The following is a 63,194-nucleotide window of genomic DNA, read 5'->3' on the forward strand; positions in this document are numbered from 1 at the left end:
GTTCCTAAGATCAACAAACCACAAGAGCTTGATGACTACCTACCAATCTCATTAACCTCTCTGGTGTCTAAATGCTTTGAAAGGCTTGATAAATGTATGTAATGCTTCTCAGCACTTATTCAATCCTTTTCAATTCACTTATTAGTCCAATAAGATAGTAGATGATGCAATTCTAACATTGTCGCATCTTGTTTACTCACATCTTGAGGTTTCCAAAAATCATTTGAAAATGTAAAAGAAAATAAGAGTCTCTAAAACATCTCACTGTTACTGATTTATCATGCAGCTCAAAGTATTATGGGTAAAATCTCTCTACAGTCTATTCTGAAACATCAACACAGTTTTACTGATCCAGACCAAACATGAAACCCAGGATAGAGCGGCTGAGTGAATGTGGTCTGGATTGTGTGGATGAGGCTCATTGTGTCAGAGACGCTGTAGAAGGACAGAGTTCCTGCACTGTGATCCACATACACTCCTATTCTTCTGCTGATGGACTTTACAGGGAGATCAGTCTGTATGTTATTGTGCCAGAATGAGGAACTGGAGGAACAGCAGTCCAAACTCCAGGACTGATCATTATATCCAAACACACACTCAATACCCGGCCCCTTCCTGCTGATGCTCTTATATGACACTGATGTATACACAGTCCCACTGCACTCAATCTCCCAGTAACAGCGTCCACACACACTTTCTCTACACAACACCTGATGCCACCGATCAAATCTGTCTGGATGATCAGGATACGACTGAAGCTCTGAGAAAGTGTTAGTAATCTCTCTGTTCCTCTCAGACAGACGGAGGTATTCATTCACTGTGTTCAGATCCAGAGTCAGCTGATGAGAATCTGATGAAGAGAAAACACATCAGAATCAGGAATTATGAATCTGTCTGATCTTTTAATGTCTCTGAACTCGTCATGAATCAATGTTCAATGTATCATCAGTGTTTCATTACAGCTGATCAGATATCCTGTGCAAATCATCATTTACATGATCAATTATAAAACTCTTCTATCATGTTTATTTCTCCTTCTACAGGAAGAACATGAACACATTCAGTGAGTTTTTCTGCTTTTTTCTTAGTGACTTACATTGTAGGAAGTCGTTCCTGATTTTCGGATTCATGTTGGTGAATGTGACTGTGGAAATAAACAGACATAAACAGTGTGAAGAGAAATGACAGATAAAATGCATCCAATTTTAATCTGATGTTATGATATTAGATGATGGAGGACTCATTTCTGAGAACAGATTAATCTCCAGATGCTTCATGTATCGGATTCGATCCTAAATTCCAATGGATTTCATCCTACGTCAAATAAGTATATATTACTTCTAAACCATCAAGGGATGTCTTTGGCTGTTCTGTAGAGTTGATGCACTTGCTCACGTTGCACTTGAATTAAAGATGAACTGTGATTTATAAAGTGGGATGCATTTAGGAAACTTATTTGTGCGTATGGATGTTTCATAAATCATAGGAACATTTCAGAAACTGTTGTATGTTCACATTTCGGATCATTCTCCACACGTCTGTATAAACGAGGCGCAGGACTTTACCTCTATCAGAGATCTTCTTGAGCTCCTCTTTGCAGAAATCCTCCAGTTTGTCTCTCAGCTGACGGACAGATTCTCTCACGCCATCAAAAGAGGAGAAAGAACTGAAGGGAACGTTGAGTTCATCTGTAGATTCAGGAGGTGCTGAGAGAGACTGGAAACTCTACAGAAAACAGAAATCAAAACTCATCATCTCCACACTTCAGCCAATAACCTGCACTATATCAGATCTGAGCGGCTCTTGTTGACTTCATTTCTCTTCAGTGACTCGCTTCAATACAGCACTTTCACACAATCAGCACATTCTTCTAATATTTATCTCTTAATGCTACAAACTCTAGTATTTGACACTTACACTCCTTGTGAAAAAGAAAGAACACTTTTAAAGAGAACCGTAATTATAACAGAAATAATGTATTTTAAAACATATGAGTGAGTGCAGATTGGATGTAATGTTTTCAGAAACTTAATTCTATTTTATTTGCATGAAAAAGAAAGTACACTTTAAAAAGAGTACCGTACTTGTAACAGAAATAATATACTTTAAATATATAAGTGTAAATGTTTGCAGAAAATTAATTGCTTGTAATTTGCAATTAAATGAATGTGGTATAGGTTAATTTTTGTATAAAATGCAAATATCTGAACTTCAGAGTTTTTTTTTTTTTTTTTTTTGCCCTGCTTAAGTTAGTCTCATTCTGCTCTCATTAAATGTTTCTCTTTGAGTCTCTTGCTCAAGTCCACTATGACCCAGTTCTTCTAGATCTACCTGCAGGAACTGGATGTGATGGTGTGTGTGTGAAAGCTGCTCCAGCTCAGCGTCTCTCCTCCTCAGATCATTGATCTCCTGCTCCAGTCGCTCCAGTCGTTCTTCAGCTCGACTCACTGCAGTCTTTTCCTGATCTCTGATCCGCTGTGTCGCCTCAGAGCGGCTTCTCTCAATGAAGCGGATGATCTCAGTGAAGATCTTCTCACTGTCCTCCACTGCTGTGTGTGCAGAGCGCTATTACACACACATCACAATCACACAGTGAGTTCAGTGAGTCCAAACTGACACGTCTCACACTTCTCTTCTTCTCCAGACTCACCTTATGAGACTTCACAGCCTCTCTCAGCTGATGAAGATCTTTCTGTCTCTGCTGGATTCTCTGACGGATCTTCATCTGCGTCTCCTTCAGCTGTTTCTGGAGGACAAACCAATAACAGCAAATGTCACGTAAAACTACAATCACAACAGAAAATTAAAGTACATAAATCCAGAATTGGAGTGGTTAAAGATCCAGCATGGTAAGGATATAACAGGTTCAAACCACAGATTAATTTCCTGAAATGAGATTATGAATGAATATGAAGCCAGTGTCAACATTATTTCAAATATGAATACTTTACCCTAAAGTTTTAATTCTGTCATAATTTACTCGCCCTCATGTCGTTCCAAACCTGTATGACTTTTTGTCTATTGCGGGACACAACAGAAGATATTTTGAAGACTGTCTCAGCCATAAATATGGTGATGTATCAATAACATAAAACCTCACTGGTTCTTGCATACCCAAGTCACATGACTAAACTTCAGGATGATGACACAAGCACCAGTGAAGTTTGATGTTTTTGATGTCACCATATTTAATTGTTATGCTCCGTATCAATGAGTTGATCAATGATTTGATTTGTGAATCAAAATTAGGCTCCTAGTTTAGAAAAAACATATACTTGACTTTAGCATATGGAAATAATATAGTTTTAAAAGAACAACTTAAGTGTGAACTAAATTAACAATTAAATGAAAATGTATTACAGATTAAATGTATATTAATAGGTTAACTTTAAAGTGTTTTTTGAGCCTCTTCAGTAGGACTTTGACTTATGGTTAAAGATTACTGTTTACTTTAAAGTTTGCTGACAAACATTTATGTATTTAAATATATTTGTATTTCCACAATTGTAATGAAGTTGCACTTTAGTAAATTTATTAACTTTAAATATGATATCAAACAACATTCTACAGTAAAAATTATAATCAAGTACTTACATGAGCTTTAGTATGTCAGTCCACACATCAAAATAAGTGCACTTCTTTAAAGCACGACAAAAGCTCATTAAACTGAAATATTAAAAATGATTAAAATGTCCTTAAAAAAAATATATATATATATTATATAGTATAATTTGATATTATAACTTTTTATAAGTGTACTTAAGTTTGTTAAGAAACAATCATGTGCTCTCTTTAAGTGCATTTACGTAGCCTTTTATTTCATGAATATTATATTATCTGCAAGTACAGGTTTAAAAATGTAGTTTTAAGATATGAAGTACACTACAGGCGCACATTCAATACAATTAAGTGCACTACTTTTTTAAAGCACTGGAGTTGTTTAAATTTAAACTTTTTCTCCTTTTTGGAGCTTGAAACTTTTGTACTTTCAATGTTTAGGCTAAAATAGATGAGACATTCTTCATAATATCTTCTTCAAACCGGTTTGGCATGACGGTGAGTAAATGAAGAAAGCACTTTAATTTCTGCGTGATCAAGCCCTCTCAGCTCATACCTGTTTCTCTGTCCTCTGTGCTGCAGTTGATACAGTGTTGTGGTTTTTATGTTCATACTCCTTACATCGCACACAAATGCACACTTGATCAGTGATACAGAACATTTCTAGCTCTTTATCATGTTTACGGCAGATCATGTCCTGCAGTCGTCCAGTGGCATCAATCACTTTGTGTGGTTTACGAGAGTGATATTCCTCATGACGGTCTAAATGAGTTTGACAGTAAGATTCCTGACACACCAGACAGGACTTGACGGCTTTGTATTTTCTTCCAGTACAGACGTCACACTCCACGTCTCCAGATCCAGCGTAACAGTCAGCAGGACGTTTAGTCTTCTTCAGTTTCTCCACCACTTCAGCCAGAATGGTGTTTTTACCTAAAGCAGGTCTTGGACTGAAGGTCTGTCTGCACTGAGGGCAGCTGTAGACTCTCTTCTCATCCTCCTGATCCCAGCAGTCTGTAATACAGATCTTACAGTAACTGTGTCCACAGGGAATGGCCACTGGTTCCTTTAGGAGATCTAGACACACTGGACACGTGAACTCATTCTGATCCACTGAAATTCTGGCTTCTGCCATTTTACTGCATGAATACAGAGAGACACAAACACACAACAGCTCAACAGCACTTAAGTTTCTGTTTCTCTGAACTGAGGAGTTGAAATAGTTTCCTGGTTTCCTGGTTCTGTGTTTGAGTGACGTGTGTGAAACAGGCGTGTCTGTAAAGCAGTTTAATTCCTCATTCCTGCTCAAAGGAGAGTCACTTTCCTGCTGTTTATGTGCCCTTCAAGTGAAGTCGAAAATATTTAAATTACGATAGTTCTGAGTTCTGAGCACATGAAAGACGGGGCAAAGTTGTATTAACGAATGAGAAACTGAATTCTAGATGATACACGAGTTGCAGAGTTGTGACAGTGGTAGGGGCGAAAATACTGATCTATAAGTGTCATGTCAGCGTTATCCTCATCGGTCAAGAGGATTATGTTCTCTCGAGGACCTGGTGTGCCTTTCACACTACACCAACGAGCTTCGCTGAATATGTGGAGGGCATCAGCCCTGCACCCGCCACAGAACCAGAGCCTGAGCCCTCATCCGCCACGCACCCCTTGCTAGCTCCTGCTATGGAGCCAGCCACCATGTCTGTCCTAATGCCAGAGCCTACCCCCAGGTTCTTCCAGGAGTCAGGGCCTGCTGCACAATCCATCCTTGAGCCAGGATCGGATCACTGGCTCATTGATTCGTGGTCCAAAGAGCCAGTTCCCATCCACGTTCCCACTCCCGAACCTTCTCCTCCTCCGCCTGTCCCGTTCTATCTGGAGTCCTTCTTACTCAGATGTTCCCACCCAGCCTCCTAGTTCTTTCATGTCAGATGGTCCCATCCTGCTCCCTGATCTGCTGGTACCGTTCAGTTCCCTGGTACCACCATCTCCCCCTGTGCCGTTCAGCTCCTCGGCTTCACCCTCTCTGCTGTTTCCATCTAGCTCTACAGCTCAGCCTTGGGCATCCCGATTCCTAGCTTGACCCTGTGTTGCAGACTCCCCGGCTGCACCTCAGGCCTCCAGGTCCATGACTCTGCCTTGCGATCTCCATTCCAGTTCAACCCAAAGGTGTTTGATGGGGTTGAGGTCAGGGCTCTGCTCAGGCGAGTCAAGTTCTTCCACACCAAACTCATCCAACTATGTCTTTATGGACATTGCTTTGTGTACTGGGGCACAGCCATGCTGGAATATAAAAGGGCTTTCTCCAAACTGTTTCCACAAAGTGGGGAACTCAGAATTGTCCAAAATGTCTTGGTATGCTGAAGCATTAAAATTTCACTCATCTAGAAGTGTGGGGGCCTAGCCCAACCCCTGAAAAACATTCCCCATAACATTATCCCTCCTTCACCAAACTTTACAGTTGGCACAATGCAGTCAGGCAGGTAACGTTCTCCTGGCATCCAGCAAATCCAGACTTGCCCATTAGACTGCCAAACAGAGAAGCGATTCGTCACTCCACAGAATGTCTCCACTGCCCCAGAGTCCAGTGGAGGCATGCCTTACACCACTCTATCTGACGCTTAGCATTGTACTTGATAATGTGAAGCTTGCATGCAGATGGTCGGCAATGGAAACCCACTCCAAGAAGCTCCCGCCACACAATTATTTCTGACATTAAAGCCAGTGGAAGTTTGGAACTCTTATGGAATCAACAGAGCATTGGTGACTTTTACACACCATGCGCCTCAGCAATGGAGGAATTTACGCTGTCTTCCACTTCATGGCCGAGTTGCTGTTGTTCCTAAACACTCCCACTTTTCTAATAATTAGGGATACGTAGTTCGACACCCAGTGTCGACACATGTCTCTTGTTTTTGACACACCAGTGCTTCGAAACAGTGTTCCAGAGCACTGCTTCAAAATGAGGCTGTCACGTGACCTGTGGAAATGAAGCTTCGTTACCTCACTGACACGTCACACTGGGCTCAAATACAGGGCGCATCGATTGTGCTGTCCCATACCTGCTATCCATTTAGTGTAATATTATAATTATATCGGTCATGCCTATATGTATGTAGCTTTTTTTATGTGGTGTATTGTTGTTAATTAAAGTACTACTATTAAAAACAATGACGTGTGAATGTCTGTTGTCTGAATGTAAATTAAAACACCTTGCGAGCTCAACCACTGTTCTGCACATTTTGCTAATAACATATATGCTTTTAAATATATCGCAATGAACAAAACTGAATGACACAGATGGTGTAGGAATTTGTGGCCGACAGCAGAGAAGGTGAGGGGGGAAGGGAAGAGGGCTGGCTTTCACAGTCCCTTCGCTGTCATTGAGGGTAAAAGACTGACCGCTAAAGATATAGCCAACAGGCCTACTTAGTAGTAACGTTTATTCATATGCAACCATTTCTTTCAGTGATTAGCATGCGATCTGCTTAGGATCCGTGTTACATTTCATTTATTTTATTTTGTAAAAAATTTTTTAAGGGGAATGGATGCTTAAAAGTCAAATCTATTGGGGTTTCTTTTTTGCCCTAGAAATACATTTATTAATATCTTCATGGTATCAAGCATAAGATACTTCATATCAAAAGCTATAGCCTCCCCTTTATAAATATAGATATAAATGTTATTTTATTGAAAGGCTTTTGATTAAATATTGGTTTAATTCGTTATTTATCTTTTTTACTTTGGGCTTTGAAATGGTTACTACTTGAAAACAGAAACTTAAATTTAATCTTTGTTATTTTCTGAACTTAAATATGAACACTTTAGTACCGGGTGGGCATTTTTTTGTAATGAGATCATTATTGTAATGTAATGGGGTAATGGTATTTGGAGTTCACATGGCACTGAACACTCTGGTGGAGTAAGCATTTTGAGAAATACATTTGATGGGGATATATTAGGTTCAGATTCAGATAGTTTGGGCCACTTTCATATATCAGTGATTTCACTTAACCAACAAACAATAATTCTGGGAAATATAAATGGGTACAATACTTCTCCCGATAATACAATTTTCTGTAACTTTAGTTGTCTGACTTTGGAGGAGAAATCTGAACATGCAGCTTTGCAAACTAAATTAGATGATTTATACTTATCAAAGGCTAGGGGTGCTTATATAAGATCCAGGAAAAGATGGCTTGAAGAAGGAGAACTCAATTCTGCATATTTCTTTAAGCTTGAAAAGCGAAATTTGACCCTTTCAACAATTGAGAAATTATGTGTTTGATGGCAAAATTGTAAAAGTTCCAAAGGATATATATTCCAGTGCCAATTTTTATAAAAAATCTTTACAGTTCAAATTGTACAGAGCAGATATCGACTTTGTTTCTGGATTCAGTTAGTAATGTTAAATCTATCTCTGAAAGTGATAGAATGTGTTGTGATAGAGTTGTTACTCATGAGGAAGAACAAAGCACAATTAAGAGCTTGAAAAACAATAAATCCCCAGGAGGTGATGGACTTACAGCTGAGCTGTACAAATTATTTGCTGATGAACTTTCTCCTTTTTTAACAAATGTTTTTAAAGAGAGTATTGATAAAGGAGCTTTACCTCCTACGTTAACGCAGGGTATCATTACACTAACTGTGTGTTCACACACACTAATAAACCAAAGAAAGATCTTACCAATTTGAACAATTGGCGACCCATTACACTCCTTAACAACGATTATAAGATTTGCTAAAAGACTTAAAGAATGTTTGGATAGCGTTATAGATGAGACTCAGTCTGGATTTATGAGAGACCGACACATTATGAATAACATTAGATTAGTTTGGGATTTATTTGATTATAGCAATTTGCTGGAACATAATAGTTTTATTCTTTTCCTGGATTTTTATAAAGCTTTTGATTCAGTAGAACATCATTTTATTTTTAAATCAGTGCAAAAGTTTGGTTTTGGTGAATATTTTTGTAAGGCGGTAAGAACTCTTTATTACAAGTGTAATAGTACAATCAAATTAAAATATGGTGCTTCTCCTAGGTTTTACTTGTCACGTGGTATTAGACAAGGATGTCCAATATCCCCTTATTTGTTTTTTACTAGTTTCCCAGATATTTGCATCTTATGTTTCTAAAGGTGGTCTTCTATATCTCTATTGCTGATATTACTCATCATTCAGTTGGCTGATGATACCAAGTTCTGTTAGCACTAGAGTATATCCAGCAATTCTCCAAAGCTTCAGGCTTAGTCTTGAACCTTTCGAAATATCAATTGATGTCCATCAAAGAGTCTAATTTGTCACAAATTTGTAATACTCAAATTAGAGATCAGGTATCATTATGTAGGTATTATTATAACAAAAAATGAACTAGAAAGATGCCCTGTAAATTTGAATCCACTAATTGAGAGCACAGAAAAAAACAGCGAGATCTGTCATTAAAGGGAATAATTGTACAGCCAAAGCTGAAGGCTTGTCAAGGTTAACATACGCTGCTCTTTCTTTGAGTTTCGACACCGCCATTCTTAAAAAAATCGATACAATGCTCCTCAACTTTGTTTGGAAGGATAAAACAGACAAACTCATTTTGTTTACAACTTTAAACAACACCTTTCAAATAAATTGTATAAAGAACTTTATTAATAAGCCCACATCTATCTGGAATCAGATCCCTAATGTTATTTTTTTTTACAAATGAGGGGGTTTAAAATTATTATTAACCTGTAATTATAACATAATGAAAATATCAAATTAGCACTGTCAAATTATCCCTTTTTAGGCAAATGTTATTAGCTTGGTCCCTCATCTTTAAACACAATTTTACACCTCACTCTTATATAATTTGGAATAATAAGGACCTACTGTATAAACATAAATCTCTTTTCTTTGATAGTTAGTTTAAAAATGGAATTATTTTTCTATCTCAACTTTTCATTCAAAATGGTTCAATTTGTAATTATTCTGAGTTCTTGGTAAAGCATGGAGTTCCTGTTACTCCAAAAGAGTTTGCAATTGTGGCTGATGCAGTGCCACAAGGAGTTCTCATGCTTTTTAAAGGATTTTCTTTTTCATCTCTTTGTCGCTCAGTGGATCTGTGTAAGATATTTGTAGGTAAACAGTGCCTCTCTTCATCTAAATCAAAAAACAATAAGAAAATTCGAGTCTTGTTTCAGGAGGAGTCTGTTTCTATGCCATATGTCATTTCTTATTGGAATGGTTTTGTAAGTGACATTCCCTGGAAAAAAGTTTGGCCATTACCTCACAAATACCTGATAACTATAAGAGAAATTACCTTTAAGTTAATTCATAGGTTTTACCCAGAAAAGTGCTCTCTCAAAAGACTTAAAGGTGCTCTAACAATGTCACAAATTTTTTAGGCCGAAACATTTTTTGTCACATACAGCAAACATCAAGTGTATTTTTATGATAGCAGTTTTGTTTTTATCCAGAATTATTTCATTTAGCATCTTCTTTAAAAAGCATTATTTTGTTTTTAGATTGTAATGTTACAGTGTTAGAATGTAATGTTTTTTTGCACATCTCATTAACCTCTCTGGTGTCTAAATGCTTTGAAAGGCTTGATAAAGGTATGTAATGCTACTTAACACATATTCAATCCTTTTCAATTCACTTATACGCTGATTTCACGCAGCCGTTATTTTGAAATCGAAAGCGAGGCTCCGGTGGGAAGAAAACCGGAAGTGTCGCCTTTAATCACAGGAGAGTCGTGAATGCGATGGCGTATTGTTGTGTTTAATGATGTTGTGTCAATTCTAAAACTGTACATACATTTCTTTCATTCTTTAGACTATATACAGTGAAATTCATTTATAAATGAAATATTTTTTTATATATATAATTCAGAAAGTAAAAAAAGAAGCAGGAATGAACTATATACATATCCTATATTGGATATTAACATTCAATAGTGTAAATCGCGGCAGCAGCTTCAGGTTGGTAATCCAAGGCATTGTTGTTTATCTTTACTTCCGGGGTTCTTCCCACCGGAGCCTCACTTTCGATTTCAAAATGGCGGCTGCGTGAAATCAGCGTATTAGTCCAGTAAGATAGTAGATGATGCAATTCTAACATTGTTGCATCTTGTTTGCTCACAAAAATCATGTGAAAATGTAAGATAAAATTAAGAGAATCAAAAACATCTCACTGTTACTGATTTATCAGCTCAACGTATTCTGGGTAAAATCTCTCTACAGTCTATTCTGAAACATCAACACAGTTTCACTGATGATCCAGAACCAACCCAAAACCCAGGATAGAGCGTCTGAGTGAATGTGGTCTGGATTGTGTGGATGAGGCTCATTGTGTCAGAGACGCTGTAGAAGGACAGAGTTCCTGCACTGTGATCCACATACACTCCTATTCTTCTGCTGATGGACTTTACAGGGAGATCAGTCTGTATGTTATTGTGCCAGAATGAGGAACTGGAGGAACAGCAGTCCAAACTCCAGGACTGATCATTATGTCCAAATCCACACTCATAACCCTTCCTGCTGATGCTCTTATATGACACTGATATAAATACACGTACACTGTTAGACTTTTCAAGGGTTTTTTACAGTAACTTACTGGCAACACTGTTGCCAGTAAGTTACTGTAATTAAGAGTTACAGTACCAAACCGTATTTCATTGTAATTGTGTAATACAGTGCATTACTGTAAAAACGAAGCTAATCAGTACACTACTGTAATTATTTTTATTTGTACTAAATATAAATTAGATTTCCTAATTTTGATATATGATTAATTTTATTTTTATCCTACATAATTCTACTGACATACAAACCAATTAGACAAAGTTATCACGAAATATATTTTTTTTATTTAAAACATTTCATATATATCACAAAATAAACATGCCAATGCTGGAAATGATGTGTGAAATTTTTACACATTAATGGGTGAGTTTAGGGACAACATTTTTTGTTTTAATTTTAACTCATTCATTGTGTTAATGATTTTAACAAAGTAAATATGTCAGAAAGGTTAGCACAAAGATGTGTAAACGTGTTAAATTAACACATTATGTGCTGTCCTTCACTGCACACATTTTTAAAAACATACATAAAACCATAAACAAAACATTAGCATTTGACTAAATGAATGTAGAGTCATTGGTTGTTTAGCTTATACAAGTATTATAATAATATCAACCATTACATTCATAAAACTGCATGTATACAAATACATTTTTAAGCAGTCAAAAGGGAAATGTCCAACACAGGACAAAACACAGTTCTTTTCACAATACATGACACACATATGTACACTGGTGGCCAAAAGAAGTATTTAAGTGTCTTAATGTTTTTGAAAGAAGTCTCTTTGATGCTCAAGAAACATTTCTTATTATTATCAATGTCTGACTGTCTACTCCTCTTTTCTACAGCATAGGAGTAAAAATCATCATCAAAATAATCTTTAAAAAGCCAACACAATGTTTTTGTCCACCTTTGCGAATAAATGAACTTCTCCAAAGATTGGTTCCTGTTCAGAACTTGACTGACAACCTCAAAATGTTCCCTGGTCTGTGTGCGTGTCCACAAACACAAATGTACTCAGTCCTTCAGAGGAGATCCCGGTTCCAACACTATATGAGAGAGAGAGAGAGAGAGAGAGAGAGAGAGAGAGAGAGAGAGAGAGAGAGAGAGAGAGAGAGAGAGAATATTAGTGTCACATTATTTTTAACCTCCTTTTTTGTTAATTTGTATTATTATTTTCACAAAAACTTAAGAATATATATTTGTAAACAGCTTTTGTCAATAAATAGCATACAAAAGAACTAAATTAAATTATGCCAGATTAAATTTTAATACTTACAAATCCTAAATTCTGTCCAAAAATGCTGAAATCCATAGAGAGAAAGACTGAAATCGATGATTTTAGCCCATTTCAGCTTGTCTGCAGTGAAGGGGTACCTGATTAAGACAAATACACAGTAAGAAACATGCAAGAAATCACTGTGTGATGATGATTGTTCTCCTTCCTACAGTAGTTAACCCACCTGTGCGCTGATATTAGGACCTTCCTGGTCAGGTGGGACTGCAATGGTAGAGTCTTCTGCCTAATAATAAAATATCAAAATAATGCAAAAATATAAACTTAAGTTGTTTAGAATGCTAGATTTGGTATGAATGAATTAGTGAGAGTTTTACTGCAGTGCTTACCTGGATACATTTAATCTGGTGAGACTGAACAAAGACAATGGTCCATCTTCTGATTGGTTAATTTGCTGTGTAATAAATATAAAGTTAGACATGATGCAAAGGTCACTTATTTGATATAAAGTTTAATAGCCAATTTTATAGAGATTTTATAAGATATTGTTAGCTACCTAGTCTGCACCAGTGGCTCCAATGCAATTTTCACATATTGCTAATCATTTCAGCAAACTTATCTCAAAAAATATATATCACAAATGGCCTACCTCTGGAATCTTGGTGCTTTGTTGCAGTTGTCTTTAAACACATATAAAAATGGAAGTACATATTAAATTCCATTAAAAAAAGGAAATTCCATTTGCATACTAATGCTAAAACTATAAAGGTTCTCATCAGTAGGCCAACATTATCTACAACCAAAACAGAATTTCACATTAGTTTATTCACATTTATTGTTAATGTAAACGCGTTGCTCGTTGGCATATTTTAACTCGACAATTCAATAATCTAACAAAGTGTGTAAAATGAAACGTTAGCTCAGTTTACCGTGGTAAAGTTCGTTACCGCCATGTTGACGAGTAAGTTAGGCACACGTTATAACAGGTTAAACTGAGCACAATCCTGTCAACACACACAGAATGTTTTTTTGTTTTTTTACCTTGCTTGCTGATCCCTCTCTCTCGCTGAAGTGAATTCCGTGAACGGCGCGATCCAACAAAAGACAGACCCCAGTGATATTACACTGGATGCTCTGTCGCGACACGACAAATCCCAGATTAGTGTCAGCAGCACGTTAGTGATGCGCCGCGGCCGTTATATTTCTGACGTACGGTACTCCGAGTCCAAGCGCTCGCGCTATTTCTGACAAGGGACAAACAGGTTCAACCAACAGGTTTGCATTTTGTATTAAAGGTCCGGTCGCTTCAACGTGTCCAATATAGACAGCCTCTGGGTATTATAGCGTTGTAGACACGCAGTGTAAGGCAAAAATTAGGAAATAAAAAGCACGATGGAATGGTGCCAGCCAGAGAGGCCGTTACGTCAAATACAGTAGTATACAGCAAATTAAAAAAAATACAGTAAGTCTCTGTATGTGGTGTTAGACAAATACAGTAGTATATAGCAAATTTAAAAAATACAGTAAGTCTCTGTATGTGGTGTTAGACGTCACAGAAAATTCCCATGATGCAATGGGAATCACAGTTATTTACTGTAAAGAGAAATAGCAGTATAATACTGGGTGATTTAAAGTAAATAACTGTAGAAATTACAGAAAAGTCTAACAGTGTACGCTGCACTCAATCTCCCAGTAACAGCGTCCACACACACTCTCTCTACACAACACTTGCCACCAACCATCAAATCTGTCTGGATGATCAGGATACGACTGTTGTGTGTCAGTGTAAGTAATCACTCTGTTCCTCTCAGACAGACTGAGGAGTTTATGCACTGTGTTCAGATCCAGAGTCAGCTGATGAGAATCTGATGGAGAGAAAACACATCAGAATCAGGAATTATGAATCTGTCTGATCTTTTAATGTCTGAACAATGTATCATCAGTGTTTCATTACAGCTGATCAGATATCCTGTGCAAGTCATCATTTAATTATTAAACTCTTTTATCATGATTTGTTTCTCCTTCTACAGGAAGAACATGAACACACTCAATGAGTTTTCCTGCTTGTTTTCTTAGTGACTTACATTGTAGGAAGTCGTTCCTGGTCTTGGGATTCATGTTGGTGAATGTGACTGTGGAAATAAATAGACATGAACAGTGTGAAGAGAAATGACAAGATAAAATACATACATTTCTAAGACATTTCTAATCTGATATTAGATGATGGAGAACTCATTTCTGAGAACAGATGAATCTCCAGATGCCTCATATATAAAACACACTCATATCGGATTTGATTCTGAATTCCAATGGATTTCATCCTACGTCAAATATGTATTTATTACTTCTAAACCATCAAGGGATGTCTGTGGCTGTTCTGTAGAGTGAACAGTAAAGATGAACTGTGATTTATAAAGTGGGATGCATGTAGGAAAATGATTTGTACGTATGGATGTTTTATAAATCATAGGAACATTTCAGAAATGGTTACGTTCACATTTCGGATCATTCTCCACACGTCTGTATAAACGAGGCGCAGGACTTTACCTCTATCAGAGATCTTCTTGAGCTCCTCTTTGCAGAAATCCTCCAGTTTGTCTCTCAGCTGACGGACAGATTCTCTCACGCCATCAAAAGAGGAGAGAGAACTGAAGGAAACGTCGGGTTCGTCTGTAGATTCAGGAGGTGCTGAGAGAGACTGGAAACTCTACAGAAAACAGAAATCAAAACTCATCATCTCCACACTTCAGCCAATAACCTGCACTATATCAGATCTGAGCGGCTCTTGTTGACTTCATTTCTCTTCAGTGACTCGCTTCAATACAGCACTATCACACACTCAGCACATTCTTCTCATATTTATCTCTTAATGCTACAAACTCTAGTATTTGACACTTACACTCCTTGTGAAAAAGAAAGAACACTTTTAAAGAGAACCGTAATTATAACAGAAATAATGCATTTTAAAACATATGAGTGAGTGCAGATTGGATGTAATGTTTTCAGAAACTTAATTCTATTTTATTTGCATGAAAAAGAAAGTACACTTTAAAAAGAGTACCGTACTTGTAACAGAAATAATATACTTTAAATATATAAGTGTAAATGTTTGCAGAAAATTAATTGCTTGTAATTTGCAATTAAATGAATGTGGTATAGGTTAATTTTTGTATTAAATGCAAATATCTGAACTTCAGAGTTTTTTTTTTTTTTTTGTTTTTTTTTGTTTTTTGCTTAAGTTAGTCTCATTCTGCTCTCATTAAATGTTTCTCTTTGAGTCTCTTGCTCAAGTCCACTATGACCCAGTTCTTCTAGATCTACCTGCAGGAACTGGATGTGATGGTGTGTGTGTGAAAGCTGCTCCAGCTCAGCGTCTCTCCTCCTCAGATCATTGATCTCCTGCTCCAGTCGCTCCAGTCGTTCTTCAGCTCGACTCACTGCAGTCTTTTCCTGATCTCTGATCCGCTGTGTCGCCTCAGAGCGGCTTCTCTCAATGAAGCGGATGATCTCAGTGAAGATCTTCTCACTGTCTTCCACTGCTGTGTGTGCAGAGCGCTATTACACACACATCACAATCACACAGTGAGTTCAGTGAGTCCAAACTGACACGTCTCACACTTCTCTTCTTCTCCAGACTCACCTTATGAGACTTCACAGCCTCTCTCAGCTGATGAAGATCTTTCTGTCTCTGCTGGATTCTCTGACGGATCTTCATCTGCGTCTCCTTCAGCTGTTTCTGGAGGACAAACCAATAACAGCAAATGGCACGTAAAACTACTATCACAAAAGAAAATTAAAGTACATAAATACAGAATTGATGGAGTGGTTAAAGATCCAGCATGGTATACTGTAGGTTCACACCACAGATTTATAGTTTCCTGAAATGAGATTATGAATGAATATGAAGCCAGTGTCAGCATTATTTCAAATATGAATACTTCACCCTAAAGTTTTAATTCTGTCATCATTTACTCGCCCTCATGTCGTTCCAAACCTGTGTGAATTTCTGTCTATTGCGGGACACAACAGAAGATATTTTGAAGAATGTCTCAGTCATAAATATGGTGATGCATCAATAACATCAAACCTCACTGGTTCTTGCATGTCCAAGTCACATGACTAAATAGCATGATGTCATGACACAAGCACCAGTGAAGTTTGATGTTTCTGCTCTGTATACTTGAGTTGATCAATGATTTGATTTGTGAATCATAATTAGGCTCCTAGTTTAGAAAAAACATACACTTGACATTAGCATACTTATGGAAATAATATAGTTTAAAAGAACAACTTAAGTGTGAACTGAACGTAATGTTTTCAGACTGCATGATATTTACAATTAAATGAAAATGTATTACAGATTAAATTTATATGAATAGGTTAACTTTAGAGTGTTTTTTGAGCCTCTTTAGTAGGACTTTGACTTATGGTTAAAGATTACTGTTTACTTTAAAGTTTACTGACAAACATTTATGGTAAATGTATTTAAATATATTTGTATTTGCACAATTGTAATGATGAAGTTGCACTTTAGTAAATTTAAAATATATTAACTTTAAATATGATATCAAACAACATTCTACAAGTTAAAATTATAATCAAGTCCTTTAAATGAGCTTTAGTATGTCAGTCCACACATCAAAATTAAGTGCACTTCTTTAAAGCACGACAAAAGCTCATTAAACTGAAATATTAAATATGATTAAAATGTCCTTTAAAGTAAAAAAAATATTATATAGTATAATTTGATATTATAACTTTTTATAAGAGTACTTAAGTTTGTCAAGAAACAATCATGTGCTCTCTTTAAGTGCATTTATGTAGCCTTTTATTTCATGAATATTATATTATCTGCAAGTACAGGTTTAAAAATTTAGTTGTAAGATATGAAGTACACTACAGGCGCACATTCAATACAATTAAGCGCACTACTTTTTTAAAGCACTGGAGTCTAAGCACTTTAAAATATCTTTGGTTTGGAATGACAGTGAGTAAATGAAGAAGACACTTTCATTTCTGCGTGATCAAGCCCTCTCAGCTCATACCTGTTTCTCTGTCCTCTGTGCTGCAGTTGATACAGTGTTGTGTTTTTTATGTTCATACTCCTTACATCGCACACAAATGCACACTTGATCAGTGATACAGAACATTTCTAGCTCTTTATCATGTTTACGGCAGATCATGTCCTGCAGTCGTCCAGTGGCATCAATCACTTTGTGTGGTTTACGAGAGTGATATTCCTCATGACGGTCAAAATGAGTTTGACAGTAAGATTCCTGACACACCAGACAGGACTTGATGGCTTTGTATTTTCTTCCAGTACAGACATCACACTCCACGTCTCCAGATCCAGCGTAACAGTCAGCAGGAAGTTTAGTCTTCTTCAGTTTCTCCACCACTTCATCTAGCATGGTGTTTTTACCTAAAGCAGGTCTTGGACTGAAGGTCTGTCTGCACTGAGGGCAGCTGTAGACTCTCTTCTCATCCTCCTGATCCCAGCAGTCTGTAATACAGATCTTACAGTAACTGTGTCCACAGGGAATGGCTACTGGTTCCTTTAGGAGATCTAGACACACTGGACACGTGAACTCATTCTGATCCACTGAAATTCTGGCTTCTGCCATTTTACTGCATGAATACAGAGAGACACAAACACACAACAGCTCAACAGCACTTCAGTTTCTGTTTCTCTGAACTGAGGAGTTTAAATAGTTTCCTGGTTCTGTGTTTGAGTGACGTGTGTGAAACAGGCGTGTCTGTAAAGCAGTTTAATTCCTCATTCCTGCTCAAAGGAGAGTCACTTTCATGCTGTTTATGTACCATTTGTCATAACGTGTCCCGTGGAGATCAAGGGGAGGTGGTAGATAGGCTCAGGACTCAGACATCATCCAAAGAATATTAAATGCCAATGGAGAAGTAGGAGTAAATATATTCACAGTGATGTGTCAAAGAACAAAAATTTAGGGATGGCTGACGCGAAACAGTCGTTCCGAAGCTTTGCGAGATCCCGAAGCGCAGATGTTTCGAAACACTGATCCGAAGCGTGATTCAAAACACCCATGTCACGTGACTATGACCAAACGAAGCCTCGAAGTGTTTCATCAGGGGCCTGTTTCAGAAAGGAGGTTAAGTGAAAACTCTGAGTATGTTAACCCTGAAATGAGGGAAACTCTGGGTTTTCTGTTTCAGAATGGGAGGTATGTTAAACCTGAGAAAGCAGAGTAAGTCAAGCCCGTTTCTGAAAGAGAGGTAACTTATACTCAGAGTCAGTTACCATGGTAACTTACTCTGTGAACCTAACCTGGTCAGGAGCAGGTTTTCTTCAGTAAACCCAGAGTTTCTATCGGTCTCCTCCCCTTTTTTAAAGAGGAAGTGGTGTTTAAACACCTCATTCATTCTTTCAGTACATTTTTATTAATAAAATTAATATTTTATTAATAAATAAAATGTTGCTATTTTTACTGCAGTTTAAAAAAATAATAATAAGATGAAGTCTATATAACTCCTTAACTGGCAACTGAAAATACAGTAGTAGATTAGAGTTACATAATGTAGTTCTAAACAAATTCTACAGAATTAAATGGTGGCATTTACTGGAAATCACTGAACTGTGTTCATCTGTGCAGCAGAAGTTGATGGACCGTCCTCCTGCTGTTCTTCCACACTCTGGGGGCGGGGGAGAGATAAGAATACCCGTTTATACTTAGATTTAAACCTAGATTCTATAGGCTACTCCACATAAAAATGTGAAATAATCAGAATGTGTAGATTGTTTGATGTGTAGACACATAATATTAACATTACCTCTGTAGGCCTCTCTGTGGCAGCAGAAACTCTTTATCCCCATCGTCCTGTGAAGATGAGCATTTGGTTGAGTGCACTTTATAACACTAGCCTATTTGTCATAATTTCTGGTGTATTGAGTAGGCTACTTACAACTGCCTGGGGTTCTGTTGGGACAGGAGGCTCCAAAAGACAGATATTACCATCAGAATCTGTTGGGACCAACGAAAAACCCAACCCAAAGTAAAATAAATGGAAATATCAAAAATAACACGTATGTAAACCTCTACATTTTATGAGGCCCTTGGATCTTGGGGAGTGACTGGCTCTGAAGTCCCTCAGCCAAAAATGCTGCTGCACTGCTAGACACTGGATGCTTTAGTTATTCAATATCTCAAATGTTTGTAAAGTCAGGTAGCCTACACCCATGTACACTCAAGCCTTACTTGATTGAATTATGTTTTTTTTTATATTTAATTTTCAGCTGCTGTCATGTTCTTTTAATACCTGCAGGATTGCCCCTACATGAACATTAAAATTAGGTTGAATAACATACTGTTCTTCCAGTTTCACCTCTGATATTATAACAGTTGGGTAAGTTACTTGTATTACTAACTACAAATGACATCTTCAACAGTGTAATTAGATTAATGTAATAATGACTATCTTTAGAAAGTATTGGTCTACTTATTACTAAATCCCATATCAACCTTAACCATTTGAACAATACAAGGAGAGACAAGAAACTGCACTTTTAATGCTTTCAAATAAACAATATACAATTGCATGAATTATTCTTGAATTGACCAAAGTGTGTAGAGGGAGAAGGTTACATTAAAAATATCCCTTTTAAAAATGTATGTTAAATATACAGAATTGCTCTATAGTCTAATATAATTACATCAGATTTTACTTTAAATTACTGAAGAATTAAGAGTAATCCCTTTAATTAAATTACAGTATTAATGTTCTAATACTGTAAAATTACAGTAATAATGTTCGTACTGGTGAGAAATATGAAGACCTCTTTTTGTCTGGCGCTGTTGCCATGGTGACTCATAATATCTGTGCTCCATTGATAATGGCTTTTTATAGTTGTGGTGCACACGCTTAACTCAGAGTAGGTCAACTCAGAGTTGAATGAACTAACTCATTTCAGCTGTTCTGAAACCAAAAACTCAGAGTTTCCCATCTCAGGGTAAGTCAACTCAGAGTTCAAGTTTTAACTCAGAGTTGGTTGAACCTCCTTTCTGAAACAGGTGTGGTCCGCCGAATCAGCGTTTGATTGACACGGTCGGGAACAGACCACACAATCGCACATCTGTATAAAAGTTAAATCAACCCATATTGACCTCGTGGGTTTTTGTGAGAGGAGTTTGAATTTGAGATAGCGGATTTTTGGTGATATAGTGACATTTATAGTGCGATTTGATTAGTTAGGCTATTTAGGCTTACATTTAAATTTACACATAATAGACTGATAGGCTAGAGACAGACAGAGTATACATATTAGTGACACATTAATAGATACATAGATATAAATATATATAGACAGCTAGATTAATAGATAGATACATATAGATAGATTATAGATTACATATATAAATACATAGATAGATATCTGGGTACATATCTAGGTACATATCTAGATACATAGATAGATTATAGGTACATATCTAGATACATAGATAGATTCATATAGATAGATACATAGATAGATTTGGATAGATAGATAAAATGGAGGCTCCCCAGAAGAGATGCCGTACATCTGTGGTGTGGGAGCATTTCCGTTTAGAAACTCCAAATAAAGTGAGATGTGTGTATTGTGATCGGCAGCTAGCCTACTGCAACAATACATCATCCATGATGCGCCATTTGAGGAGAATTTGAAATTTGCGTATTTTCCCAGAACTCATGATCCACTAACTTACTGGAAAGAGAGAGCAGTAATCTTTCCTCATTTGTATGTCCTAGCTAAAAAATATCTTTGCATGCCAGCAACAAGTGTCCCTTGTGAGAGGATTTTTTCAAAGGCTGGAGAAATTATCTGTAAAAAAAGAAGTAGGCTAAGTCCTTCCACAGCAGAGAAATTAATATTTTTTAATAAAAATCTTAAAACAAGTGAGACATTGTGGCTTGATTTCTTTATTCATTTTGCAGGACCAAAATAACATTATGCACAGTGAGGAGCCTATAGGTTACAAGCTTCACATATTAGAAAAATACAATAATAAAAAAACAACAAATTTTTTTAATGGCTTGTCAAGGTTGTTTCAGATCAACACCTGCAAGTGACCACTAGGTGACACCGTTGAGACGGGTGTCGGATTGATTCGAAGCCTCGAAACAATATGGCCCATTTGGTTCAACTGTTTCATTGCTTCACGAAGCCTCGATCTGCCCACAAAAATTACAAAATTAAACCAAAATAAATATACACTTGACTCAGTGCAAACTTTGATGTATCAACAAACAAAGGAAAACAAATTGCTACAGGCAGCAAAATCTTCATGAATACTTCAGCAATATGACCCCATCTTTTACCTGCCAAGGTTCAGTTTAGACTGTCTTATATAGCCTAGGGCAGGCTCATTACACTCAAGACCGTACCAACTGCAGGGGCATCAATACCAAAAACCCTTGTAGCCTAAACATATGACCATTTAACCATTTAACTTCCAAAAATAATTCAACTAAGCTCATTCAGCAACTTAAACTAAATGTAAACACCATAAGACATTTCTCCATGCCTACACTACCAGGAGTTAAGTTCCCTTCCCTATTAATATAAATGGTTTAACCCGACTGTATAAAAGACTGAGTATTTTTGCAACTCCAGCTTGTCTTCATGCATGCCACCACATCTAACAGAAGAACCAGCCTAAAAAAGTGAAGTACAAATACAAAAGGTATGGATATACAATACCAGCAGTGCAACAACTCCTCATCAATCAAGAGGATTATGTTCTCTCGAGGACCTGGTGTGCCTTTCACACTATACTAACGAGCTTCACTGAATATGTAGAGTGCTTCAGCCCTGCACCCGCCACAGAACCAGAGCCTGAGCCCTCATCCGCCACGCACCCCTTGCTAGAGCCCACTCCCGCTATGGAGCCAGCCACCATGTCTGTCCTAAGGCCAGAGCCTACCGCCAGGTTCTTCCAGGAGTCAGGGCCTGCTGCACAATCCATCCCTGAGCCAGGATCGGATCACTGGCTCATTGATTTGTGGTCCACAGAGCCAGTTCCCATCCATGTTCCCACTCCCGAACCTTCTCCTTCTCTGCCTGTCCCGTCTGGCTGCTGGTTCCATCTGGAGTCCTTCCCACCCAGATGTTCCCACCCAGCCTCCTAGTTCTTTCGTGTCAGATGGTCCCATCCTGCTCCCTGATCTGCTGGTCCCGTTCAATTCCCTGGTACCGCCATCTCCCCCTGTGCCGTTCATCTCCTCGGCTTCACCTTCTCTGCTGTTTCCATCTAGCTCTACAGCTCAGCCTTGAGCATCCCGATTCCCAGCTCGACCCTGAGATCTCCATTCCAGTTCAACCCAAAGGTGTTTGATGGGGTTGAGGTCAGGGCTCTGCGCGGGCCAGTCAAGTTCTTCCACACCAAACTCATCCAACTATGTCTTTATGGCCTTACACCACTCTATCTGACGCTTAGCATTGTACTTGATAATGTAAGGCTTGCACACAGATGCTCGGCAATGGAAACCCACTCCCAGCTCTTGCCACACATTTGTTTCTGACATTAAAGCCAGTGGAAGTTTGGAACTCTTCAACTATTAAATCAACAGAGCATTGGTGACTTTTACACACCATGTGCCTCAGCAATAGAGGAATTTACGCTGTCTTCCACTTCATGGCCGAGTTGCTGTTGCTCCTAAACACTTCCACTTTTCTAATAATTAGGGATACGTAGTTCGACACCCAGTGTCGACACATGTCTCTTGTTTTTGACACACCAGTGCATCGAAACAGTGTTCCAGAGCACTGCTTCAAAATGAGGCTGTCACGTGACCTGTGGAAATGAAGCTTCGTTACCTCACTGACACGTCACACTGGGCTCAAATAAGCATTTATTGTGCTGTCCCATACCTGCTATCCATTTAGTGTAATATTATAATTATATCGGTCATGCCTATATGTATGTAGCTTTTTTTATGTGGTGTATTGTTGTTAATTAAAGTACAACTATTAAAAACAATGACGTGTGAATGTCTGTTGTCTGAATGTAAATTAAAACACCTTGCGGGCTCAACCACTCAATGTGCAGAATGCACATTTTGCTAATAACATGCTTATTAAATATACAAATAAACCATACAAAGACATCCCAATAAACAAAACTTCTGAATGACACAGTTGGTGTAGGAATTTGTATTGACTACCAGATGGCGAAGTAGAACTCTGTCAAAAGCACCAACGCAGTTTGTTGTAAAAGCCTCAATGCTTCAGAAGCCACATTCGGCACATCCCTACTAATACTAACACTTACAGTTGACTCTGGACTATCTGACGAATGAAATTTCACAAACTGACTTATTGCAAAGATGGCATCTGATCACAGTATGCTTGAATTCACTAAGCTCTTCACAACGACCCATTTGTTTCACAAATGTTTGTAAATGTAGGTGCTTGATTTTATACATCTGTGGCAATGGTTCAGATTGCACCTTTATTCAATAATTAAGAGGTGCGTCCCAAAACTTTTGTCCATATAGTGTATAGCCCTGAGTTCTCATTTGAATTTACATTTAGTGTGGTTTGCTTCTTATACTGGTTCTTGTGAAATGCTGAGTGTTCTGTTCATTTAATAAAAGACTGTTCAGTGGAAATTCATTCGTCTTTGACTGTGCCTGCAACCACCCCTCAGTGACCGTAAACCCTGATATTGTACACTTAACTAGCAAGACCTTCATCTTTAATATTAGTTCCTTGATGTAGAGAATGTTTTCACTAGTCATATATTTGTAGGTCATTCAGATTTCACTGCTTCAGCCAGCACACTCAATACTGAATTGAAACTCAGCTCTCTCAACACTACCAAAATTGAAATAAAATGCTTGACACATTTTCACATGCATAACTGTACAGTCCACACTAAAATGAAAATTGTCCTCATTTATTGACTCTCATCTGGTGCCCAACCTGTATTTTATTCTGTTGAACACAGGAGAATGTTTAGGGGTCATTCACACAGAATGTGTGATAAACATTTTGCCCAGATAAATGTGAGACGCGAGCAGTGGAATTTAAAAAGATGTTGGTACACTTGGTCAAAAAAAAAAAGGGCGTCATGCCTGAAACATGGCAAGACATGAGGTGGTCGAACACGTTTGTCAAGCACATTTTCTTAGAAAAAAACATGGAAAAGGAGAAATACACCTTTAAAGATAACTGGGATTTTCAATGTGCAGTGATCAGTCTTTTATGACGTATTGATTACAATACACAGTACAGTATAACATGTTTATTTAACCACAAGAAACAGCCATCACATCCCTTTGTCAGGGCAGCTCAGTTTCCTGAGAGACACAGCTTCAGAGAGACAGACCAGCCCAGGACAGCACGTGTGTAGCTAAACGACAAATGGACGAGTCAGTGACGGGGTGGTGTGTTTGCAGGCTCAGAGCCTGTCAGAGTTCAGTCAGAGTTCACCATCCAGTCTCTTGTGGACCAAGTGGTCATTTTAAAGGCATTATTTGTTTTCTTCAAATTCCTTTAATCTTTTTTTTATATATAAAAGACAAACAAAACAATGACTGACAGGTAATGACTGAAGAAGTGAAGAGCCAGCGCAGATATTCACTCCAGCACCACAGTGCCTCCTGCTGCTTCAAGTGCAGCTTTCAGTTTCTCTGCCTCGTCTTTAAACACGTTAACCCGGATCTCCTGAGGTAGGGACTCCACAAGCTTCTTAGCCTGTGATTGGGAGAAAAAAAAAAACAGTAATGAAGGCCATTACATCATGATCCAAGCCCTAAATCTCATTAATGGGTTGCAGAATCTAGTGAAATGCATTGCTGTCTGAAACCTTTTCACATATTAAAAACACACACCAGAGCAATGGACAAAGAATATTGACAGTGGCATGAATTTTGTATGCTGCTTCATATATGTAGATACGTTTCATAAGTTTTAAATGCTTTCATTGGCGAAAACATTCAATAAGTGCAAAGTGTCAATATTTGTAGCATTGACCCTTCTACATAACCTCTGCGATTGACTCTTGCCTACTGGATATCAGCTTCTGGGCCAAATCCTGACGGATGGCAAATATAGTTTATAATAATAATAATTTGTTACATTTATATAGCGTTTTTATAGGTACTCTAAGTGCTTTAACATATGGAAGAGCAAATTGTGATATTGTTTATCCCAATTTGTGGGCTTCTGCTTGTGCACTCGCCTTTTGAGGATTGGCCCCAGGTTCTCTATGGGATTAAGATCCGGACAGTTGCCTGGCCACGGATCTAAACTTTCAATATAATGATCTCCAAGCCATTTCATCATCACTCTTAACCTTGTGACATGGTGCTCCATCAAACTGGAAAATGCACTGATCATCATTAAATTGCTCCTGGATTGCTGAAGGTTGTTGGGTAATTCATTGTCAAAATCAACCAAATTTCAGAAACTTCCCCGGCTCAGATTTTTACCCCGTGTAATTTGGCTCCAAATCTCAGGTGAAAATTGTCATTTTGACCCCCTCTACAAAACAGTGAATTACTCACTAAATATACATTCATGAAATGTAATATTTTGGCTTTCTTCTTTATTTATGCATTTCTTCCACCAGAAAAAAAAAACGATCAAAATCAAAAAATGTAGCCGAGGACCTCTGGTTGAGTTGACAAGGAATGACCCAGTTGTTCTTGCGGGACGTTTTGATACCATTCTTTATTCCTAGCAGTGTTTTTAGGCAGAAGTGTGGCACGACACAGGACTCATGGTAGCGTTCACCTTTTCTTCTCCAGATGTCCCAAACAGTGGGAAGGGAACAGAGCTTCTTCAGAGAGAATAACTTTGCACCAGTCTTCTGCTGTCCAATCCTTCAGGCTTCTTGACACCAGGCCATTTTCCCAAAGTCTTGCACTCACACTAACCTGCTGCCAATATTGAGCAGCTCTGCACTAGTGGCGACACAATTCCAGAGCCGACCCCTCAGGGGGAAGAAGTCCGGGACACTCTGGGACGTCCTTAAGCCTTCTTCACTGCAGTTGAACCTCTCTCGTTGAAGTTCTGGTGATCTGGTAAATGCTTCTTTCAGGTACAATATTCTTTGTGACTATTTCCTTGCATGTGAGTCCGTTTTGATGCAAAGTGATGATGGTTGCACTTCTTTTTTTTGGAGGTAACCATTGCTAACACAAGAACACAATGATTGGACGCACTTCCCTCGTTTTATAGCAATCGGTCTGCTCTTATAATCTAATCAAAATGACAGTGATATTACCTGACTAGAACTTGTTCACACTTTCCCATGTGCTAATATGAATAGTGAAATTATGTTAGCTGGTCTTTTTGTACCGGGGCTAGAAAACAGTGAAATTTGGGTTTTAATGGTAATTTATTTATTTGGGCCAATTAAGCTTTTGCGAATGCATTTGATCACTCTGCACAATAATCTAGAAACACTGTGCATCAACACTCCAACAACTGAAGTAGCAAACTTTGGGAACCACAAAATGTATCACTGCGAACACTTTTGATTAGACTGATGTGCGGCAAAAAGAGACTTAAAGATAGTTTTTCTGCCACAGTGGCCTATAAAAAAAACACTCCCATGCCATTCACCTGTGAGTTAATGTAAAACCACCGTACCTGTACAAGATTTATTCCCTCCATGCAGTTCTTCACTTCTTTAATCAGTTTGACTTTATCAGCCGCCTTTAGTTCTGTCAGTTTGACTGTAAAATGTGTTTTCTCTTTCTTTGCAGGAGCCGCGTCCTCCTCTACCGCCTGCAAATTCAGTTAAAACATTAGAGGGGGGGAAAAAAAACTCACTAACAAAACTGTTACATGGCACTTTTTCCACAAGAAAGGACAAAATATAATTTTAAACTCTTAAAATGGAGTCCTTTTTCAACAAATGGTCAGTAAAAATATGAGATGTTTTATTTTTTATACATTTATACAAAGGGCTTTAAACATTTTTGGTTGTTGTAAAATGGTAACATGGAAAAATGGTAAAATGTAGTAAAATGGTAACTATTTTACCAAAAATTGGGATGCATCTAAATGCAGCTTAAAACCTTGATTTGTGCAATATACAACCTTTAAGCACTAATGGTTAAAATTATATGAACAAACAATTTACAAATAAGAAAAAAAAAGAAAGAAAAAAAAACACTACATCAGACTGGGTAAGAGAGTGACATTTTTAAATATTAACAGAATTGCACAACAAATATGGGACTTTTGGGATTTTTTTTTTGGTATTACACTTATTTTTAATGACATTTAAAATCATTAAACAGAGAAAGTTGAGAAAGTCAAGACCTCTTAAAGGGATAGTTCACTTTGAAATTAAATTTTGGTATGTTTTAGCTTACCTCAAGGGCATCCAAGATGTAGGTGTCTTTTTTTCCGCAGTAGTTTCAATTTTGATATTTTTAGAAGTCGCCTTGGCTACTGCAGTTCATTGGAACAAAACCGTAGCCAAGGCGACATCTAGTGTATATATCTATACCCGCCCGCGCTCTCAGATCACTTGGACGTGGCTGTGTACAAGAGGTAAAAACTATATAAAAACTGTTCGTTTTCTCACACAAACCGCTCGTTTCGTGTCTTAGGCCATCAATGTGTACTTACGATGGGGAATTGTTTAATTTGGACGACGGGGAATTGTTTTAATTTGGACTCTGTGCATGCTCTTTGAGACAGTGACCATAGACCTGCATTATATGACTGACAGACAAGAACGGTTTGACCTAAAAATATCAAAATTGAAACTACTGCGGAAAAAAAGACACCTACATCTTGGATGCCCTTGAGGTAAGCTAAAACATACCAAAATTTTATTTCAAAGTGAACTATCCCTTTAAGACAAAACCCATTCTCCATGTTGTCATTTCATGCGTTTAAAACTACCTTCTGTCCAGGCTAGGTTAATTAAATGTTAGATAATAGACCTTATTCACTGCAGCGCCATCTTTGATTTTTAATGGTAATGAAAGCGAGGCTGTGAGGGACAGACATGCCTCTCTTCAATGGGCTGTACTGTTATTTAATGTGTTTTTGGATTGTTCTGCTCATGAAACACTGGAAAAACATCTTTCCATGAAATTTCAGTTGACAAAAAACTCCCGAAAATATAAGCTGTGGAAAATTGTAAGTAATCAAGGAGCTTTATACAGCGGATGCCATTGGAAACACGGCAAGTCTATCCCTCACAGCCTCACGTTCATACCTGTCATGGCCCTGCTCTGAATAAGGTCTATAGCTTATCAAAAATACTGTATGTTACAGTTGACTCCACACACACAAAAATAAAATGTAAATTCACAGGACATGGGAGTATATCTTTACCTCAGCTGCAGAAGGTATTGCTGCCATTGAGCCCATTGCCATCATTCCAACATCCTGAATGTTCAATGTTTTCTGATGGGGACAAAAATACATATACGTTAGTGTTTTCAGTTTAAGAATAAGATTAAAGCTGGGCAATCGAGGCAATATTCACAATGATTTTGCAGGCAACATCATGAATATAGTGAAGAATTTTATTTGACCATTGAGTTTACAAAAGATGATGTCTCTAATCAGACTAATTTTGCAATCCCTTCTTGTCTCGCAATTATTAAAGAGTTAAAACTTTGATTCTTTTGAGTTTGATTCTTTTCTGTGAATCAGTTCAAACAGCCCATATACTTTACATAAAAAATACTTATTACAGAAATCAGTTATACTGAATAACACTGTATAGTTAAAATTATAATCAAGTATATTACGTTTGCTTTAGTATGCTATTCAACTTATCAAAATAAGTGCACTTCTTTGAAACAACAAAATATTATTCAAAATAATGATTTAAAATGTACTTTTAATTAGACATTATTTACAATGTGCATTTTTAAAGGTTCAAGTATGTTAATGAACAGTCATGAAAGCGTGCTCTTTTTAAGTGCACACAAGTGGCCTTTTTCATTAATAATATAGTAATATCTACAAGGAAGTTTGTAAAAATATACTTTTAAGATTTGAAGTACACTACAAGTGCACATCCAGTACAATTAAGCGCAATACTTTTTGTGTCATCACTCAAAAACGTTCATAGTATTCCCAGTTAAAATAAATGTAGGCAAACAATGTGTATTGCGCGTCATATGATATAAAAATATGACTGTGTATATTAATTAAAATGATTAAATATCACTCATCCTTCTGTTCATTTAGTGAGAAACAATTTGACTATTAACTAGCTATTTTTTACTATTTCTACTGTATTTTATTTCCTGCATTAAACAGTGTTCTCACACACACACACACACACAGTGCTCTGTACCTTTAGTAACTCGTTGAGGTCGGACACTTCTATAAGCGTGAGGTTGGCGATGTCACTGACGAGCTGTTGGATTTTGGGTGAGTATTGCTTGGGTGCCCCATCCAGAGGAGGTGTTGTAATGGCACCAGACGCACTGACAGGACTGGTCTTGAGCGTTCGCAAGGCACACAGCGCTGTCGTCTGTAGCTTGTGTCTGTGAAATGTGTCCATTCACACAACAATCATGAGCGTATAAAGCAGCAACACCATATAGAGTATCTATTAGCAAAAAAATCAATGTGTGGCTGTAACACAGTTATTACTCAGAATAATGTATTTATTAGTGATTAGCATGATTTTAAAATTCAGAGGTTTGGGTCAGTATTATTTTCTAATGAAAGACATCATTTAACAAGCCGACTTCATGTTAATCTGTTCTTTTTAACTTTCAATTCAACGAATCCTGAAAAAAAAAAAGTATCATGGTTTCCACTAAAATATTGCACAGCACAACCGTTTTTAACATTGATAATAATCAGAAATGTTTTTTTGAGCATTAAATCATCATATTAGAATGATTTCTGAAGGATCATGTGACTGTAGATTGGAGTAATGGTGCTGAAAATCCAGCTCTGATCACAGGAATAAATTACATTTAAAAAAAAATTATTAAAGTAGAAAACAATTATTTTAAATTATAATATAATTTGACAACATTCCTGTTTTTACTGCATTTCTGATCAAACAAATGCAGCCTTGATGCGCAAAAGAGACTCTTTCAGAAACTTTAAAATTATAATATTGTATATTATATAAAATATAGGCCTACATTTTTGACTACGACAATGGATAAACAATGTTGGTTTTCAAAATTTCTTTTATGATTCAGTAAATATTGTGTAACTGAAACTCAACATTTGTTTTCATTGAATTGCATTGTAAATAAAAAGCGGGATTCAAAAGTCTGGGACGACTAGTGAAATGTTTTGCATTTTTCATTACACAATATATTACCAGCGAGCACAGCAATTTGAGTCAACAGCTGCATAAACCTGAATGATCATGATTTTTGAGGATCGAGCGCATCAATTAAACAAAGGGTGGCATAAAACCCCTCAAGCGAAACCTTAGTAAGGTTTTGTAACTACTATTATTAATGGTTTCTTAGCTTAAGGGTGCTAGTGTGCCCACTGCTGACCTTTAGTACAGAGCAGTTCCTACGGTCAATGTCACATACATTTTACTTGCATATGACTAGAGACCCAGTAACAGACTATATATATTTTTTTAATTATCAATTTTACATCACAACTGTGTTTCAATCATTTCAAAATAGCTTCCAGCTGTAAATGAACAGACAAAGCCCAGATTTTCATGCTCTGCTCTCTCTATACATATCGGTTGAATGACCACTACTAGACATGCATGAGAGGAACTTATACACTTGTGATTCATTAACAGAAGTCACGTGACCTTATACGTTGGGGTCATTCTTGTTTAGTAATTAGATGCAACATCAAAGCAGTGCATGAATTAAACTACACTCCCTCACTTCTGACGGTCAGCGATAAATGCATCAGATCTGACGCAGAATAATAAAGATGCAGCTCATGTTAGCACATCACACAGTTATGATCTTAATAAGATCTGTGCGTGTGTTTTATTGACAGCGATGCCTGTAGTATGTGTCAGTCCTCTGCCCTTGAACGGCGCAGGGGGTTTAGTTTAGTCTCTGTCTCTTACCGGTGTGTGTTTGCCGCGGCCCGCAGCGCGATCCGGACGCAGTGTCTGCTGCAATACATCATGACCCGATTCCGTGAACGACCGAACAGTGTGTGTGAGTGTGTGACTGAGACTGACTAGCTGTGGGTCCTCCTCTAGCAGAAGCACATGGCGTCCTCCACCGGCGCTTCCTGACCTACCCACAATGCATTGCGACGGAGGGGTAAACTTTATTTAAAACCCTCCTTTCACAAAACCTGTTTCATAAAAGGAGAGTTCAGCCAAAAATGAAAATTCTGTCCTCATTTACTCACCCTCAAGTTGTTCTAAACCTGTATGCGTTTCTTTGTTTTGTTGAACAAGAGATATGTTGAAGAATGTTGGTTACCAGACTGTTTTGGGTCCACATTGACATCCATAGTATATTTTTTTTTTCATACTATGGAAGTCAATGGAGAAGCAACTGTTTGGTAACTGACATTTTTCAAAATAAGAAACACAAACAGGTTTAGAACAATGTGAGTTAACGATGACAGAATTTTCGTTTTGGGGTGAACTATCCCTTTAATTAAATGACTTTATTTAAACTAACATAGAATCTGTAAACAATGGGCGAGAAATATAAAATAAATAAATACCATGATAAAAACCTACAGACATGGGTTATTAATATCTCTCTAAATTAGAGATGTATTACAAAAATGAGGCTAGATAAAGGTTTCTAAAACAAATCCTAGAAATATTAGCCTATTTATGCCACAATTCGTATCTAATTTTATTTAATGTTAACTTTAATTTTTATGGATCTAGGCCTTTTTAGACTCTGTGAGAAACATTCTCTCTAGAGAAGACATCACCTTATATTAGCCTAATTTTTAATTAAAAACGTCTTAAAACGTTTAGGATGCTAAATTACATAATAAACCATAAATAAATATAATGATTGACTGATTGATTTGATTTGATTTGATTGATTGAAAGTTAGCATAGAGGCCATTTAGGGCTATCTGACAATTTCATCCACCAGATATAATCAACCTGAAAATGAGGAGAAATGTTAAAAATGCATTTTCCTGCCCCTTTAAAATAAATAGCTAAATGAAATACATTTTTTTTTTTTTTTTTATATAATATTAAAATAAAAATTCTGAAATATTCTGCTAAAAAAATATGACTGAGACTCAAACCCTTCCCATTATAAACTGACATTATAAGTCAAAATTTAATGATCTTGATAATTCTGTTTGGACTAAATTCTACGTTTAAGGAACAAGAATGTGCAAAATGTTTTATATGTGTACATGTAAAGTGCTCTATATGTCAGTTTTTGTTTCAAGGAGCTCAGGCCATCCTGATGTGACCAAAATGGCCACCATGCATGCTTAAATAAGTAAAATAAAATAAAATATTAATAACAAAAAACTATAGTTTTAAAATAACAATACATGGGCAAACATTCGGAAAACAATTTGAGATGGATTACCTATAAATGAATTAACTGATGATGGAATTTGATGGAATCTGATAGATAGCGCAACAAAAATGTTAGGCTATTTAAAGGTTGGCTTTAAATGTTATTTGCATTCTCCGTTTATTTCTTTATTGTATAAATGTTGAGGCGTTTGGTTATACAGATCTTAAAGGGGAGGAGCAGACAGAAGCTTCTTACCCGTGTAATCTCCTGATCAATCTGCTGTCCATCACTGAGCTCTTCCACTGCACCGACTGAACTACAGCACAGCGTGAGTATCAACAACACATTTATCATGTGCCTCTGAATTCTGTTCCTACAAATAGAAGCTACAATGTTCTTAGTTTTACCAAAAAACAATGAAGGAACGATTTAATTAAAAGTGGGCAACAATTTTTAAATTCATGGAAATTAGCCTATATTTTTGGCATGTGTAGGGCTATATGGAATAGATGTGTCAAAAAAGGGCAGATAATGAATATCAAAGTGCGTAACTTGTCGAAATGCATCAGTTATAGGTGATCTAAGTGATGTTGGGTGACGTCACTTCTTGTTGACGTTTAAAGTATTGTCAAATAAAACGGAGGCTAGCTAGACCCTCCCTCCTCCTCATCCGCGCACTAACCCTCCAAACCCCACCCCCAAATCCTTCTTGTCGGTTATTGGCTGGTGCAGTTTGTTATGTTTCGTGGTGCGGGTTAGCCCAGTTTGTTTTTCTTGTCATTTGTGGAGCCTGGGGTGTCTACAGAGACCGCGTCTTCAGGGGACAGGCAGCTAGCGGATGGTGAGGAGATGTTTGCTGTATGTGACAAAAAATGTTTTGGCCTAAAAAACACGTGACATCACTTAGAGCACCTTTAATTATAACACGTTTTATTTGTGACATTAAATAATGTGATTTCACGCATGTGAAATTATATCCATATATTAGAAAACTAGGTTGTCACACATGTCCCCATTTAGAGTAATCCACCTCTACCATTTTTGTTTTATGGCATAATGTGTAGTAATTTAAAATACAGACTACAAAAAAGTCAAGCACTGCCGTCACTGTAATATTTCACTGTAGCAGTTGCTGGAATCTTAGCTACCTATGATAAATCGAGATTCAATGTTATAATGCTATATTATTAGTAGTAGTATTTTTTCCATTACTTTAAAGTCAGCATGAAACGGAAATTGCTATAGTGTTTTCTTCCCTATTGTGACGTGTGAGTGAAACTGCTTCTCGGACAAGAACAAATGAAGGGCGGGGCTTGATTTTGTTTCAAGGGGAATTGATTGGATGGTTGTGGTTTGCTATTGGTGGATCTCATGTGATTGACATGTTGCCCCGCCCTCATGCCAGTAAACACATCATCAGAGAAGAGAAGGTGAAGTTATTTTGATGTGAGGACACGTGAATTTAAAAAGAAATGTGCATGGGTACATCATTTATAATACAAATAAATAAATAAATAAATAAGAATCGTCCATTTTTATTTCATGGTGACTTTAATCTTAATTTACAAATGAAAGCCTTACTGATCAATGGTGCCAACCGTCCCTTTGCGCCTTTGTGGTGATTTTGCAAACTGGTCTGTATTTACCGCCTCAGCCTTGCGGCAATTGCGTCATTCTACCACTTACTCTATATAAAAATAAATGTTCAACATTCAGCAAAAGTATATGTTTAATATTCCCTTCTGCTGCAGATCATGCTGGTCTCGCCGGCAGCCGAGCGGAGTCAGGACAGCTTGCTGTCGGTACTGTGTGAGATTCTGGAGGATCAGTCTCATCGTGAGCTGTTCGGCCTTGAGTTAGGGTCCGGCACGGGCCAGCATGTGGTGCACTTCGCTCAAGAAATGCCCTTTGTCACATGGCAGCCGTCAGACATCAAGGAGGAATCCCGAAACAGGTACACGGGCTGCTGTCTTTGTTACTGTGCTATTATAAATGTCATAACTCTTATATACACTCTGAAAAATAAAGGTTTTTTATTGGCATTTATGGTTCCATGAATATTTCCATTCCACAAAAGGTTCTTTATAGTGGAAAAAGGTTCTTTAGATTTTTAAAGTCCCCCTGTAGTCAATAATTTCATCCCTTAAAACTCAGCATAAAAATTACATATTTAAACTTTTTTTCCTCTGAAAAAATTCTTAATGCCTTAAAAGAGCTTGAACATAACTCTACACCCTTGCCTCATTTAGTATACGTGGTTATATGACTATGCAAATTATCCCCGCCTCCACTCACTCACACCAGCTCAGAGATCCACTCGTTGACGATCACACGTTGACCTGATTGGTTACAAGGTAGTTTGTGACATCAGAAACACCAGCGAATTTCAACCCGTGTTTTTGAGACTATCTTTGGTTCACTGCAGTTTTAAGGAGAAAATACTCAGCAATGGCGTTGACTAATGAATATACACATGGTTTGTCTTAAAGTGAACCACATAGACATAGACACACCACATAGACATTTAACATTAAAAGCTGGATTTTCACCACATGGGGACTTTAAAATGTTGTTCACACTAAGAAAAAGAAAGGTTTTTGAGGAACCAAAAATGTTTTTCTATCTATGACACCACTGTGAAAATCCAGTTTTGGAGCCTTTATTTTCAAGTGTGTATTATGGAATGATCTGGGTTTTGAGCGTAACGTTACTCTGCTGCAGTGTCAGAGCTTACATTGAGGCCACTAAAGTAAAAACAGCACTGGAGCCGGTGCATCTGGATGCCAGTGAACCCTGGGAGAAATGGGCAGGACTGCCACGAAGCTCCTGTGACATTATCATAGCGATCAACCTGCTCCAGTACAGCCCCTTCAGCACTGCAGAGGTATGACACACACATATACAGTACACACACTCATCTGCTTTCACACGGGTACAGACTACATGTGAAAACACAGAGGATGAATTTCCCCTAAACAGAGTCTTGAAACTCTGGACAGTCCTGCAGCCTTCTTCATCATGATTGCACTTATCAAATATCCTACAAAACGTGAATAATATGTAATTATATTACAAGTGCACTACAGTTCAGAAGTTTGGGGTTGATATGATGTTTTAAGAATATTTTTGAAAGAAGCTTCTTATGTTCACCAAGGCTGCATTTATTTGATAAAAAAATACAGTAAAAACAGTAATATTGTGAAGTCTTATTACAATTTCAAGTAACTTTTCTATTTTTAAAATGTTATTTCTGTGATGCAAAGCATCATTACTCCAGTCTTCAGTGTCACATGATCCTTCAGAAATTATTGATCATTATTAATCATGAAATCAGGATTTGCTGCTAAAGAAACATTTCTTTTTTATCATCAATGTTAAAAACAGCTGTGCTGCTTAAGACTGTTGTGAAAACTGTGATGTTTAAGGATTCTTTGACGAATAGAAAGTTCAAAAGAACAGAATTTATTTTAAATAGATATTTGTCTTTAATGTCCCTTTTTTTATTTTTATTTAATGCATCCTTGCGGAAAATAAAATTAATTTCTTTCAAAGCTGTAGGGTATGTATTCAATGTTTTGTATGCAATAAAGTAAGCATGAAACTGAATTGTGATTTATAATGGTTAGTTCCAGTCCTTGATTCTGATTAATCAATAGCTGTGTTTTATTCAGGATAAAGCACAACCGCTTCACCCAACGGTACTATGTATTACTCCACAACACACCTAGCAACCACTTAGCAACTTAAACATATGTTTGTTCTCATTGAGATTGTTCCTTAAAGCTTATAGAGTGTTGTGAGAGATCGAGTAAGCGAGTGTACCTGCATTTACAGTAGATATGTCATTTTCCTTCAGGTCTGTCCTATATATTCATAATAAAAAAATAGTTTTGAATGGCCACTGCGATATCTTGTCCTTTTAACAGTTAAGGGGGTTTTCCCGTGCCCTGATACGTTAGTCATTTGTCAGTTGCATCTTGCTTCTCCACAAGTTGTTTCGGTCCTTTCAATATAAAAGTATTTTCTACTGGCTGACTCACTCATAAAGACAGTCTTTGCCGCCATCTAATGGCGAAATAATGTAACTTCTGTTGCTGTTTACGGTCAGGGACTATTTTTTTTCCAGCAGAAGGAATGCTTTTAGTGATTTTACTTCATGAAAGTTGCACTGATACATATTGTTTTGCCTATAATATTTGTATTGTGTGATAACCGTTTAATAAAACGGTTCGATCGTGCCTAACAACCCCCTTCAGCCGTGACTTATTCACGAGACAGCACAACCTCTCGTTCCTTATTGCTTAGGCTACGTCTTCTCAAACAAGAATAAATGTAGACTTGATGTTGTCCATGGGGAATTGATTGGATAATTGTGGTTTGCTATTGGCTGATCTCATGTGAGTGACAGGTTGCCCCGCCCTCACACCAGTAAACATGTCATCAGAGAAGAATTGTTGGTTTTGTTTAAAGATTACGAGGCACATTCATTAAAAATTAAAATAAAGATGTGCATGGATAAATCATTCATAAATACTGCAAAAATATTTCATAAAAAAAAACAAGAACTGTCAAATTTGATTTCATGGTGACATTAATGTAATCTACAGGGTGTGTTTAAAGGATCTGGGCAGATACTGAAACAGAACGGCCTTCTAGTGACTTACGGGGTGAGTTAATCTCATTTCTACATGTTGTCCAATATATTTTTGATAGACAACTTATAGTTATAATCACTTTTAATAGGCTACAAGACAAATCTCAGTATCATAACCTTGTGTAATGAATGTCTCTCAGCCGTACGCGATCAATGGCACCATCACTCCCATCTGCAATGAACAACTGGACCAGACGTTACGCCAGATGTGGGTTTTCACACCCAGACTCCTTTTTCCTCTTTATTTCAAGATTCAGTATACTGGTAGCCTATTGATTGAGGTATTAGATGAAACATGCAGACAGGTGTTTCAGGTGCACTGCTTACAAACCTTCCCCTGTTTTACACCCGACGTCATCAGGAATCCGGAGTGGGGTCTTCCAGACATCGACGTGCTCCGCCAGCTGGCCTTCAGTAACGGAATGAGGATGGAGCGAATGGTGAGGGACGCTCAATCTCATTTTTGAAGCCTTAAAGCGGTCATATGATGCTTTTTAATGTTTTCCTTTTCTTTTAGTGTATGCTCGTACATGTTTAAGATCTGCACAGTGACAAAGCTCATAGTCTCCAAGAAAGGGACATTTTCCCGAATCTGAAAAACCAACGACTTTATTAATCATTCGTGTTTGCAATTGCTTCTGAAGCCTTGGAAGTTGAAGCTATAACGATTCTGACAAACGCTTGATGTTTTTGGCCAATCGCAACACACTGGGTCTTTCGGCCAATCAGAGCACTATGGGCTTTTCAGAAGGAGGGGCTTCGTAGAAATCAGAGTTTCAGACTATCTTGGAATAAAGGTGTTGCAAAAATGTACAGTATGTGAACATTAAAGCATGTTAACCTATTCTAGTACAACCAAGAAACCAAATAATGAACTTTACCTAAAGTCAAAAAGAAGACGCCTCTTTTTAAGACCATTTTGATTTTGAACCATACAACAATTAAGCACATTTCTCCAATCATTTTAATTATCATAATGCATCTGAATGTTTTTATTTTATTTATTTTCTTATTCTCATTCTCAGTGATAATTTTCTTTTATTATTCACATTGGTTTTTTTTTTTTTTCATGTCGGTGTTAAACAGTAATGATGATTTAGGGGGTGGAGGGTTTTATTTGCTAAATTATGATGAAAATAATGTCACAACACACAAAATCTTAATAGTCTTAAATACATGTTTCATTTTTATTTTTTCATTCATACTTTATTTAAGTCCCCCTTAAATCAAGCTTTTAATGTTGTTTATGTCTATGTGGTGGATCTCTGAGCTGGTGTGAGTGAGTGGAGGCGGGGAATATTTCCATATTCATAGAACCGCATGCCTAAATAAGGCAAGGGTGTTGAGTTACATTCAAACTATTTTAAGGCATGCCAGATTTTATTTTATTTTTCAAGGAAAAAACATTTAAATGTGTCATTTTGGTGATCAAAGATGAGTTTTAAGGGATGAAGTGATTTTTCATTTTTAAGTTGACTTTAAGCTAAATATAATTTCTCATGGTGATATTAGAAACATGAGAAGGGCGTTCTTGACAGGTGTCATGCGATTCACTAATTCCTGTTGATTGAAAAAGTCTAAAGACAGAATATTAATAACCTGTATTTTTCTTCATTATTCAACAGATTGAGATGCCTGAGAGCAACAAATGCCTTGTCTTCAGAAGACTGTAAATCCGTTCATTCAGAAAACGGACCCAGTTTCCAGGATAAAACAGCCACAGCGCTTCACTTCCCATCAGTTTCACATTATTTTCACATTCTGTCAGTACTGTAAAACACACAAACCGGACAGATTTACATTGTTTTATTGTGCACATACTTTCAGAGACAGGAGAAAGAAACATTTCCACTAATGCATGACCAATAAAAGAACAAGATATTTATTAAATATGATTTTAAAATGACTTCTTTTTAAGATGAGGCGGATCAGTATGGAACAAAGATGATATTAAAGGGGTTACAGAAGTCACCGGTTGTGTGTGTTTGTTACAAACATGCACCGTTCAAATCATCCGAAAGCTGTCCATCTCTCTTCAAAAACATCCATAACCACTGTTAAAAATAGACTTCCTTTGTCTGCCATTGATTTGACGCTCAATTCTACACTGCGATTAATTGGTAATGAAACTGCGGCTTTTGAGATCGACTGATCCGTCTGGTTCTGAACCCCTGGCTGATCCACATCGAGCAAAGACGTCTGGCAAACTTGCATGCAGTACTTGGAAACACCAGCCCGTTTATCTGGATCGATTCCATTGGTGATATGCAAATGGCAGTAAAGTTGACATCTCATTGGCTGTTAATTATATGACGGAAGCCAATGTGTGCACCATCTACCGCATAAATCATTAGCAAGGATTCCACAACACTGATCCTTAACTTAAGAGCTTCTGAAATATTTCTAGAACTGCAGACACGGAAACCAGCACTGGAATGTCACGTGATCTTCTTAGAGCAGATCGGTGCTGGAAAATGGTGTGTGACCCCTCAGTGACCTCTGCTAAAGCCAGCAAGTCTCGAAATTTAAGAAAACAAATGGCTGTTACATATTCACTCATGCAAACACATTTTAAGAAAATATGAGACAAAGGATGGTTATGTCGTCTTTTTTTAAAAATCATGTCGTGTTTCTCTCTCTATAGTACGAATGACTAACTTAGCATAAGCTCGTTTTTATTAGGAAAAACTACATTTGAAAAAATCTAGAGAGAGGAAAGTTAGCAGCAGGGTGAATCTCACAAACATGCCCAGGTCACGTTTTATGGAAGCTCATTTCTGCTACGTGAGAAAAAATTAATCATGCTTTGGTAAATCATAATTATGACATTAAAAATTATGAGATACTAAGTCATACAATTTTGATGTAAAAAGTCAAATTATATTTGTCAATTAACTTTTTAACAACCTAATTTTAACTTAACTCAATTATGATTCAAAATAAATGACTTTTAAATGCGATCGAGAAATGTCATAATTATGATAAAAAGTCTCAATTGACGTAAAAATAGTCACAATTATACATTTTTTGCATCATAATTGCAACTTTTTAACCCAATTATGACTCCTCATTTTGAAATTTGAGATGAGATTGAGAAATCGATAAAGTCTAATTGATGACGTATAGTCATGTTTACAATACGTAGTCTCATAATTTTGACTTTCAACATTTCAACAAAATTTCAACCTTGAACATTAAATTTGTGAATTTTAATCTCACAATTATTACTTAGAATCTCATAATTAAAATGTCCATGTCATAATTATGATTTTTCCAAAGCATGAGCATCTTATGTGGTGGAAATGGGCTTCCATAAACAATGAAGCAGCATTTTTTTCTATGAGTTTTTGTAATTCCCATAATTGTCTTTTTAAAAACTGAAATCAGTATAAAGGCAGAATAACAAATATCACCGTTGTGTAGAACTACTTTACAGTTGAAATAATACACCAATTTTGTGCATTACGACAATAAGAATGGGGTGAGAAGACAAGTTTAATTGTTGTAACTATTGTCACAATACCCCCAAAAAAGATCTAAAAAGGGCTTGGTTTTCTTTTTTTGGGTGTAAAATGTGACCCAGGCATTGAGTTTTGAGAGATTCATCCAGCTGTTCCCCACCAGCTCCATCTGTAGCCTCTCCTCCTCCATTTAAAGAGACAGGGAAGGGAGAGGGACTCAGACAGCCAGATGCTTTAACTGTATTTGTACACCTTCAACACTTGTGGAGCATTGTGAAGCGAGAGCAGGTGGAGGATAATGACCCCAGAACCGGCAGGGTGCGGGAGGGCTGGATGTAGTGTGCTGGATCTGGTGGGTGAAGGCATATGATGAGCTATCAGTCGAATGAAATGAGCTGAGCCTCTGCACTGCCCGGAGGAGCCTGCGGGTGCTGCTGTTGGGATTGCTGCTGCGGACCACCAGGGGGAGCCATCTGTTCAAAAACATAAACAGTTGACAGTGTAAACAGTGAGTGTATACTGATTATTTTGGTACTGAAATTTTTTAAACGTGACGATACCAGCATTTCCCTCTAGCATTTTGAGCACTGTTGAACAGATTCTTAAACACCTCTAATTGGCCATTGTGTTCACATGCTCAACATATATGTCTCTGATTGGCTACAATGATCAACAATGACATCTTTATGCTCTTCACCGAGTGCTTACACAGAGACACATGGGAGCGTTTGAAAGCAGGCGTCTATCAGCGGACCCCTAATATATTCACTGATAGACGCCTGCTTTCAAACGCTCCCATGTGTCTCTGTGAAGCGCTCGGTGAAGACAACATGTATTTGAAGCGTTGATCATTGTAGCCAATCATAGACATATATGTTGATTGCGTGAACGCAATGGCCAATCAGAGACATACATTTTGAGCGTGTGAATGCAATGGCCAATCAGAGACATATATGTTGAGTGCGTGAACGAAATGGTCAATCAGAGACATATATGTTGAGCGTGTGAACGCAATGACCAAAAACAGGTGTTTAAGAATCCGTTCAACAGCGCTCAAAATGCTAGAGGGAAATGCTGGTATCGTCATATTAAAAAAAATTCAGTACTGACTTTGACAACACAACCATTAGGTATAATATGTCCAAGATGTGTAAAAAATACACTGTCAAAATGGTAAGAGGGTAGTATGCGAGTATGCCATTCCACACAATGAAATGTTTATCCACAAAACTTCTGACCTGCTGGTACATAGGCTGCTGCCCAGGCATGTAGGGCTGTTGGGGGGGCATGTTGGGGTCTTGTCCTGGAAGAGCGTTCATCATATTCTGCAACAGAATGCAACAGCAATCAAACTTTACATCCTGTATGGTTTTTGAGAAGGACATGAGATCTGAGACATACAGGTTTAATGCAAGTCACGAATGTGCTCTGATATAGTAAAGCATACCTGCATGTTGTATGGCTGGTAGCCCATGTAGGCAATACCATTGGTGGGGGGAGCCTGGGACATAGGGGGCAAACTCTGAGCTTGGGACACCACGTTCTAGAGAAACAACATGAAAACATTCATGCCCAACATTAAACATTGCGTTTTGTTAGTGCTGGGAATAGACATACTTTTCATAACTCGATTTCGATTAAGCTTGCAATTCCATTTAATTCTGATCTTGATTCAATTCAATTCGGTATCAATTCATTTGGATATACAGTATATATCAGGTACAGTACGTCAATTATTCCTGAAGGAAAAATATCTTTCAACTAATACCGTTAACTATATGGGGAACGCCGTGCCAGTTGGTACATTATTACTATAATATTTAGAGGTTAAAATAACAACGGACATGTATACATTTAAATTACACAAGCCAGTTTTTAAAATAAAGTTGTGATAATAATCTTTTAATGACATAAATGTTTCTACACCAATTCGTTTTTGCAATAAACATTTAAACATGTAAAATTATCACAGATTTATTCAAAAATACATTAAATATTGAAGAACAGCTTACGTAAAAATATGACAAAATGCATTTATTTATAAAAATGCTCTTCTCTAGAGGTAATTTTTCTAGCTAATTATCGAGTTTACGGACACAGTGAATGGCTTTTCTGAGGTAAATGTAACGTTACGTGACTTTACAAGTGGTGTTATCTTTCCGCGGTACAACACTCATTGAACAATTGCATGTGACGTGATACATTTCAGTAAGTTGTACTGTATCTTTCAATATACCTTCTGATGTTCATTCATTCATGTTAATTTTGTACTGTAACAATACTAAAGCAGAAGAGATGATCAGCTCACGTGGTGCTTGAACTGAGATGCCACAGCGATCACATTAAGTGAATTTGAATTTCACATGAATTTCCTAATAAAATTGACACTAAATGAATTATTAAGTAACAAACCACAAAACGTATTGGGGATTTATTGGATGGGGAGTGCGTTACAAATAGTGTTTAGTAAAGTTTTGTTCACACATCAACTGAAAACAACAGAATAAAAGATTGATAATTGGCATTTAAGAATCAATATCGGTTCACTGAAGTGAGAATCGTATAAAATCAGTGTTTTTAACCCCATATTAGGTAAATGTAAGGCTTTGATTCTGAACGGGATGTCCTGACCTGGTAGCCCTGCGTGGGTGTGGGCTGGTAGTTAGTGTAGGCAGGGGTGGTTGTGGGAGGGGCTTGTCCAGGGGCGACTGGCTGTCCGCTGGTGCCAGCAGGCTGATACATGTAAGCGTTCACCATGTTGGGATCTAAAAAACAGTGGGCAGAGAATCTATTAATACATTTGAAAAAAGAATTGTAGCACATTAGAAGCTTATCTAGTTGAATCATTAACAAAAGGTAGAGGATGTTTGGGTGACCTGCAGGCATGGCCTGGTACGGGCCACCAGCAGACGTCTGTCCGGGCTGGTTCATGTAGACTCCATGCATGGGCGACCCCTCCACTGAACCAGCAGGACTGAATGTGCCTGGATAACTGGGAGGGCCAGCGGGGGGATACACCACCCCTCCGGCAACGTTAGGAGGCAGCGACTGCATCTGCAAACAGAACATTACAGAAAAGGCTGCAACAACTAATCGATAAAATAATTAATTTAATAAATAAATAATTCTACGTGTAACACAAGCAACTGTACTTTTATGAAAGCTGTAATTGTAAAGGGACTTTTGTAATTAACCAACAGATTTATAGTTTATGGAAAAATATGAATATATAAAAAACAATTGGCTTGTAAGAGGCGTTAGACTAGTTTCCTGATGCGTCTTTGTCATGTAACTGAGATGGTTTCAACTGTCTCATTTAAACTTTAATAGCGAAAAAGATTTGGTAAGTCTGATTCATTTGAATATGATTTAATATTATTCCTTGTGTTCATTTAGTATTTTTTTTTATAATTTAAAATTATTATTTTACTTTTTATAAGACATTTCAAAATATATCAATTTTTTAGAGATATTAAATAGTCAAAAATGTCTAAAAATATTCTGATTTTATTATTGGCCAGCCCTTCAAGCAACTCAAATACAATTCTCAGTAAGAGCAAACTTTCTGATATCTACAAAGATATACAAATGATGTATTTACTTGTTAACTTATATTATTATCATTAATTCCTCTGCACACTACGGCAGGCTGACTGTGTCAAAAGTGTGGATGCAGCAGTGCGCACCTGTGAGTAAGGCAGAGAGAAGGCAGGCATCTGTGCTCTCATCTGAATGGTGTGTTTCTGCTGCTCCAGGCGCATCTGTCTCTCCTTCTCCTGCTCCTGCAGGCGCTGAATCGCCAGCTGCCTTTGCATCTCCAGATACTCCTGCAGCAACCAATCGCAGTCAGTTTCCCCCCCTCGTCACGTGATTCAACGGTAAACAGAAAAGCAACTTGCCTGTTTCTTCTGCCTCATGATCTCCAGCTTCTGGGCGAGCTGGATTTGTCTCTGTCTCTCAGCCTCCTCGGCAGCCCGTCGCAGCTTCTCCCGGTGCTCCTCTCTCAGAGCGTTCAGTGCCGCCCGCGCGTCACGCACCTGCGCCAGCTTGTCCTGCAGACCCTCATAGTACACTGACAGAGAGAGAGAGAGAGAGAGAGAAGACAACATTCAGCATCTCAAGACCTTAGAATTCACTCTGAGACAATACTTTAAAATCACCAAACCACCAAGCTACAATACACTAGTAAAAGCTCATTTTGTAAAAGTTATCTACAGTGCAAGTTTCACCGGGCCGGGAGGCTTTATTTGAGTCATTGAACTACATTTACCAAAAAAAATAAATAAACGGATTCAACATACTGTTACACAGCATGTGTTTTCTCTCAACTATTTACGTTCCAAACCTATGTTTACCTCAATATTTGGCAAGATGGGCATTTTGACATAATTTTGTATGTATTAGACCATTTATGCGCAATAAGACACGCAAGAACCACTTTGGCTCTAGCGAGCTGTCTGAGAGGCGGCTTTATGTGCGCGACACCTACATCTTATACATCAGTGGTGCGTGTGCTTTTGGTGTGAGAGCGAAACCTGAGGGAATGACTAAAATCATGCGCAATACAAGCACTATTCAACCAGAGTGAATGAGACGAGTGAGTGAGAGGAGGTGGTGTGTGTCAATTTGCCGTCGGAGAGAAGAGAGAGTGAGAAAGCACAGCTGGTATCTGTGTATCGAAACTGCAGAAAAGGAGTATTGGAACTGCTTGAGATATTTCAGTCTCAATAAGTATCAAAATATCGACACTACTACCTACCTTATTAACTAACTACTTACCTACCAACCAACCAACCAACCTATCTAAATATTGTGTTGATCCAAATGATTGTCCCATTTTACAAAATGTAAATCAAATGTGGAGTTGTTTACTTATTGACGTTTTCGGTGCACAGGTGAAAGACCTCACTAACTGGTAATGAAACCATATTTAGATTATTTTCATTCTCAATAATTAACGGTTTTATTGAATAGTAAATGCAGCCTTTGACCAGATCACGTGTTTTGGAGGCCAATTTGCACCTATATTTAGCACTGTTCATGAATGTTGATACCAGGTGGAAACGGGCCTGAAGCACAAATACGCGCACATAACTCACTTCTCTTTTCATCCAGCTGGTTGAGTATTTCCAGCAGCTGTGGGTGCATGTTGTTGATGGACTGGAAGAGAGAGAGCACGGAGCTGTCATTGGTGATGCTGCGGCCACGCATGTGGTTGCTCTTCATACGGTTAAGGAAAGTGGTGACGGCATTCTGCAAGGCCTTCAGGAACTGCTCATGGTTCTCCTCAGATTCTCCATTCTGATACTGCTGCTGAAGAAGCAGACGCAAGACATTCAGCGGAGAACATGAGTAATGTTAAACAGTGACTATTCATTTTAGAGCTCCAAGTACCTCCACTATGTTGATGGGTTGGACTGGAGCGTGGCTTTCCACTGGTTGGCTGATTGGCACGGGCTCAGCCAATGAAACAGGAGCAGGAGCGGAGGGGGTGGGACTCTTGCGAACCTCTTCCTGTTTCTTCTCCCAGTAAGTTCTGTTCAGGTAACGGGCCAGCTGAAAATAATATTTCACAATATTACTGTATTTTAGAGTATGGAAGCTTGTTTCGGCCACGGAATAAAACAACGTAAAAGATAATTGCGATTTTTTTTTTTATCGCAATTCTGACGACTTTTCTCACAATTGTGAGTTATAAAGTCAGAATTGTGTGATATAAAGTTGCAAATTGCTAGAATTTTTTTTTCCAGAATTTTGAGATAAAAAGACAATTATTATATACAAAAGGCAGTATTTTTTCCCCCTTAGAATTGGACTTTATAACTCCTAATTGTGAGTTTATATCTTGCAATTGTAAGAAAAAAGTCAATTGTGAGATAAAAATTTCGCAATTACCTTTTTTAAATTTTTATTCAGTGATGGAAACAAGCTTCCATATCCTCAAACTTTTGAACGGTAGTTTATAACTTCAGCATATTTACTTTACTAATACACATTCATAGCCTCAAATCGCTTGTACTCCTCAATTGTAAGTCACTTTGGTTAAAAGTGTCTCCAAATTGTATACATGTAAGTGTAACTATTCCTTTAAATGATTGTTTTTACCTCTGGATCCACGTCTTCGGCTGATGGAGCCGTTGAGTTCTGAAATGTAACAAGGGGAACAATTTAGCCACTAAAGATAAATGTTATCTTCAATTCATTACTTAAATGAAGGTCTTTTACCACAGTTGAGGAGTAGAGAGTGCTGACAGGAGGGGCGGAGGAAGTCACAGGGGTGGGATCTGCTTTGGGATACGCAGAGTAAGGGTTCTTCTGTCTCTGTAAACACACACACACAATCATCACGTGCCCCTTCATTTCTGCTGACAGCAGCGTTAGCTTGTAGCCGTCTCACCATCCTCTCCTTCTCCTCCGCTTCGCTCTGAGACAGTGCGATGGCCAGCTGCAGCTCCTCTTCCTCCTGCAGCGCGGCCTCGTCTCTTTTCGGAGGCATCTGAGGAGCAGAGCAGCAAAAGGTGGTCAGGACGAAACAACAGGCAGGAGAGGAGAGGGGGCAGGACACATTTTCATTCAAATTGATTTTCATTTAAATATTAGAAAGGCACACATATAGACATTTTGGCTGATACAGATTTTTTTTTACTAACATTTTAATATTGGCTAGAATTGGCCAGGGGGGTATGAGAACATTATATACATATATATATAAAAAAAAAAAAGTGTTTACAGTTTAAATTTAAATGATTAATACTTAGTAATTAATAAGCGGTCAAATCACTGCCTTCCACCGATTCGGACATGTTAAAAAAATTATAATAATAAAAACACCAACACTGATACTGATATAATCACTGATATACTGTACATCTATATTAAAGGTGAAGAGTGTAATTTCTACACTATTAACGGTACCAAGTGAAACTGCAATCTGTCTGTTTGCCTGACAAAACATTGCCTCTACCTTTGGTGTGAAACTGCTTAATTTGTGTGAAAATTCACCACTAAAAGGTTTAAGTCAGTAAGATTTTTTTTTAAGAAATTAATACTTTTATTCAGCAAGGATACTTTAAATTGATCAAAAGTGACAGTAAAGATATTGAAGGCCCCGATATACTGCAAGAGGAATCGAAGAACCAACTGATGTGACGTCAAGCACCAAACATCGATCAAATCAGGGAGTTCGAAACAGTTTGCCTTTCCAGAAAAGTTTGCCCCTTCCATTGGTCAGTGGCAATGATGTAATAGGAGCTCTGAGGCTCCGCCTTCTTTCTCGTGGAAATCTTCTATGGTTAACTTCGTCACAGAATCTGAGGTAGAAGCGTTCATCTGGAGTGTGTGATTGGCTGCTGGGGCTGGAGAGGCACGATTCAACGTCAGCCGGTTCTGAGCGCTTCTCCGCATTATTCATGAGAATGAACTCTTTTCTGCGCTGCCCAATCACTGCGCTGTATTACACATGAGATTGTATTACAGCAGAGAATTCAAACCTCATTTCAGTGCGGTTCCTTCACCTCTGCCTTTTCAGCGTCGCGTTCGGACACATGTGCCATAAGTGTATGTTTCCTTCGCACAAAATGTGACAATATCAGCATTTCCCTCTAACATTTTGAGCACTGCTGAACAGATTCTTAAACACCTCTGATTGACCATTGTGTTGATGTGCTTAAGATTGTCTGTGATTGGCTACAATGATCAACAATGACATCTTTACGCTCTTCACCGAGCGCTTACACAGATACACACAGGAGCGTTTGAAAGTGCTGTCTATCAGCAGATCCATCTATCCAAGATCGGATCCAAGATGTCATTGTTGATCATTGCAGCCAATCACAGACACTTTAAGTGCCATTTTCTCACCGCTGTCATTTTATCGAGAGGAAAGCGTGCAGCACATATTTAAATATTCATCTAACCTTCGCTCTCAGCAGCGTGGACGGCGTCGGGATGTTCACTAACAGTATATCACTGCTCACATATTTCAAACTTCTTTTTAACCTCTAAGCGAAGGATGATAAAGAACTTCGCCGTGAGTATAAGAGACTTCTTTCAAAAACATTTAATAAAATCTTACAGACCCGAAACTCTTTAGCAGTGTTGTAATTATAATGGCAAATAAACAAGCTATTCTGAAAACTAGTCTGTTTGGTCAAACTAGTGTCACAGAAATGATACACTTCACCTTTAAATGTTGCGTTCATTACTGATTGGAGTGGGATTGACAGTAAGCCGACACACAAACTCGACAGTAATATGTGCTCTCACTCATGAGCCTCAAAATTGCTTTGCATTCAAGTTCCAAATAAACTGATGATGATGATGATTAAAATTTTGTTTTATTGCCCGTGTCAATACATTTTGGTGGCATGCTTCATAATTGTGACGCCCATGAGAGTGAGCCCTCTATGAAATGTAACTACTTACTGCTTCGGTGGGCACTACCTGAGACTGCTGGGACAGAGGGCTGGTCAGGTACTCAGGGGGAAGCTCGGACTGCCCAGCGCTGGCGGCCTTCCCTTCAGCTTTTCTAGGAGGGGGAGAGAGGGACGGGTGGCTGGTGAAGAGGAGGGTTTAGGAGACACAATCAACCTGGTCAATCTCTGGAAGTCAGCAGGCTTATGAACATGAGGGACAACTCAAAGATAATTTTACAATACAAAAAGATAATATTACAACAGGAACTGTCACTTTTGATCAGTTTTATACATCCTTGCTGAATAAAAGTATTAATAAACAAACAAACAAAAAAACTTCCTGTCCCCAAACTTTTGAATTAGGGCTGAACGATTTTGGAAAGTCTAATTGCGATTGATTTAATCATTTTAAAAGTTCTTTATCTTCTGTATAATCCAACAAAGACAAACAATAAATCATTTGTATGGTGGGACCAACACAATATTAGATAGATTAAACATAAACTGTTCTTTCCTGTAGGCCAGGCCGATATGTTACAGGGTTTTTCCTGGGCCAAAATGGTCTTTGACATGGTCATCCACACACACACACACAGTTAAAAGTAGCCCTACCCACGTGATCTGCGAGCCCAATACTGACAATAAATTTAAAATAAAAGCAAAGAAACAGTTTGTGATTTTTTCTTATCTTATTTTGATAGCTCATATTATGTATGATCTCTTACCTTGATGTTTGTTTCTTTTGTTCCTCACTGTTTACACTTGGTTGCTCACTCATTTTTTTTGGCCCCTCATTTTCTTCCGGACTGTGGCTGAGAATTATTCAGTTTACAAACTCTTCCAAATTGTATATAAGCTATGCAATTATCAGACACCGATAATATCCTTCTTTGATAATTATTTTGGTATATAATAATATCAATATTAAAAAGTAGCATTAAAAAAAAAATAGCATTAAAAAGTTTATTTGAACTAATAGTCTCATTTTCTACCATATACAATTGAATAAAATTAGCAGCTAGCTAACAACAACTTGCTTTGTTCTGGTTTCACCTCACTCCAATCTAAACAAAATGATTTCATAGGTAATTTACTACACAATTGTCATATAAATAACCTGAAAAATCTGTGGATAATTAAGGCTAACTCTTACTAGCCACTCTTGCTAAATGGGGTAAAGCGCACTTGCGTTCTCATTTCAGAGGTGCTCAGAGTAAACGATTCGTTATACTCTAGTGATGGGTTGATCATGAATGATTACTTCATTTTGAACAAATCTTTATAATGACTCGAGTTGTCTCAGAGAGTGATTCATTCAGTTTGTGTTGACATCCTATAGGTTCTGTACAGGAAACAGAAATGATTAGTTCACCTCCTGAGTCTTCAGCTCTGAGTCGTTTGTTCCTTTGTCACGTGACGTGACAGCTGTATTGGATACACAAATTAGTTAATAATTTCCAATTATTTTTACAAACAAGTGCATAATCAGTTTTTTTTCTTAACTCTTATGGCGCTTTTCCATTACCAGTACCAGCTTAGCTCAGCTCGACTCGCCTCGCTTTTCACTCCATTTTCCATTGCAGATAGTACCCCCAACATTAGTGCCTGGTCAGTGGTCGTCATAGCGACGCCGCAGGAAACTGCCGTGACTTCTTCTACGCGACACACACCCGCTACCCACACACACAGGACAATGGGGGAAATCGAGTGTATGCTGTTTTTGGATGGTTTTGTTTTTGCTGTTTTTTATTCAGGATACTCCGTCTGGCGCATCCAATGATGACGCAGTGAATAGTGACGATTCTCTCTGACCAATCAGCAGTCTGCCGTGTTTTCACGTCACATTTTAGTATCGCCTCGGCTCGCTTAGAACCTCGCCGGAGGTGGTACGAAAAAAAGTACCTGAAAGCAGGTACAGGTACAACTTTTACACAGTGGAAAACCAAACAAAGCGTAGTCGAGGCGAGGCGAGCTGGTACTGTGTAGTGGAAAAGCGCCATTAGTTATGTGATACGTTTCTGGTCTCATATTGCAGGTTTTTTTATTTCTTACAATTTATAAATTTGCAATTTTCTGTCATGATAGTTCTTTTCCATAAAACTGAAAATGTGGTAAAGAGTTAGCCTGGGAAAACCCAGAAAAACTTCCGGCAAATTTAGATTTGCTCTGCAAGTAGTCTGGCAAAGAGCTCATTCAAGCCGATTTCTAATCCGTCGAAATCGCGGCACCAATCAGAAACGTTGAGGCGGGCTTTACACGATGACGATCGCTCTGATTGGTTTTAGGTCTATCCAATTGCGCCCAGAGGCATTTGAGCAACGTCCGTTGGTGAAGCGCACCATTTTTTAAATACATTATTATATTCAAATTGCAAACACATGAGGACAGTCTCCATGAAAGACCCACTGGCAGATGAACGTGCTGCTACATTTCTCTCCGAAACGGTAGGAAATTAAATTAGATTTAATAGAGGATTTTAACTGTGACAAGATGATTGACAGGGCAGTTTACGTGACAGGATGCACGCGACAGATCCGTCCGATAAAGATGACGAAGTAGTATGTCCCAAAGCTTGCCTACTTTTTTTGCTACACGTTCAAAAGTAAATACCTTTTCTTCACAAAAAGAGTACATACTTTTATGGCGTAGTGTAACTTAGGCGAATTGGGACGCAGCATATGGCTTTACACGATGACGATCGCTCTGATTGGTTTTAGGTCTATCCAATTGTGCCCAGAGGCATTTGAGCGACGTCCGTTGGTGACGCCCCTTTGGAAATGAGTTATTAATGAAGCTTTGCCAGACCATAACTCAGTTACTAATGAGAATGGTCTGGTTTTAACCAGGCTAGTAAAGAGTTGGTTAATGCTTTAAACTTTATCTGTATGATGGGGAAAATCACTTTGATAAAGCAAATACCTACATATAATAACAACATACAGTTACGTGACAAAAGAACAAACGACTCGAGTCTTGAACCCAAAGACTCGAGAAGTGAACTAATCATTTCTGTATCCGGTACACACTGCATAGCTCAGCTTATGTTGATGTGGCGTGACAAAAGAACGAATGACTCAGATCGTGGAGGTGAGGTAAACTAACACACTGCATAGCCTGAAGACCCAGCTAAGCAATGAATAAAACATTTTCTGTTTCTCATTTGACCTTGGTTGCATTTTACTTTTTCTCTTATTCAAAATGTGATCAACGTTGCGCAAGTAGATGTGTTGGAGAATTTGGCAATTAACATGTAACATTTTAACTATATTCTGCTGAAATGAACGAAACGACTTGAAAAAAGATTTGTTCATTTAAATGAACGAGATTCAAAGATCTTCCCATCACTATTATACACCGATTCAGACAGTGACGTCATATTGCGATATTATCGCAAATGCAATTTAATCGTTCAGCCCTATTTTGAATGGTAGTGTGTCAGATGCTCCCCACCCCAAGCATGATACTCAACTCACAATTGATTTCGAAATTTGGCAGCTGGTATGAAGATTCTTACATTAAAAAAAAAACTCATTTTGTGAGATTTCATTTTTGTGTGAATTATTATAGGCATCATGACAGCAAAAAAAACACCTATTTTAATAAGAATTTGGGGATATTAAATAAAATAAAATAAACGCTGGATGGAAACAAGATGTGAGTAAATTCAAAAAATTGAATTGCGGTGGACATTTTTTTTTATCCGTTAAGAAGACATGCGCATAAACTATGATGGAAAAACATTTACTGAATAAATAAACCCATTGGACTAACTGGACTAACCAGCAGACCAATCGCATCAAAGAATCCCAAATATTGGTTTGATCGTTCTGAAATGCCTGAGCCAAAAGTCTGTCATGAATGATTTGCTTTAATTCCCTCCCAGAAGTTTCACACGATTGCGTTCCCAAACATAAGGCATCCGAATACAAGATAACACGACCGTGTCTGTGTTTCATCTGCGCGCTCTGTAAGTCATTTATGATGTAGGAAAAAGAGCCTCAATGGCTTCCCCAATTGCAGCAAAATCCCATATTTATTACAGATATTCTGTGCCAAATACCCAGGAAGCGACGATTTTGTTTTCTTGAACACAAGGTATGGAAACAGTGTTTCATTCGTTCTTCCAATTTTGCGCATAAATTAAATTCCCAACATTGAATGGAAACATAGCAAGTTATAGATATCAGTCTTCACATATACTCACTTGTTGAGAATCTCAAAGCAGGGCTCACACACTCGCACCTCCTTCTCAATGCCAAACTTGGGAATGGTAGAGTACTTCGAAGAGCACTTCCCACAGAAAATCTGCCCACATGCCCTGCAGTGGTGCTGAATGAAAAGCCACCAGCCATTATTAATCATGAGATCATCTTATACGGGCCAGTGCTTCTCAAACCTGTCCTGGATTACAGCATGGTTTCTGACACCACTAAAAATGGCTGTCCCCTCAAATAGTGTCCTATTTAAGGGTATAGGGGGTGATTTCAGTCTGTACTAATGAGCTGATGAGTTGAATCAAGTGTGTTAGATGAGGGAAACATAGAAAATGTGAAGTGGTGAGGGTCCTCAGGACATCTTTGAGAAACACTGATATAGGCTACTTCATTAACATTATATAGCTCAGTATGGTAGATTATCAAAGGAACGGTTTGTACCTTTCGGGTCATAACACCAAACTGAACCCTACATCTGTGACACTCCTCTGCATCCACCCAATCAGGGGCCTAAACAAAACAAAAAAACATGACAAACAGATGACAAACCAAACACCAGAGAGTGTGCAGAACGTATTCGCTTTACTCAACAGTTATTCTCACCCTCTCTGCTGCAAACATGGCATCACTCTCCTTGAACTCTGGGAAGACATGACCTGGTCAAATAGAAGTGATTTAGTTTAGCAGTGATTTAATTTAGCAGTTATTAAGCATCTATTGTTGTTGTGATGCCACATTCTCACACACAGCTTTTTTAGCATTGTGTATTGTTGCCGCAGTAGGTGTTTGTACAGTTGGATCCCCTTTCATTGTAAGTAGGCAGCACAAATGCTCAAAACCAGTGGTCGACCGATATATCATCAAGGCCAATATATCAGACAATATTTGTCAGTTTTTAATTAATCGATACTGGCTGGAAGTGTCGGAAGTGAGACTTTTATTTTGAAAGCGCTGAGAACGCCAGTGCCTGAGCATCCGAGCTCCCATTCTCCATCTTTATTTAGTTTAGTGTCTCTGTTTATCAGTTGTCTAATACATTTATTTGACAGAGCTGTTAAACAAAGAACGTAAACGGTCCACTTAAAGATGTTATAGCATTTGTTTTTTTCTATTATTAGTAATAATGGCTACAATAGTTCCTAATCTACCATCAGCAAAAACACATTTATATCACTAAAACAAGTCTTTGAATATCTAATAAGCATCTAATTTCACAAACTTGCATACATGACTGTCTGCATGACAATTTTAGTCATTGGAGGTTCCAGGTGGAGCCCAATTTTTGTGTCCTGTAAATCAATTGCACTGCGCATGTGTCAAACTTCCATCCACGGTGTTATGAAAACTGTGCGGACACGACTATGCGAGAGACGGAGAGTGAAGTCAATATCAGTCGATCACCATTCAAAATCACATCTTATTTTACGGACACTCTAATTTAAAAATGAATCAAGTGTTTTTGCTATTTATTTTGCATTGGCAAATGTTTGTTTATAACTTGCAGTAGTGTATAAAATATCACATCATTTTGGTTACTGCAAATCGCTGTGTGTGTGAACTCCCTTTAGTTTATGAATCTTACCTTCCACCTTCATGATCTGATAGGTATCCTGGACGACTTTGTACTTGGGCTCGTTGCGGAAAGCGTGGGACCAGGCCTGGATCAAATAAAGGATCTTGTTCTTCACGTTCGGTTCAGGTTGTTTCTAAAACACAGAAGAGTCACATTCTCTCAGTGATGGCTTAAAAAACAAGCTCTGAGCTCTGAACTCAAAAGTTGCCAAAAAATTCCATTAAAAAAAACACACGAGAACATCAAAATATCAAACCTCTATTAAGCCACCTCAAATCCTTCTCTGGAATTGTCAGTCTCACACGAAATCAACAAAAGAACTTCAAATGTGTTTAGTTTCTGATTTCTGCTGGAACTCCCCTCAGCAAAATAAACATGTGACGACGATGACACAATCAGGAAGTACAGTTTAGCATGAGTCACTGGGTCTGACCCACTTGGAAAGATCATAAAGGCGGAGCCAAAGACTCTTAAAGCAACAGTCTCCAGGACAGACAGGTTGAGTTTAGCAGCAATCACCTTGAACAGCTCCTTCAGCTCTTCCATGGTCTGCTTACAGGCCACTTCATCATGAATCGTCTGGCCACAGTTCTTCACCACTGACTCCAGGACCTGGTGACAAGCAAATGCTGACTTACACACATGACCTTGACTGATCGGGGGCACAATACAAAACGTTTATTTTTATAATCTCTTGTATTAACTATGTATGTACCCAACATTAAAGTGCTACTCTTATGCTATTTTAAAGGTTTTGTTTTGGAGTCTCCTACAATAGGTTTACATGCATCCAAGGTCAAAAAACACTTTCATTTTCTCATAATATACATATATATCTTTCTAATCCCCTTCTTTCAGCAAGCCTCCTCTGCTTGGTCGGATTATCCAGTCTTTTGTGATTGGTCTCCTCTGCTCTGATTGGTCAGATGGCCCAGTCTGTTGTGATTGGTCTACTCTGCTCTGATTGGTCAGGTGACCCATTCTGTTGTGATTGGTCTACTCTGCTCGGTCAGATGGCCCAGTCTGTTGTGATTGGTCTACTCTGCTCTGATTGGTCAGATGGCCCAGTCTGTTGTGTTTGGTCTACTCTGCTCTAATTGGTCAGTTGGCTCAGTCTGTTGTGATTGGTCTACTCTTCTCTGATTGGTCAGATGGCCCAGTCTGTTGTGATTGGTCTACTCTTCTCTGATTGGTCAGATGGCCCAGTCTGTTGTGATTGGTCTACTCTTCTCTGATTGGTCAGATGGCGCAGACTGTTGTGAATGGTTTCCAACAGGCATTCCAAAGTATACTTCGGCCATCCGCGCAACGTAATTTCTATCATCAAGAGGGTCCGCGCCGTGGAAGTCCACAGACGCCTACAACAACGCATGTGCGAGTAACTTGAGCGCTTGAAAACAAAGTCCACTAGATAGTGCACTCGCACCGAATGCGTCTTTCCGTGCTCACGACCAAAAGAGTATACTTTGAAAAGCTTGCGAGCTCAACTCTGCACAAGACGGAGAGGAAATCGTAAAATGGTCCAAGCAGTAGACCAATCACAACAGACTGGGTCATCTGACCAATCAGAGCAGAGTAGGCTCACAGAAAGAAGAGATTCAGAGAGACTGAATCTTCTGAAAAGAGGAGATGCTGCAATGTATATAATGAGAAAATGAAAGTGCTTTTTAACCTTGGATGCATGAAACCTGTTGCAGGAGACCTCCCAAACAAAATTTGAAATAGCATAATAGGGGCACTTTAATGTATTTATCATATATCAATTAAGTCATCTTATTTTCTTTCTTTTTTTACAATTTCTCTTTAAACTTTTGATCCTCAATTTCTTTTTTGCGTCCAGTTTGAAAGCCCCTGGTCTAGAGTGTTGAACATATAATGAAGATGACTGACACTTACCTCAAGAGCATAGAGCGCTACATGTGGATTTTTGTCATTGAGTTTTTTCTTGATGGCACCAATTGCATATTTTGCCCTGGTGGTGGGAAATGACAAAACAGTATATAAGGAAGTCAAGACAATATTTATGACTCCTGCTCTTACACTGAGATGCAAACATGACCAAATGTTTTATGTTCTTACTGCGTATCGCCTTGCCGAATGAGGTCACATATCTGCAGAATGGACTCCCAGTCGGTCTCCAGCAGCAGCTGGCTGGTAGCCTTATCTGTAAAGGATTGGAGGATCACATGTCTGATCAGAATCAACTCTCTCAAGGTCTGTTTACTGAAAACATGGGAAAAGGAAAAGGAAAAGTCCATATTCAGGACAGTATAGACCCTTTTTGCGCCGACGTCACGGCGTTGGCTGAAGGCAAAACAAAGGGAAAACTGGAGGCCAATACAAACCAGCACAGATTTGGCTGCATAAGGACCTTAAAATGTTGTGTTGTTGGGTGCAAGAATCGACGGAGTACAGATTCCAATTCAACATTTTATCACATGATGTTTTCTAAACTATTGTGATTATTTGTGAATCATCTATGATTGTAACATTGTTGTGATTGATTGTGCCTAGACTTTTTGAAGTACCTGGTAAAAAAGAATAATCAAATACATAAAGTAAAAAAAAATATTTGCTGTATCTGGAATACATTATAGATTACGTAAATTTTTTTGCAAACAATCACGGTCCTGGACAGTGAGTGACCTAACACATTAAGATAAAATCGGATTATAAAATAATAAACGCATGTTTTTCACATTTTTGGGGTTTGCTTAATTTTATGTGATTATTTTGTTATTTTTTTTTATATTATGTGCTAACATTTATTTTAATGTACATAAGTATTTTAATGGTTTTTTTTTTTTTGTTAATATTCTTTTAAAGCACTTCAGGATGCAACTTTGATAGGCGCTATAAAAATTATGTTTACTCTTTTTATTCACTAAATGAACACAAGGAATAACAATATTTAATATTCTTCATTCATAGGCACCAATAATATAACAATACAAACAGCATTTACCTACATATTTAACATACAAATTACACAATATTCACACACAAAAAGATAGAAAACTTGAATTGATTATTTTGTCGTTGTTCGATATCTCACTGTAAAATGATTTTACATGTTGCCTAATTCAAAATCAGACATGTACACAATTTAATCAATCAATGTTTCACAATTACAATATAGATAGATCGATAGATCGATAGATAGATAGATAGAGCTTTGTGAAGACTTGGAAATGGAGCTGATGTGTGAAATAGGAAGTTACTGTTATTTGTGGTGAATCTGTGTAAGTGGACCAAAACATTTCTCTCTCTCTCGACTCGATTACATGAGCAAACAGGAAGAACCAACCGTGACTAACGTGAATACACTAACTCACACCTTCCAAAATCCTCAAATGACACTTTTCCAAAAGGTGTGAGCAACTGAAAACAAAAATATTTATTTGAAACGCAATTGCAATATGCCAAATTAAATGTGCGGTATAATTGCCTTGCCAGCAGCGAATTTTGTCAATGACAAACAAAATTCACTGCCAATGACATCAGACACACACGACAGAGTACATACATGATAAAACGCACACATGATTTGTTATTTAATGATTTTTGTAGCTTGTTAAATAGAGGCCCGAAAATAGCTTTAGCTCCGGTGCGCTGCTAACTAGCTTACATAAGATAACTTAATTGATTTATTTAAGACAATAACAACACAATAAAGTTGAACTGAACTGAAAAGGATAGTCGAAATGTCATGTTTAAGTTCGTGTCACTGGTGTTTGAATGTTCGATGGGAAAAAAGACAATAACGTTAGATGTTGAGAGCTAACATTACCGTGACTACTGAAGCTGGGCTAGCGTTAGCGTTAGCATTAGCAGACTCATCGGTCTGTCAGTCAGAATTAACACCGAAAACATCAAATATAATACATACCCAACAGTCTCTCAAATGTTCCGCCGCCTTTGCCCATGTCTAATCTCTGATATCGGGACGATCTCTGAGTCTGTTTTGCTCTTGTTCACCTGTGTGAATAAGCGAGTTTCACTGCCGGGTAACACGCGCATGCGCACAAGAAAGACGCGAATGTCAAATAAAAGTCCAAGTTACAGTAACATAGTCACTCCCTGTATAGCGAGAGTGATTTAAAAAAAATTTTTTTCCAAAAAAACCCCTCTGCTTTGTCCTTAAATGACATTAGAATTTATTATAAAAGATGTATAATAAACATATACTCCGTGTCTATCGTCTGCCATGGACTGCATCTGTTTTTCAAGGTGTGTATGTGTGTGTGTGTGTGTGTGTGTGTGTGTGTGAGAGAGAGAGAGAGAGAGAGAGAGAGAGAGAGAGAGAGAGAGAGAGAGAGAGAGAGAGAGAGAGAGAGAGAGAGAGAGAAATTGTACCTTATTTTATTAATATTTTTATTATTTTGCCCATTATAGTGCTATCACAATACAACAAATGAATGTTTTATTGACATTTCAGTGTGCGCCAGTCATTTTTGTTATATGATGCAATGCATTTGCTGCATGAAACCAACGCTGTTACTCCCAACCCTCTGTACATGTGTACTAAGTACTGTGAAAGAGCTACCTGAATGTGACAATGCCTTGCCCTGCCCTGCCCTGAACTGAATGTAACAGGTGTCTCCCAATTTGTGTACTTATGCACTATTCTAAGCCAATTTGTAATAGTGTAAGTGTTCATAGTGAACATTCCAACAAGAATGTTGAACACTTCATGCACTCATCTGTCACAGCTTTACTTATGTAGCAGTGCAGGAGCGATCAGACTGATTCTGGATGACAAAATGACCTTCATATTTTCAATAACTTTCATACACTTGATGGAAGAATAGCCTACAGTGAGAATGTGTAGTATAAGTACATAGTGTAGTTGGTCAACTGGGGCACAACTTATGTCACCCTGGCAGACATGTTGTCCCATATATAAAAATAAGCCCCTGTGCCAACCACCCCTTAGGCTTCTCCATCCCTTATTCTCTGGCAGTCAAGACAACAATAAGCACTTTTCTATATTTTACAACCCAGGATTTTCACTCGTAGCATTAGGTCATACATGAGTCACTACCTGGCGCAGTAAACAATGCAGCTATTGTAAATGCTGTGCTGCAGCATACAGTGGTATTGTACTGCGGTCTATAGACGCAGAGCAGCCCCCATAACAACAGCCAGAGATGCTCAGAGAGTCAAGACAACATGAGCCGAGAATGTCTTCATCAGCTGGACAGTTTACATGAGATTTAAATGCAATTGTAGATTACCTAAATGTGTATCAGATATTCTCTCCCAAACTTTGTGAATGATCTTTAACTTAATGACCTTAAAAAGACCCATGTAAGATTTATGTATTGTTTTAATCAGATTAAATGAGAATCTGCATTCTGTATTTCAGTCTTGAATTCATTAAATGAGCAAATTCCAGCTGTCACTTTGCCTTCCGTTGTTATCAAAGGGAGCTTCTGTTTTAAAAGACCAATTTATCAGTCAGGCCTAGTTTTAGATTATCTGCCTTGGCCGATTAACAGTTGTAGGCCTATGTTGTAAAATAAGGGTTAATCCTTGTAAAATAAGGGTTAATTTAATTTGAATCTGAGTTGCTATCATTAAATTATGAACATATCCTATCAGTTACCCGAGATATTCAACACCATATTGCTAGAATTTTTATAGTCCACTCTAATGTTGTTTGGACAAAAATATCTATTTCAGAATATCTATTTTGTGAAGAAAAAAAATCACACAAGGTTGGAACAATTTTGTAAAAAAATATTTTTGTGAATTTTCCTTTAAGAACAACTATTTAAAGTGAAACCTCTAAGATTGTATGTGTGGTATTCCATTAAATAATATTAACACCTTAAAGGGATAGTTCACCCAAAAATGAAAAATGTCATCATTTACTCACCCTCATGTTATTCCAAACTCATAAGTTTTTGTTCATCTTCAAAACACAAATGAAGATATTTTAATGAAACTGGAGAGATTTCTGTCTCTCCATTGAAATTCCATTCCTTATAAAGTTCTTAAAGATATCACAAAAGTTATCCGTATGAATCAAGCGGTTTAATACAAGTCTCCTGAAGAGGCAAGAATGCTTTGATGAACAGATTTAATAGGCTTTTATTTACATATTAATATTGATCAAAGCATATACAATCTCAAATGTACTTTGCTTGATGTGTGAGATCCACTAATGTTTGTTCTCGTGCGTCAGGCAAGCACGGTTGAGCTTTCAATGGAGAGACAGATATGTTTCATTAATTTGTGTTTTAAAGCTGAAAGAAAGTCATATGTGTTTGGAATGACATCAGAGTGAGTAAATGATAAGAGAATTTTCATTCACGTTTCATAAACGTGTCTGCGTTACACAGAATGTCAGATACTACGTGGAATCATCAGCATCTTCTTGAACAGACGGACATCCAAAGAATTCAGAGGAGACATCATAAAGGATTTAAAGTTTTATTATTGAATAACATAACAGACAAATACAGAAAAAGACAGACTTATAAGTGGACATTAGATATGGCAAGGAAACCTGATTTCACATTTCTATTCACTACCTCCATCATACTACAGAAATATTCTGAATGATAAAAAATAGATGAGAATTAACTTGAATCTATCACAATGGGAAACTCTAGCAGAGAAGGCTTTCGGGGGCCGGCGTGTCGCTGCTGGTCATTAAACATAACCCTTGACCTGGCCAGCTCCACCCGCTCGGCGTGGGCTGCTGTCGCCGCTGCTAAACGTAGGAGAGGAGGGAATCCCGGGCGGATTGGACCCTGCGTAGAGGAGAGATCCACCGATCAACAGCAAAGCCGAACCCCCCCAGCCCAGGTAGAGTGCGGGGCCGAGCTCACGTTTGTGAGGGGCTGCAACATAGGGGTCATAGAAATCCCTAATGATGGAATGGGCCGTCCAGCAGACGGGAACGAGGATGAGGAACCCTGCGATGACAAAGAGCACGCCAGACACGCGGGCCAAACGCGCCTTGAGGCTTGGGAGGCCCACGCACTGGGTGCACTTGATACCCAGAACACCCAGCGTGAGCGACAGGGTGCAGATGAGCAAAGCGAGAACCAAAAGACCTCGGGCAGCCTTCATGTCACTCGGAAGAGCCAGCAGGCTGTCATACACCTTGCATTGAATCTCCCCTGTGCTCTGCCAGATGCAATTCATCCACAGGCCCTCCCATGTGATCTGCGCCGTTACAATGTTGTTCCCGATAAAGGCAGTGACCCTCCACATGGGAAGGATGCACACCAAGAACCCGCCAACCCAGCCGATGATGGACAGGACCAGGCCGAGCAGCTGCATGCCGGTGGTTGCCATGATGAATCTTTTCCAAGAATGATCACTTGGAAGAGTCCAATGGATGGCACAGACAGAAACCTTCGATACACTTCAAGGTCAGCGAGAAGGGCAAAAATAAAGTCCTTTCCCTTTCTTCGTAAGTGAGTTCCAATAAAGAAACAGCGTAGTAGACTGGCAAGTGGACCTAAAGATTGGAACAGAGGAAAGGGTATAAGTTACAGTAAGTTACTGTTTGCAGGAGCCAAACTCTGAGAACACGTGCTGATAGAAGTTGCAGTCTTGACATGGATTCTTCAAAATCATTTCTAAACATTCATGGTCTTAAAGCAGGCATGCCCATTCCTGCTCCTGGAGGGTGTTTACAGCGGAGTTTAGCTCTATCCCCAAACAAGCACACCAGAAACAGACAATCAAGGTCTTTGGGATGACTAGAAACTTCCAGGCAGGTGTTTTGGAGCTAAAATTCAGAAAAGTGCCCCTCACATTTGCAGGACTGGAAACCCCTTTCTTGAACCGGGGGTGTCCAATCCTGCTCCTGGGGGGCCAATGTCCCGCAAAATTTAGTTCCAACCTGCCAAAATGCACCAGCCTGAAAGTTTCTAGTAATCTGGAAGAGACTGGGATAGCTGCAGATTGGAGTTATGGGCTTGCCAAAAGGTAGAGGCGTGCCAAAAAGGTACACAATGCTACAACAAGAAACTAACCCCTAACCCTACCCTACTCCCCAACAGGCAGCTTTTCGAGACCAACTGCGAAGACCTTTCGGCACGCCCTTTACTCCAATCTACACATACACACACTTGATCTGGAAGATCTTGATTATCTGGTTCA

General features: G+C 38.1%; 6 protein-coding genes and 1 long non-coding RNA gene across 18 annotated transcripts in view; 1 reads left to right on the forward strand and 6 right to left on the reverse strand.

Moving 5' to 3' along the window:
* Positions 1-241: 241 nt before the first annotated feature.
* Positions 242-4,746, reverse strand: LOC309505909 (tripartite motif-containing protein 16-like). The gene is made up of 6 exons (XM_082179367.1): positions 4,115-4,746; positions 2,651-2,746; positions 2,332-2,565; positions 1,566-1,725; positions 1,097-1,144; positions 242-850 (listed from the first exon to the last, which is right to left on the reverse strand). Exons 1-6 carry the CDS (start codon positions 4,691-4,693, stop codon positions 333-335), a joined length of 1,635 nt encoding a protein of 544 aa, XP_082035493.1. The 5' UTR covers positions 4,694-4,746; the 3' UTR covers positions 242-332.
* Positions 4,747-8,273: 3,527 nt separating this feature from the next.
* Positions 8,274-18,045, reverse strand: LOC309506110 (E3 ubiquitin/ISG15 ligase TRIM25-like). Its single transcript, XM_082179687.1, has 7 exons — positions 17,394-18,045; positions 15,989-16,084; positions 15,670-15,903; positions 14,896-15,055; positions 14,433-14,480; positions 14,023-14,213; positions 8,274-11,113 (listed from the first exon to the last, which is right to left on the reverse strand). The coding sequence occupies exons 1-7, from the start codon at positions 17,970-17,972 to the stop codon at positions 10,784-10,786; spliced, it is 1,638 nt and encodes a 545-aa protein (XP_082035813.1). The 5' UTR covers positions 17,973-18,045; the 3' UTR covers positions 8,274-10,783.
* Positions 11,373-14,020, reverse strand: LOC309506123. Of its 2 annotated transcripts, XR_014208645.1 has the most exons (5): positions 13,390-14,020; positions 12,738-13,028; positions 12,575-12,634; positions 12,391-12,488; positions 11,373-12,160 (listed from the first exon to the last, which is right to left on the reverse strand). It is a non-coding gene; the product is annotated as an uncharacterized lncRNA (long non-coding RNA). The 2 variants fall into 2 exon arrangements; XR_014208646.1 differs by having other exon boundaries at positions 12,738-14,020.
* Positions 18,046-24,587: 6,542 nt separating the features above from the next.
* On the reverse strand, positions 24,588-31,547 carry mrpl12 (mitochondrial ribosomal protein L12). Its single transcript, XM_082178094.1, has 5 exons — positions 31,362-31,547; positions 29,640-29,832; positions 28,664-28,735; positions 26,957-27,094; positions 24,588-25,054 (listed from the first exon to the last, which is right to left on the reverse strand). The coding sequence occupies exons 1-5, from the start codon at positions 31,421-31,423 to the stop codon at positions 24,938-24,940; spliced, it is 582 nt and encodes a 193-aa protein (XP_082034220.1). The 5' UTR covers positions 31,424-31,547; the 3' UTR covers positions 24,588-24,937.
* A 2,961-nt stretch (positions 31,548-34,508) lies between these two features.
* On the forward strand, positions 34,509-39,325 carry LOC309496807 (methyltransferase-like 26 B; the record flags this gene model as incomplete). Its single annotated transcript, XM_082166924.1, has 6 exons — positions 34,509-34,708; positions 35,476-35,638; positions 37,362-37,421; positions 37,549-37,616; positions 37,770-37,848; positions 39,034-39,325. 6 exons carry the CDS (start codon positions 34,509-34,511, stop codon positions 39,079-39,081), a joined length of 618 nt encoding a protein of 205 aa, XP_082023050.1. The 3' UTR covers positions 39,082-39,325.
* On the reverse strand, positions 39,200-59,294 carry hgs (hepatocyte growth factor-regulated tyrosine kinase substrate). Of its 11 annotated transcripts, none has more exons than XM_082166870.1 (22): positions 58,960-59,294; positions 57,150-57,234; positions 56,967-57,042; positions 55,590-55,682; positions 55,080-55,203; positions 54,101-54,153; positions 53,939-54,007; positions 53,488-53,612; positions 50,009-50,095; positions 49,312-49,396; positions 47,267-47,365; positions 47,095-47,190; positions 46,975-47,013; positions 46,264-46,425; positions 45,969-46,182; positions 44,769-44,941; positions 44,556-44,696; positions 43,746-43,923; positions 43,501-43,634; positions 42,317-42,412; positions 42,108-42,194; positions 39,200-41,342 (listed from the first exon to the last, which is right to left on the reverse strand). In XM_082166870.1, exons 1-22 carry the CDS (start codon positions 58,994-58,996, stop codon positions 41,247-41,249), a joined length of 2,349 nt encoding a protein of 782 aa, XP_082022996.1. In that variant the 5' UTR covers positions 58,997-59,294; the 3' UTR covers positions 39,200-41,246. The 11 variants fall into 11 exon arrangements, with proteins under 11 accessions (XP_082022996.1, XP_082022993.1, XP_082022995.1 ...); XM_082166867.1 differs by having other exon boundaries at positions 49,312-49,423; XM_082166869.1 differs by having other exon boundaries at positions 49,294-49,396; positions 50,009-50,089; positions 58,960-59,293.
* A 2,200-nt stretch (positions 59,295-61,494) lies between these two features.
* Positions 61,495-63,194, reverse strand: part of cldnk (claudin k) — a 3,588-nt gene continuing 1,888 nt past the window's right edge. Inside the window, exon 2 of the mRNA XM_082180043.1 lies at positions 61,495-62,547. Within this exon, the coding sequence (XP_082036169.1) occupies positions 61,731-62,381 (651 nt within the window). The 5' untranslated portion in view covers positions 62,382-62,547 and the 3' untranslated portion in view covers positions 61,495-61,730. The remainder of the gene's footprint in view (positions 62,548-63,194) is intronic.

Source organism: Leuciscus leuciscus (assembly GCF_965113295.1).
Source record: "Leuciscus leuciscus genome assembly, chromosome: 1".
Taxonomy (NCBI): domain Eukaryota; kingdom Metazoa; phylum Chordata; class Actinopteri; order Cypriniformes; family Leuciscidae; genus Leuciscus; species Leuciscus leuciscus.

Excerpts from the sequence above, each read along its gene's own strand:
- LOC309505909 (XM_082179367.1), bottom strand. The coding sequence starts at position 4,693 with ATGGCAGAAGCCAGAATTTCAGTGGATCAGAATGAGTTCACGTGTCCA. Across the intron at positions 2,747-4,114 it reads CACAGAGGACAGAGAAACAG|AAACAGCTGAAGGAGACGCA; the intron begins GTATGAGCTGAG and ends TTTGTCCTCCAG. Across the intron at positions 2,566-2,650 it reads AGGCTGTGAAGTCTCATAAG|CGCTCTGCACACACAGCAGT; the intron begins GTGAGTCTGGAG and ends TGTGTGTAATAG.
- LOC309506110 (XM_082179687.1), bottom strand. The coding sequence starts at position 17,972 with ATGGCAGAAGCCAGAATTTCAGTGGATCAGAATGAGTTCACGTGTCCA. Across the intron at positions 15,056-15,669 it reads ATCACATCCAGTTCCTGCAG|AGTTTCCAGTCTCTCTCAGC; the intron begins GTAGATCTAGAA and ends TGTTTTCTGTAG. Across the intron at positions 11,114-14,022 it reads ACTGGGAGATTGAGTGCAGC|TCTAACAGTGTACGTGTATT; the intron begins GTACACTGTTAG and ends ACCCTTGAAAAG.
- mrpl12 (XM_082178094.1), bottom strand. The coding sequence starts at position 31,423 with ATGATGTATTGCAGCAGACACTGCGTCCGGATCGCGCTGCGGGCCGCG. Across the intron at positions 29,833-31,361 it reads GCCGCGGCAAACACACACCG|ACACAAGCTACAGACGACAG; the intron begins GTAAGAGACAGA and ends CACATTTCACAG. Across the intron at positions 27,095-28,663 it reads CAATACCTTCTGCAGCTGAG|GCGGTAGAGGAGGACGCGGC; the intron begins GTAAAGATATAC and ends CTGAATTTGCAG.
- hgs (XM_082166863.1), bottom strand. The coding sequence starts at position 58,996 with ATGGGCAAAGGCGGCGGAACATTTGAGAGACTGTTGG. Across the intron at positions 50,096-53,487 it reads TGCTTTGAGATTCTCAACAA|CCACAGTCCGGAAGAAAATG; the intron begins GTGAGTATATGT and ends AATAATTCTCAG. Across the intron at positions 47,191-47,266 it reads CGGAGGAGAAGGAGAGGATG|AGACAGAAGAACCCTTACTC; the intron begins GTGAGACGGCTA and ends GTGTGTTTACAG.